We start from the raw sequence: 72,089 nt of genomic DNA, 5'->3' as shown, positions 1-72,089 counted from the left end.
CTCGGATTTGGTAAATGAATATGCGGTTTGGTCTGGGTACCCAGATAGGGTGCCAGTTGCGGCCCACGGGGCTGGGTCGTGACAAGGGCCAGATCTTCAGGTGCTATTAGTGAGTTTAGAGGGGGTCAGAGGCAGCAGTATTCCAGGCGTTCAGGCCAATCAGCGGCTAGTGCACCTCCTCAATTTGCAAGCAAGAGATTCAATCACCTTATTTATTTTGGACAGAGTCAGGGCTCCAGAGTTTCAAATTCTCGGTATAGAGGTAGTTCCAGTCAGCTGAGATCGCTCTTACCACAGTGCAATCAATGTGGTAGGCCGCATTCGGGACAGTGCCACCTAGGTTGAGATGTTTGTTATGCCTGCTGTCAGACTGGGCATATGATGAGTGATTATCCATCGATGGGTGGCAGAGGTAGGGTCCAGTCCACAGGATCAACAACTGGGTCTTCATCATCCGTATGCCCTTTGAGGCATGGTTCACAGGCACTAGCAGGTCATGGTAGAGGTAGAGGGGGAACATCTAGCTCGAGTGGTCCTCAAAACTGTATCTATGCTCTAGCTGGGTGACAGGATCTTGAGTTTTTCCCTGATGTTGTCATAGGTATATTATTAGTATCCTCTCATGATGTATATGTGTTGATTGATCTGGGTTCTACTTTTTCATATATTACACATTATATTACCGGTCGTACTGGGGTAAAACTTGAGCCAATCAAACCTTTTGAGGTGTTTACACCCGTGGGTGACCCAGTGATAGCTAGACGGGTATATAAAAATTGTGTGGTTGTAGTTCGTGACCGTCATAGTATGGCTGATTTGATTGAGCTGAAGATGGTAGATTTTAATGTTATTATGGGTATGGATTAGTTGGCCTCCTGTTATGACAATGTTTATTGTAGAACAAAAATGATTCGTTTCTAGTGTCCGGGAGAACTAGTTTTAGAATGGAAGGGTAATACAACGTCTCCGAGAGGTAGGTTTATTTCCTATCTCAAGGCAAGGAAAATGATTGCTAAAGGTTGTATATATCATTTAGTTCGGTTTCAAGGCACAGAAGCTAAGCCGTCAACCCTTCAATTTGTTTCGATAGTGAATGAGTTTCCAGATGTGTTTCCGGATGAGCTTCCAGGCCTTCCACCAGAACGGGAGATTGATTTTACCATTGATGTACTACCGGATACTAAGCCCATATCTATTCCTCCTTATAGAATGCCTTCTGCAGAATTGTGTTCATCGATGATATCCTGCTATATTCTCGATCTGAGGCAGAACATGCAGATCATTTACGTAATGTTCTTAGAGTTCTTCAGACTCGGGAACTATATGCCAAGTTTTCAAAATGTGAGTTCTGGTTTAATTTTGTAACTTTTCTGGGGCATATTATTTCAGCTGCTGGTATTCGAGTAGATACCCAGAAGATTGAAGCTGTGAAGACTTGGCCAAGGCCTACAATACCTACGGAGGTTCGTAGTTTTCAGGGCTTGACAGGTTATTACAGAAGATTTGTAGAAGGAGTTTCTTCTATTTCTGCACCATTGACGATGATAACTCAGAAATCAGCTAAATTCCAATGAATTGACGCTTGTGAGTGCAATTTTGAGGAACTGAAAGACAGATTGACTTCGGCCCCGGTCCTAACACTTCTGGAAGGATCAGAGCGTTATGTTGTTTATTGCGATGCTTCAGGCGTGGGGTTAGGTTGTGTGTTGATGCAGCACGGTAAAGTTATTGCTTATGCTTCAAGGCAGTTACGGGAACACGAGAAAAACTACGCGACCCATGATCTTGAGTAAGCTGCGATTATTCATGCACTGAAGATGTGGAGACATTATTTATATAGCATTCATATTGATATTTATACAGACCACAAGAGTCTCCAGTATAATTTCAAGCAGAAGGAGTTGAATTTACGGCAAAGGCGGTGGTTGTAACTATTGAAGGATTATGATGTGAGTATCTTATATCACCCTGGAAAGGCGAATATAACAGCTGATGCTCTTAGCCGCAAATCCATGGGCAACCTATGCGATGTTCAGCCGGAGAAGAGGGAGTTAGCTCGTGAGCTTCAAAAGCTAGCCAGCCTATATGTTCACTTGATGGTCTCCGACATTACGAGAGTCATTGTTAATAATTCAACTATCTCATCTTTAGTAGTGGAGGTGAAAAAGCGTCAATATGAGGACCCCAAATTAATTCATTATAGAGATACACTTCCTCAAAAGAAAAAGTCACCATTTGAGATTTTTGCAGAAGGAGTTCTCAGGTATCGAGACAGATTATGTGTTCCTGATATTGTAGGGTTACGTTGACAGATTTGGAGGGAAGCCCATCATTACCATTATTCTGTTCATCCAGGAGTGACAAAGATGTATCATGATCTTAAATCCATATACTGATGGCATGAAATGAAGAAAGATATAGCAGAGTTCGTAGCTCAATGTCCTAACTGTCAGCAGGTAAACATTGAGCATCAAAAGCCCGATAGATTATTGCAAGTTATGGAAATTTCAACTTGGAAATGGGAAGTGATTAATATAGATTTCATTACAGGCTTGCCTCGTTCTCAACGTAAGTATAATTCTATATGGGTAATTGTGGATAGACTTACAAAGTTAGCCCATTTTCTACTAGTTAGAACTACGTACTCGGCTGAAGATTATGCAAAGCTGTATGTCAAAGAAATAGTACGACTCCATGGTGTTCCAGTATCCGTTTTCTCCGATAGAGGAGCACAATTTACAGCTAATTTTTGGAAGTCCTTTCAAGAAGGTTTGGGAACTCAAGTGAGACTTAGCACAGTATTTCATCCACATACTGATGGACAAGCTGAGTGCACCATCCAGACCCTCGAAGATATGCTACGGGCATGTGTGTTAGACTTCGAAGGTAGTTGGGATGATTATTTGCCGCTCATTGAGTTTGCATCTAACAATAGTTATCACTCCAGCATCCAGATAGCCTCGTATGAGGCTCTATATAGGCAAAAGTGTAGATCGCCAATTAGATGGTTCGAAGTAGGGGAGATAATGGTTCGAAGTAGGGGAGATAAAACTAGCAGGGCTAGACTTGATCCAGCAAGCGGTGGAGAAGATCAAGCTTATTCGATACTGATTGTTGATAGCCCAGAGTCGACAGAAGTCTTATGCGGACAATCGCCGACGAGACCTAGAATTCCAAGTTAATGATTGGGCATTCCTAAAGGTGTCGCCTATAAAGGGTGTGATGAGATTTTGTAAGAAGGGAAAGCTTAGTCCTCGATACATTGGACCTTATAAGATTGTGCGCAAGGTAGGCCAAGTGACTTATGAGTTAGATCTACCTTCTGACTTGGAGACGGTCCACTCGATCTTCCATGTGTCAATGCTTTGTAAGTGCATTTGAGATCCTTCCATAATTGTGCCTATAGATGATGTTCAGGTCACCGAGCAGTTATCTTACGAAGAAGTTCCCATAGCTATTCTAGATAGACAAGTTCGGGGGCTCAGAACCAAATATGTAGCTTCGGTTAAAGCCCTATGGAGGAACAATAACAGGAAAGAGATAACTTGGGAAGCTGAGGAAGATATGAAGTTCAGGTATCCATGTTTTTTTCCAGTCCCAGATGAGATTCAAACAGAGGCACAATTGTCTCAAAGTATGAAATGCTTTCTTTTGATGATTTCTTACTCGTGTGTGCCATTATTATTATTGTTGTTTTGTAGCCTTGTGGGGAGTTGTATATTGTGGGTTGTTGTGACAGGACGGTAGTGGCATATTTATAGGGGACACTCTGGCAAAATTTCCATAGAATTTTTAAAAGCCCAACATTCAAAGGCGAATGTTCCTAAGGGGGGAAGAATGTTACACTTGGGAAATTTCATGAAGTTTGCGTTATGAGTGAACTAATAGAAGCCTAAAGTGTACATGAAGCCCTCATAAGGTTAAGAAGGGTATATGATAGCGGGGGAAGTAAGTTCGTTGGAGAAATTGGAGTTTGAGTCATGTTTTGGGAAGATTTCGTAGCATTTGAGTTATACATTTCTTAGCATTACATTGAGGGGGAACTATAGGGCCCCTTAGATGGTTAATGAAGTTTTATACAAGTGCCAAGAAGGTTCCGCAAGGATTGGAGGTTAAACGAATCGAAAAGAACGCAATTTCACGAAATCGGAGAAATTGGGGCAGTATGCGGTCGCATACTCAGTATGTTGGGCAGCATACTTGCCGCAAACTCCCTATTTTGGGTGAGATTTCTGCCCAACACCACCCCCATGTTGTGGAGGGAGTATGCGGCCGCATACTCACTCAAATTCTCTTGAATGTAGATTTTACGGGCTTTGGAGGAAAAATGTTTAGTAGTTAAGAAGACGTGAAGGTATGTAAGGCTAACCCTTTCTTTCTAAAGGCATGATTCCCTCGTTGTGAACCTACACATGATATCCACAATATTCCTATTCCTAGAAACACTAGAAGCTCATAATTTTCATGATTCTTATGATATTGTTGATAATGATCTTTGTGATGATAATGATGACGATTATGGTGATAATTCCAATTCTAGAGATGCCAAAGCTTAAAGTTCTTAATGTTCTCATGATACTATTGATCTTGTCACATCATTATTGATTGTATCCATTGTTGTTGATCTCATCTTAAAATAGTTGTTCTTCTAAGGTGAGATGTCGCGATGATGATAGCTCCATAATGATAATCAGAGGTTTACAGACCTTCGGAGGTTTACTGACCTTACGTCACTCCGATAGAGTTATACCTTTTATTTGGGCTCTCATGCATGCTTTATATATATGTATGTATTTTCTCACACCGCATCGTGCTATAGTCGGCTGGGCAGACATATAGATGTATACACCACTGCAGTGGGAAGCTTTTGATATCGTCCCGGACGTGGGATGCCCGAACGCAGGATAATAATGATAACACCATGCCTATATGGCTGGGCAGTATACTATACATTTGATTATAAAACTGGACCTATATGGTCGGGCAGTTTACTGTATATATATATATATATATATATATATATATATATATATGGATGTTGTTCTGAAAGGATAAGTTAAGCATGCATGATATCTGCCTTAAGAGGCAATCAAATGTACAGGTTATCTCTTTTATCCCATGCTCCTCTTATATTTATTATGTTGTTGCTTATGCCTTACATACTCAGTACTTTATTTGTACAGACGTTCTTTTCTTATGGACGATGTGTTCATGCCCGCAGGTAGGCAGGGAGACAGATCAGACCCCTGGGTGATTTATCAGCAAAGTCTCAGGAGTGCTCCACCTATTTCAAAGCCGTAGTGTATTGGCATTTCCCTTTTATGTATATATTTGGGCATGGCGGGGTCCTGTCCCGTCTTTATGATTTCTTGTACTCTATATAGAGGCTCGTAGGTAGGTGTGTGTAGTTAGACGTCTCATAACTTTACCGGTTCATCTTCTATATATCAGTTTTGGCTTCCTTGTCGGCTTATATATATGTACATGGGCTTAGTTAAAGATGGTTAAATAGACGTGCTATTATTTTTGTGAATCCATTCTCTTTTTTATTATGACATTCATGCATTATTTTTCATGGTCCACCTAGAATGATGATGTGAGGTATGTTTTGTGGTGCTCGATAGGTTAGCTCCGGGTGCCCGTCATGGCCCTCTGGTTGGGTCGTGACAGTTACAAAGAAAAGGGCTAAAATTTTCAGGTGGATTTTAAAGGCAAAAGGTCCAAACACTCTCATTTCTCCCAATCTCTACTACAAGGTATGCCCTCTTGCTTTTTCGTTACCGTAGGACGAAATTAGACTTAATTATTTCTGCCTAACATGATTATGGATTTATAGTTTTGTTGGAATCTTGAAAACTTTTTTTTTGTGTTGGGTTTTTGCATGTGGGTTGTGGTAGAATCCTCTTACGATTGGTTGTGGTTTGCCTTTAAAACTTGATTACCACTATTATGACATTGCAATGCTTTGAAATCTAGTTGAAGATTTGAGAACAAAATTAGGTGGGGGTGTTCATGGTTGGTTCCATGGGATTTTTGGGATTTTGGGGTATTATCGCTTGAAATCATGTGTTATAGAGTCTAGAAGTTGTGCATGCTTGAAAGATTGAGGATTTAGAAGTCAAAAATGAAAATCTCGGGTCCAAAATCCATGGGGAAATTCGGCTTTTTCTGGGTTCTTGAAGTTGAAGATTAATTTTGCATCTGTGGAATACGTTCTGCAGATACGAGCCCACAAGGGGAGTGTAGACCAGAGCAAGAGGGAGCTAAGCCAGCTACTGTGGTTGTGCCATTTGGTGGGCCAAAGTAGTCTAGTGGCGGTGAAAAGACGTTGTGCATTACCTTGTTCAAATGCGGTGGCTATTGGGGAATGATACTTCCGCATATGCAGAGAAATTTGTGCGGATATGGCTTCGCATCTGGGTCATTGTTAATGCATGTGCGATGCCCACACAGACTACCCAATTCTGTAGATTGGGAAAATATTACACAGAAACTACCTTGCATCTGCGGTGCTATTTTTGCTGATGCGACGCCTAGGCAGAATCTCTGAAACCACTAGCTTTACAACTGGTGTGGTTTGGGTTGTTTTTGCTAGTTTCTTTGGCTTGTTTGATGAGTTTTTAAATGCTGGACATGTTTCAATTGCCTGACTGACTTGATTTTGATTATTGTAGGTGCTAAAGTGGTGAAAAAAAGGGACCAAACTTTGAACGAAAATGCCGCACAAGGCCAGGGAGGGTGAGGGGGCTGGGGATGAGCAGTATGATACTACTCAGTTCATGTCTCGAGACTGCCAACGCCGTTACTACTCCAACTTGCTTGATAAGAAACTGGTGCCCGAGAAGGGAATTGACTTGGTGATGGTGCCCGAATGGCTTCCAGAAATTTACGGTAGCCTTGTGGCTGCTGGTTGGAACTACTTTACTCCTACTCTGTGTGATGCAAATGAATAGTAGGTAAGGGAATTCTACGCGAATCTGAAATGCGTACGGTTTGAGAATCCAATGATCATAATCCGTGGCAAATTAGTAAGGTTTGGTGCTGAGGGGATAAATGCCTTCTACAACTTGACCAATCATCCCATGAAGCCGATGCAGGAGAAAGAACATTGTGATAATGTCATGACTCAATTTATGGTTCGTACAGGCACCTACCTTGTCCTACCTAGCAGGCGAACCCTTACCGACCAACCCATTATTAAAATCATTTGACAACTTAATAATTGATGAAAATAAACAATAAGCATGACAACATAAATGATGCTCCTTACAAATTTCAAAGTTCCACTTTCCCAAGACCTGGTCTAGATATGTACAAGAGCTTCTACAATCACAGAAGAATAAAACTCAAATAAAGTGACAAAACTTTTGCCTTGGAATGAGATATACAGAAGCTGCCGCTGCAGCTAACGAAACCTTCAAGCAATAACTTGAAAGACATATACACCCTAAAACGAATGTAGCAAGAGCAGTATCTGTACACTACACGTACTGGTAAGCATCATAGATCGACTAAGATTAGTTCAAACAATACGATATAGAATCAATCAGAATAAACTGATAAGTACAGTCGTAACACCTTTTCAAATCCTACCCATACTTAAACAATTTCGACATAAACTTACTCATACCCCTTTACCATTACCACGCCAACATAACAACAGGAAGTAAGGACTAACAAACAACAAACAGTTACATTCAAGACAGAATCTTAGACCAGCTAACCCATAACAATTAATAAAGAACAGACATCAAACCTCTATACCAACCAATACTAAGTAACCCTTGCCTTTTTCCTCCATAATCTGACAGACTCATAAGTTGACAAATAGACACAATAGCACAACAGCCCACATCAAACATTAGTCAATAATCACTTATCAAATACAAGTAAAACTAAGTAAAGCAATACAACCAACGACAGTATCTCAAACCGTACTTCCAAACTTGAACCATGCTAAATGGAATCACTCTAATACCACATTTCCTCATTAGTCGACGGAGCCATGAAGTTACACGTAAACACAATTGCCCATAAACAAAATAACATCATCAAACAGGAACAACCATCAACAAATCACAGGGATATGATAAGTCCAGTCGTCAACTAAACACAGGGATAATATGAGCCCAATGCAATGCAATGCAATGCGATAATAATACTATCACATCCGTACACACGTGCTAATGGTATTGATTACCCAATATTCATGACTTGCAGGGGACCCATAGTGCCTATGTGTGTGTGTATATATCTGTATCCATTCACAATATGAATCTCGATGTATTTCCAGTTCAACAGGCAATATGGAATATGATCTGCCATTAAAATCAATGTTAAGAATTACAACGCACCATGCCACAAATCATATCAAGATTCAGGGAAAACGATTCAACCATAACAGAAATACTTAATGAAGACCCTTACAATAGTACATCAAGACTCTAAAATGGTCAATCAGTAAATACACGAACCCCTCCTTCTAAATAAGTCCCTACCAAAATATATACACAACACTTCTTTCTCCTTCAACATAATAACTACATCCCTTGGTTCAATTACTCACTTAATGGCGGTAAGCCCACAGAATCAACATTCATATTAACCTAAACAATATCGAACCAAACTCTGTGTCGGAAGACCTAATCACACTTTATCCCATCAGTTCAATAACATATATATGACTCACTAATCAAAGTCTAACTTAAGTAAGTCATAACCTACCTCGATGTCGAGCAGCTGTCATGAACGTCCATGCAATCTCTACTTTCCTATTTCTAGCTGGAAGCTATGACGGAGATATCTATAAATATCATGAACCTGAGAACGAGAGTAAAATTTAAGCATACATAGTAGTCTGGACTCCATAATTGCTAATATTTATAATTCATAGGAAATAACCTTTCCCTTCATGTTCCCAATTCAATAAGTCAAGTCTCAATCCATTCTCTAAATATTGAAAGAATCGTTATTCGTGCTTGGTTTATCATCCTAAAACAAGAATCTATGTGACGTTTTCGAAAGTACAAGATTTTTGGTCAAGGTTATCCGTTACATTTTTCTAGGGTGGAAACAATGATAAGGACCCCATCTTTATTAATCCCATGAGGTAAAACTTAGCAAAAGAAGAATTTTCTTTGAAGGAGATAACATGAAGAGTGTTTGAAGGTTTACCTTTCTCAAGCCTTTAAGTGTTTTGTTTTGGAATCCTCCCAGGTGACGGCCTAGAATAAGGTTTTGTGGAAAAGTAGGGTAAAATCCTAGAATAAGGTTTTTAATACTCGATTTGGTTTCCGTCGACCGCTGCAACGGTCTGTAGGTTCGCTGGGGCGGTTACTCGACTGCTGCGGCGAAGCGATCCAATCCGACCCTACAACTTTTAACCCTTACCGACTAGGCTATAGTTAACATTACACGTAAAACTTCTCCGTGGACTAATCATATAACACATAAACATGGTTTTTTGTACACGTGCTGCGAAAAGTCTAATAACGACCAGACGGGTCGTTACAGATAATAGGGACTGGCTTGTGTCCAAATTATGACCGAAGGGCAAGGAGGTTAACTAGTGTCGCAAGAAGAGGGGAATTAGGTCCGTTGATTTCATCGCCGAGGCCAACATATGGCAGTACATTATTTCCAGTAGGACATCCCTCTTGGGGGACACTACGGACTGCACGTACAATTGTGCTCTAATGATCGCATGCATTCTGAATGGCATTTCAGTGAAAGTTGGGTATTATATAATCCAGGAACTGAATGAGTACTTACACCAGAATGGCTTGAGTTTGATGTTCCCTTATTTCATCACAGAGTTGTACAGGAATGCTGGGGTTGAGCATCGCCTCACTAATTGTTGGGTAAGGCCAAATAGGACATTGCACCCATTGAAAGTCACCGGGCCAGGAAGTATAGCAGGTCGATATTTTTCGATTCGTATTTGCACTTGCCTCATTTAAAAAGGAAAGTGTCCCGCGGAAGTACGTGTCACGACCCAACTAGAGGGCCATGACGAGTACCCGGAGCTAGCCCACTTAGCACCACCTCTCAGACTTAGCATCAAGCTCGACCTGAACATACACCATTCTCAACACAAGCTTATCATGAAATGATCTTCGAATATCTCTCAAAACATGTATGTACATAAGCCCATGAGACTACAAAATGATAGACAGAACATATACACCAAGAGATCGCATAACATCTACTACCCATACGTATGTATCTACGAGCCTCTAACTAGAGTACTGAAATCATAAGGATGGGCCAGGACCTCAACATGCCCCAAATATGTACACAAAAGAATATACCAATAAGTGGCAAATCCAGAGTAGTGGAGTGCTCTTGTATATCTGCTGATAAAGCTCCTAAGCATCTGTGCCGTCTTCATGTCTACCTGCGGGCATGAACGCAGCGTCCATAAAAGAAAGGACGTTAGTACGAACAATGTACTGAGTATGTAAGTTATGTACAACAACATAATAAAGATATAAGAGAGCATAAAATAAAGGAATAACCTGTAACTGGCTGCCTCTTAAGGCGAAGTCATCCATGCTAACTTTATATTTAAAACATCATCATAGCATATATACATACATAAACAGCCCGACTATATAGGCACTGTGTGATCATCATTATCCCGTGTCCGTGTTAGACCCCGTATTTTATACGTCGAATTATTCGCGAAGGAATCGACGCGAGTTAAAGACGGAACCCTTCCCGGACCCGAAATAGGAACCCTTAATCCTAAATTTTGAAATTAGGACTAGGTGTTTATAGATTTTTTTACTTAGTACAAAAATATTAGTGGAAGACTTATTACACATTTTAATATTGGCAAAGCATGCTAGTGGTATACATTTTAATATTGGCAACTCATTATTATAAGAAGGCATGCTATTACATGTTGGAAGAGTCATTACACACACTTAAATATTAATTCATCTAATGCACATGCAATTGTAAAATAGACAATTAAAAATTGAGGAGTGAGGAAGTGAGTCTCGGCCATGTAGCCGAGACTAGTGGGGAATATTTCTTGAAATTTTGCTCAAGACCATGTGATTGGCTCAAAGCCATGAGGGGGACACGTGGGCAACACATGTGCATCATATTTAAACCCATTTGTTGACCAAAAATCAGATTTACCCTCACTCCATCTTCAACACAACAAACTAGAGAGAGAGAGAGAAAGCACAAGCCATGGCATTCGGCCATGGCTAACGAAAAATAGAAGCTTGAGTTGTTGATCCAAAAAATCATATTTTCAAGGTAATTCAACCCTTTAGAAGTTCCTAACAACGTGAAGGTGATCATTAGATAGCAAGAGCAAGAATTAAGTTCAAGACTCAAACCCTAGCCAAGTTGAGAAGTCAAAGTGCCAAGGTAAGGTTTAGCTTCTTTTGCATGTGTTGAGGGTGGTGTAAAACGAGTGTTTGAGGTGTAAATATAAGTTGCATGCATGAAACTATGTGTGTTGATATTGAAGTATGGTTGTAACTTGGTAAACATGAATTGCATGCATGAGATTTCGAATGTTGGTGTTGGAATGTTGTTGAACCGTGTGGACTGTTTTAGGATGAATTTTGAGGTGTTGTGAATATGTAAATGTACATTGCATGTATGAAATTATGAATGTTGGTGTTGAAATATGGTTATAGCCGAAGGGGCTGTTTTAGAGGTGATTTGGATATGTTGTGCATGTGTAAATGTGAATTGCATGTATGAAATTGTGTGTGTGTTGATGTTGAGGCCTTGTAGAAGCCGTAGGGGACTGTTTGGTGTGGGATAATGGACTGATTTTATTTAGTAATTATGGTTGTGGCTATCCTAGATTGCATGACAAAAAGAATGAAAAGAATTGGAAGGTTAAAGGTGAAGTTGTGTTGATATGAACATGTTGTTGTTTTGTTGAATTATGGCTGTGTAGTGGACTGTTTTTGTGGAAGATAGTGAACTGATTTTAATTGGTATTTTGATGGTTGTTGTCATGAATTTTATGATGGGAATGAAGGTATTTAATGGTTAGAGTTGGAACTAAAATTGTTTATAGGTTGTTGTAAGGTTATAGTGTCGACAATGTAGCTATTTGCGTACGAATTTGGTGATATATTTATCGTGTGACTGCTGGTCGTATTTTACTGAAATTATATGAAAAGAAGACACGAAATAATGTGTAAGAATCATATGTGGTTTGCTTGGTATGTTCGTAAACGTTTACAAGAATTCCGGGCACCTTTATGTTGTTGGTTAGGGACTGTTTTGGGTGTGTTGTTGATTAGGGACTGTTTTGGGTGTGTTGTTGATTAGGGACTGTTTTGGACGTGTTGTGGTTAGGAACTATTTTGGACATGTTGTCTTCTTTAAATTGGAAAGACTAATTATAGTTAAGAATATATATTGTATTTACGTTGTTTGGGTTGTTGTAAAGTTGTTACACGAAAACGTTAAGGCTACGGATTATTAGGAGTAACTTGAGAATGTAGTAGCCGTATGTGAATCGTTATGGAATGTTGTGAATGTGGGATATTTGGAATGTTATGTGGGCTGTCCGGGTTGGTATTGAACATATGATTATTGATGTTGGATTGGTTGTATGTAGTTGGTTTGCATATAAAGAAAACGTCGTCTAAACATCTAGAAAGGAGTTACTAACGTTAGAATACGTTTTAATTTCCCCCGTAGCTTAACCATAATTCTTGACGTCTTAATATAGGTTGAAACTTTGGGCAGCGTATACGTGTTGTGTTACGAATAAACGCCAAAGGTATGTAAAGCTGTCCCTTCCTTCTTTTGGCATGTCTTAGAGATAAGTGACATATGATATTGTTATGTCCCGTGTTTCGTGTAAGTGAAAATTGAGAAATAATTAAGATTTGTGCCTTATGAAGAAATATTTTAATTGTGGTGAATATAACGATGTTGGTTATGGAATCATTGATGTTAAGACATTGGGAAAGGCCGAGGGTAAACTTGGAATTTCGGAAATTAGTTTCGGGAATTACAAAACGGGACTTTTAATGAATTGGGCCAAGAAAAAAATTTGATAAGAAGTTAGGCCCAAAATCTTGAGATGGCCGGCCATTGTAGAGGCCCAAACTCAATTTTAAAGGTCATGTGCTATGCACATGACCTCTATGTAATGGATATATACTAAGCCTTGAGTTGGAGTTATCAAGAACAAGATCAAAACAAAAAAAAAATTGAGCAAGTCCTTAAAAGAGGCTCTCGGCCGAGAGTGAATAGGAGAAAAAGAAAAATGATCCAAGCTTTGTTGTTAATCCAAAATTCTTAATTTCTACATAGTTGTGAAGTACTCAAGACACTCTCCGACGTGATACAAGTAGTTTGGAGAAAGAGCGACGTTTGCGACAAGTCGGAAATTCAAGAAAAGGTATGAATTTTGTCCTCTTAATGTTATGAAATGGATATGTATGTGTTAGTGATTGGATTGGCATGAAGATTATGGGATGGGGTCGTGTTTGTGCATGGCGTGTGTGTGTGAAAAGGGTGTGTTTGGCCGTGTGCCTTAGATGGGAAAACAAGTGTGAATTGATTTCGTTTAAGGTTGTTAGTTGTGTCGTCATGGCCCTTATAACGTAAATGAATGTTTGGAGAATTGATTTGGTGCTAGAAAATAATTTCGGACGTTATCGGAAAGTGTATACCTTTGGTATATTTGTATATATCATAGTATATTTATGATACTAAGGACTTTAAATATGATTTATAGTTGATGTTGATGAATTTGGAATGAAACGACGCAAGTTAGAATATTCGTCGTAACTTTTGGTGGTTGAAATGAAATAGGGAAAGAAATGGATTTTGAGAAACTTTGTATATGGTTTGGAACTTGTATGTTATGTGGTGGAATAATCTTGAATGAATGAATACAATAATGTGGACATGAGTTAGAATTGTGAAGTTTGAATATAGGATTACCAACTTTATGTATTAAGGTGAAATTTTGATGCTAGTGTGGTTTGATTGTGGTTTGTATTGTGTAATGATGTTTGGGTTGTTGTTGTTGTTGTATTTTGAGCCGAGCCAAGTCTCGGGGATGTTAGATTTATAGGGGAAATGCTGCCGAAATTTCGGTAGCCAAGTATAGCCCCAAAGATGAAAATGCTAACTCCCATGAATAGTAACTGGTAAAAGTGACCATTTGCAGTTTCTGGACGAAACGGGAATTGCGATTTGAGGAGCGTAAGGCGCCAACCAGGTATGTAAAGCCTACCTATCATTCTTTTGGCATGTCCTAGATATACTAGGTTAAGATCGGCCCCTCGGGAATAATCCTACTCTTGGAAATCGAGGTTCAAGTTCGAGCACTATTCACTCAGCGCGATTGAACCCTCTTTGTCACATTTGGTTAAAAGAATGTTCGTACCTCCATAACTTGTGCTGTTGTGTCCGAAACTCTTCGAAACTTTTGTAGATGGCTCTATGGAGCCGAAAGTCTGTAATTTGTGTCCGCCACCTCAATTTGACTCGAGGTGGGCCCGCGAGCCCCGAGGCTCCCCTTATTCGGTTTGTTTGATTCGTTTGTGTCCGTTATGATCCGCAACCGTCTGTTTAGGACCCAAGGATATGTTTGAAACTTCCTATGCCATTAATGTACGTTCTATACTTTGAATGATGTGAGATTTTCGGAAAATGACTTATGAACAGCTTTCTTGCGAATTTGGCAGTTTGGAACTTCGTAACTTTTATACGCATACTTTGATCAGTCTGATTCCTACTCCGATCCTTCGGGCGTCAGTATATACCTCTACGTAAACTATATGTTAAGTCCGACAAATTATTTTTGATATGCATATGATTTCTGCACTACTCTGTTCGTGCTGTCTGCTATGATTTCGTTCGTCGGTACCCGGGCCGACTTTGTGATCGTGCGCACTATAATATATTCGGGAGTTATGATGTGTTACGGTTTCCGAGGCCTCGCCATAGGGCCGGTTACCGTTTATGGAGTTATGATGTGATATGGCATTTGATACGTTCTGATGATATGATGTGTGTGTGATATGATGTGTCTGGAGATTGTACAGAGATTTGAAACCTTCTGGAGTTATGATGTGTTGTGGCACCAGCGTCGGGGGGTGACCACGTTCCTAAACCCTATACATGATTTGATTTGCATTTGTACGTTCGCCTCCCGCACAGGTTTGTTTTGTTTGCGATGTTGGTGTGTTGGTTCTTTCTGACTCCAGCTGTGTTTGTGATTTCTGTACCTTCTGCTTTACATACTCAGTACTTCTCCCGTACTGACCCCCGTTTCTTCGGGGGCTGTGTTTCATGCCCGCAGGTACAGAAGCTCGTTTGGGTGGTCCTCCAGTTTAGGCTACTCATTCTGCTGTGTTGGAGAGCTCCCCTTTGATCCGGAGCCTACTTTGGTACATATCTTTGTTTGTGTCTGTATTCTGTATATTTGGATGAGTGGGTACGGCGGGGCCCTGTCCCGTCCTATGTTCTTATGTTCTGTTTTGTCTAGAGGCCTGTAGTCAGATTTGTGGGTCGTGGGTCCGGTGTGTTTGCATGTGAGTCTGTTGTACGATCTTAAGTGGCCCGTACGCTACTATGGCCAAGTCGGCCTCTGAGTTTGTATGTATGTGTATGCATTTGGGGGCGATGTGCATTCCGCCACCCTTCTGATGTGTGTGTGTGAAATTTGGCGATGTATATTCCGCCTCCTTTCTGATTTGTGATTTGTTTGATGTGTACGGGCGACGGCTTAGGATAAGTGTTCGGTAGTTGTCTGATTGCGATGTTGAGTTCGAATAACGTACGTTGAGTTTGGTCGAGTCTGATTACGATGATTTGGGTGTGAGTTCATTTGGGGTGTCCCGGAAGGGCACCAGTCGCGGCCCACGGGGCTGGGTCGTGACAGATATGACCTTTGGGGTAATTCTATTCATAAGTTTCGAGTGTGATTCAAGATTCTTATTCACTTCTTGATGTCAGAATTCTTAAGGTAATTGAGCTATTGCCTCTCAAGTCTTTTGTACGTTGGCTAATAGTCGATATATATCAGCTTCTATTTTTTAGGAACTCTATGATGACTCATGTCTTGACTTCTATAAAATGTTTCATACTATATTGACAAGCAACGTTTTGTGACTTCACTACATATTCATACTGTATATCATATATATTGTTATTGTTCCACCTGATCAGCTGGATTATGATATTCTTAAGCCGGAAGCGGCTGCCCGAAGGGGCCATTATTATTAAGCCGGAAACGGCTGCCCGAAGGGGCCATCATTATTATGCCGGAAGCGGCCGTCCGAAGGGACTATTGTATTATTAGCCGGAAGTGGCTACGAGTAGGATATTCTATATTTATATTGTGTATGCTAGAATTTGTGTAAGGGACCATATGGCATGGTTCAAAATACTGTTCCAAGTTACTCCCGGGTTGCTTTCTATACTTGTTTACTGTTACGCTTTTCCTTGTTTATGATTCAGTAATGCTTTACATATTCAGTACATATTTCGTATTGACCCCCTTTCTTTATGGGCTGCGTTTCATGCCCGCAGGTTCAGGGACGCGGTTCGACAATCCAGCCACCTAGGAGGAGTCAGCACTGAGAGTCAGACAGCTCCACTTGCTTCGGAGACTATTCCTGTCTTGGTATAATTTTGTGTATATATTGCGGGCACGACGGGGCCCTGTCCCGTCACTTATGCATGGTCATACTCTTCTAGTAGTCTGCGAATAGCGTGGGTGTCATGGTTACTGTTTGGCCTTGTCGGCCATTATTTTGTTGTACAAAAGTATTGGTAGCCTCGTTGGTTTGCCTTGTCATACGTTACGTATATGTATCGATATGTTTTGGGATGTTTTAAGTTACAGGTCGACTTTGTTATTCTATTTACAGCTTTCAAACTTAGTTAAATAAACCTTATTGAATGCCATGAGTGAGTACAGGTAACATAAGTTGGGTTATCGGGCAGATTAAGCTCGGTCACTCGTCATGGCCCTAGGTTGGGTCGTGACAGTCCGGGGTAATCATCTCATGCCGCCCACTAGTGGTGTCTACCCGGCCAACTAGGCACGGTGTAATTATCATTATAGCCGCCCACTACGCCCATTGTAGTGGTGTCTGCCCGGCCAACTAGGCATGGTGTAATCTAACATATACATAACATAAAGCACGCAAGAGAGCTCAAGTAAAAGCTATAACCCTAACGGAGTAATGTAAGGTCGGTAACCTCCGATTATATTATGGTTAAAAGACCATCGCTAGGTTTCACCTTAAAGGAACTAGTATCATGAGGTGAGATGGCAAACAATGAATAACGTCAAGGAAATTATGGAATAAGATCATTAAGCTCATAACAGCATCAATTCATAAGCTTTGGAATCTCTAGAAGTAAAATCATCATCATTATCATAGAACACATCTTATCTCTTTCTCATAAGAAGCTCTTAAGAATGTTTAGCTTTTAACTTTTGGGATGTAAGAAGGTCATGGAAATATAGAGAGGAAATCGTAATATAGGAGTCATACCTTTGAAAGAAAGGGGCTAGCCTTACATACCTTTTACGTCTCCTTAACGACTAAACGTTCTCCTTCCAAGCTCACAATTCTACATTCAAGAGAATTCTTACTAAGTTAGATCATTTAAAAGATGCTTAAGTCTAAACTAAAGCGACTAAGAGCTAACGAAAATTAGGCAGCATTTCTTTTGTTTCGAAAACTTTCTCCATATAATAAACAACTCCCAAACATCAATAGCAACACCCATAATACCATAATTAATAGACGTTTTCAAGTTAGACATTGTTCAATCCTCAAAAATCCTTTTCAAAGTCATTCATAACCATAACTCCGACACAACACCATATTCACCTACATATAATACTTCTTCAACATCATTAGTATCATCCACAACAAAATTATACTCATGGCATACCAAGAATTATGACTCAAGTCAAGTTACTATTCAAGAATAGGATTAAATCCATGTTTGAGCTTCATACTCTTCTTCCTTCCTTCACTCCAGTGATTCAACAACCAAATACTCTTAATATCATGAAATATATGTAAAACTCACCTTTGACCATGTAAGGATAAACTTTGGATGGATATAATTCACTTGAGAGAAACCCTAACTTTAATTCTGAAGGGAATCTTGATTTCTACAAACCCTAGTGAGCTTTCCTTCACTTGATTCTTGGTAATTAATCCTTGATTTCTCTTGGATTTGTGTGGAGATGGTGTGGGGAATGTTCTAGAGCTTTCAAGAGTTATGGAGAATGTAGGAAAATGAATTAAATGATCATGGGTCATACATATATAAAAAGAGAAAAATCTGGAAAAAGTGACTCGATTGAGTTATACGGACACTTATACGGTCCGTATAAGTGACCGTATAATACCACCAGGGATCGGCCTTCTCTGGAAAGGTTATACGGACCCTTATACGAACCGTATAAAGTTATACAGACCGTATAAGTGGTCGTATAACTCAACTTTTCTGAAATTATTCTCGTTGATTCGTTCGATCTCAAATCCTTATGGAACCTTCTTGGCACTTGAGTAACAATTCATTAGCTATATAAGGAGCCCTATAGCTTCTCCTAAAGACATTACTAAACAATTGTTACCTCGATAATGGCTAAACCTTCACAAACACAACTTATGCTTCACTTCCTTTAACGAAGTTAATTTCACCGATTCGTAATACTTCAAATATCTTGTAGTATACACCTTTAAGCTACCAAATACCCTCCTTAAGGTCATATGGACTTCATGTTCACCTTAATCTTGCGTTAGTCTATTCACAGCACGACAACACAAAATGTCCGAGGTGTAACATTCTTCCCCCCCCATAGGAGCATTCGTCCTCGAATATTAGGTTTTCAGGGATTCTATAAAATTTTGCCAGAGTTTCCCCTGTAATATGACACTACCATCCTGTCACAGTAACCAAAATATATTGCCTTACAAGGCTACAACAACAACAGAAAGCATGGCCACACATGACCAAGAAAGCATCAAAAGAAACATTACATACATGAGGATAATGGCATCTCGTCCTGAGCCTCATATGGGGGTGGAAACAAATGTGGATATCTGGACTTCATATCTTCTTCTGCTTCCTAAGTGTCACGACCCAACCGGAGGGCCGCGACGAGCACCCAGTGCTATCCCACCCGGGCACCTCTTAACATACCTTTACATTCACATCTAGGTGAGCCACATATTAAATCATACATTCCTATTCATCAATCATACGAATCCCATTGGGCAACAATACCTTTATATCAACATTATCAAGTAAGCCCATATCAATGTACATAAGCCGACGAAGCTAACAAAATGATATCCAAAATATAGGCTGACAAGGCCAAACACATCTAACTATATACACATGTCTATGAGCCTCTAAGGAGAGTATGTCATATCATATAGGCGGGACAGGACCCTTCTATGCCCATAAATATATACACAAAATAATAAGTACCAAAAGCTTTAGCTCCGAAAGAAATGGAGCTCCGCTATGTAGTCCCTGAGTAATGTAGCTATGAATCAAGTCTATCTCCCTGGCCACCTGCGGGCATGACGCAGCGTCCACAAACAAAAGAACGTCAGTACGAAGAATGTACTGAGTATATAAAGCATGATCAATATCAATATACGAGCATAGTAAGCAACATAAGAAACAACATAAGATGGGAGATAGTAGAATCATCGTCATAAGCACTTACTTGCTTTTCATAGGGACTTTCCATTTCTAATGAGAGGTTGTGTATATACATCCGTATTCGTATCCGTACTCATATCCGTACTCACTTACATTTCGTATCCATAATCATATTCATATTCCTATCATGTCCGTATTCATACTCATATCCATATCATGTACATATCCATATCATATACATATTTATATCATATACATACCTGGCCAACCAAGGCTTCAGGGTTACACATACCTGGCCCTACCAAGGCTTCAGAGTTACACATACCTGGCCCTACCAAGGCTTCAGGGTTATCCGTACCCAAATGCAGAGGTGCGCGCACGTTAATAAATATAAACATATTCTACCCGGCCTTATGAGCTCGGGGTTCCATAATAGTCATACATAGATACATATACATAATAGCTCATAAGCATCTTTAGCATCATTACCATTTTCATCGTCGTCATTATCGTTATCACTATCATCGTCGTTCATTACATATATCCTTATAGGATTACTCGTCATATGAGGAACTTAGTACAATCGTAACATATCGAGAGTCATAAGCTTAGCAGTTTTTGAAGATAGAGTCATTTGGAAGACATTATAGACTTATAGAAGATTTAGATGATTGGCCAAAGAACCATGCCTTATGAAAGAAGGGTTAGCCTTACGTACCTTTCTGTTCAACTATTTTATCACTTGCACGTTCTCCTTCAATGCTCACGTTCTTCCTTCGTTAAAGTTATACTATCGTTAGAAATCGATAGCTAGCATACACGACTAAAACTAGAGAAAATCGGACAGCATCTCCTTTATTTATACGACATTCCTCCATATCTTATATCAACTCCCAAGCGTCAATAATGCATTCACAATATCATAACAATAGTCTTTATTCATCCACATTATCTATATTTCTCAATTCACCTTCAATCACCCATATCCATGGTCATAACACACGACTACATTCATTCATATACATTGCCTATCCCCATGTTCTTAAATCATTTATAACATATCCATATCACAACACATGAAGAATCATGACTCAATTCAAGCTATTACTCAAAATAACACTATTCCTACATTCATGACCCATTTTCTATCTCCTTCTACAATCCTAGTGTTTCAATTTTCAAATACCTTAAACAACATGGAAATACCATAAATCTTACCTTAGATGTTGTAGGAACAAGCTTTGGGTGTAAATACTTCACTTGAGCCAAAACCCTGGTTCATCTCCAATGAGATTTCTTGACTTGGATGATCTTCAATGGGTTTCTTACACTTGATTCACTTGGTTTATGTTGTTGATCACTAATATCTCTTGAATTCTTGTGGAAGAAAATTAGAGAGATGTTTTAGAGAGAAGGGGTGTGATAGGGAAATGAAATGAAATGAAACTTGGATCCCTTATTAAATAGGCCAAATCTGTCCCGACCAGTTCTACGGACCAACATACGGTCCGTATAAATTATACTGACCGTATGTCTGGCTGTAGATTTGGTCCAGAGAGGGGTGACAATCTGGGCTGATTGTACGGTCCAACATACGGTCCGTATGTTTTATACGGCCAGTATGTTTGGCCGTATAATCCCCAGTTTTCTGAAGTTCGTTCTCGTCGACTCGTTTGATCTCCAATCCTTATGGAACCTTCTTAGCACTTGTTTATCACCTCATTAACAATCTAAGGGACGTTATAACTCTTCTCCAAAGCATTATTAAATCCTCGTTAACTTGTTAGTCGTAATTTCTTTTCGATACCTATCGTATGCCTTGCCTTCTCTTGGCAAACTTTCTTCCCCCACCTCTAACGTCTTTGAAATCTTAACTAGGGTCATCAAATATCATTCCTTACTTATCGAGATACCGTATACTTCATGCTCTTCGTTAGTCTATTCACTGTGCATCAACGGAAAATTTTTCGAGGTGTAACACCAAGTCATCTCCTCTCTATTATTGTTTCTCCACAGGACCTTATCTAAGGCAGCATCTTTGGTTCTGAGTTTCCGCACTTTCCTATCTAGTATAGCAATGGGTATTTATTCATAAGCCAATTTCTCAGTAAGTTGAACATCATCTATAGGCACGATTCTGGAAGGATCTCTAACACACTGTTGTTGTATGCAAACTCAATAAGTGGAAAATGATCATCCCAATTACCTCCGAATTCTAATACACATGCCCGCAACATATCTTCCAAGGTCTAATTAGTACGTTCAGCTTGTCCATCAGTCTGTGGGTGAAATGCTGTGCTGAGTGTCACTTGAGTTCCCAAACCTTCTTGAAAGGACTTCCAGAAATTAGCTGTAAATTGTATCCCTCTATCTGTGATAATGGATACTGGAACACCATGAAGTCGCACTATCTCTTTAAGGTACAGCTTTGCATAATCTTCTGCTGAATATGTAGTTCTAACTGATAGGAAATGAGCTGACTTCGCGAGTTTGTCAAAAATCACCCATATGGAGTCATATTTATGCCGAGAACGGGGAAAACCTACAATAAAAATCCATGTTGATCACCTCCCATTTCCAAGTTGGAATTTTCATAGCCTGCAACAATCATCCTGGCTTTTGATGCTCGATTTTCACTTGTTGGAAATTTAGACACTGAGCTACAAATTCTGCTATATCTTTTTTCATGCCATCCTATGAATACATTGACTTAAGATCATGTTACATCTTTGTCGCTCTTGGATGAACAGAATAACAGGAGTAATGAGCTTCTTCTAGAATCTGGCGGTGTAATCCTGCAATATCTGGAACACATATCCTGCTTCGATACTTGAGAAACCCATCTGTAGAAATCTCAAATGGTGACTTTTCCTTCTGGGGAAGTGCATCTCTGTAGTGACTCAACTTGGGATCTTCATATTGGTGCTTTTTCACCTCCATGTCTAGGGATGAAACAACTGGGTTATGAATAGCAACTCTTGCATTACCCAAGTCCATTAAGCGAACTCCTAGGCTAGCTAGCTAATGGAGCTCACGGACTAATTCTTTCTTCTCCAGTTGAACATCACACAGACTGCCCGTGCATTTACGGCTAAGCGCATCGGCCACCACATTCCCTTTCCCGGAATGATATAAGATACTCACATCATAGTCTTTCAATAGCTCTAATCATCACCTCTGTTAAAGATTCAACTCCTTTTGCTTGAAAATGTACTTGAGACTCTTGTGATCGGTATAAATATTAACATGTACACCACACAAACAATGTCTCCATATCTTTAGTGCATGAATAACCGCAGCTAATTCAAGATCATTAGTCGGATAATAATTCTCATGTTTTCACAACTGCCTGGAAGCATAGGCAATAACCTTATCGTGCTGCATCAACACATAGCCCAACCCAACACCGGAGGCATCAAAATAAACAACGTAGCCTTCTGATCCTTCTAGAAGTGTCAGGACTGGGGCTGAAGTCAATCCATCTATCAATTCCTGGAAACCGCGCTCACAAGCATCGGTCCATTGAAATTTTGTTGATTTCTGAGTTAGCTTCGTCAATGGTGCTGAAATAGAAGAAAATCCTTCCACAAATCTTATGTAGTAGCCTGCTAATCCCAGAAAGCTATGGACCTCTGTAGGTGTTGTAGGCCTTGGTCAAGTCTTCACAGCCTCAATTTTCTGAGTATCCACTCGAATGCCGTCAACTGAGATGATATGGCCTAGAAAAGTTACAGAATTCAGCCAGAACTCACATTTTGAAAATTTGGCATACAATTCACGAGTTCGAAGAATCCCAAGGACCATACGTAAATGATATGCATGCTCTACTTCTGACCGAGAGTATACCAGAATGTCATCGATGAACACAATTATGAATAGATCTAGGAAAGGCCTGAATAAATTATTTATCAAATTCATAAATATTGTCCGGGCGTTAGTCAACCCAAATGATATTACTCGAAATTCATAATGACCATATCTGGTTCTGAAAGCCATTTTCGGGATATCTTCTTCTCTAACTCTCACCTGGTGATATCCTAACCTCAGGTCTATCTTGGAAAACCACTTAGCACCTTGTAATTGATCAAACAAATCATCGATTCTCGGAAGCGGAAACTTATTCTTTATCGTCACCTTGTTCAATTGCCTGTAGTCAATGCATATTCGCTAGGAACCATCTTTCTTTCTTATGAACAAGACAGGTGCTCCCCATGGCGATGAACTGGGTCTAATAAATCCCTTCTCGTGCAAATCCTTCAGCTATGCCTTTAGGTATTTCAATTCTGCAGGATCCATTCTGTAAGGAGGAATAGATATGGGTTTAGTGTCCGGTAGCACATCAATAGTAAAATCAATCTCCCGCTCTGGTGGAAGACCTGGAAGTTCATCTGCAAAATACATTCGGAAACTCATTTACTGTCGGGACGAATTGAAGACTCGACGGCTTTACTTCGGTGTTATGAACCCGGACTAAATGGTAAATATAGCCTTTTGCAATCATCTTCTTCGCTTTGAGATAGGAAATAAACCTACCTCTTGGAGATGTTGTGTTACCTTTCTATTCAAGCACTCGTTCTCCTGGGAATTGGAATCGGACCATTTTTGTTCTACAATCCACATTAGCATAACAAGAGGCCAGTCAATCCATGCCCATAATAACATCAAAATCTAACATTTCCAGCTCAATCAAATCAGCTATAGTCTGACGATCACATACCACAATCACACAGTTTCTATATACTTGTCTAGCTATTGCCGAGTCACCAACAGGAGTAGACACCTCAAAAGGTTTGATTGTCTCGGGTTTAACCCCAATACCAATGGCAATATAAGGAGTGATATACGACAACGTAGAAGCCAGATCAATCAGTGCATAAACATCATAGGAGGATACGGATAATATACCTGTGACTACGTCAGGGGAGGACTCAAGATCCTGTCGTCCGACTAATGCATAAATACGGGGCTGAGGGCCACTCGAGCTGCATACTCCCCCTCTTCCACTACCATGGCCTACTGCAGTCTAGGAAGTCTGCAGTACAGGGCGCACGGACGAAGAAGAACCAGCTACTGATCCTGTGGGCTGGACCCCGACTCTGCCTTACTGGGGGAGGCACATTTTCCCCTCTTGAAGAAATCCAGTTATTATGCCAAAGGACGGCTACATCCCGCAATCAATAGGATGCTAACTCCACTGACTCAGTATCAGACACATGTATTATTCTCAGCGTCCTCAACATCTCATCTATAAACCCCTACGGGTCTTCATCCGTCTTTGACCCGAAATATTCTGAAAGATTCAAACTCATAAAATCACGAGCCCTTACACTAACTGCTCTATCGCCTGGACCCGCATTCTGCCGCTGAACTTGAGCAGCAACTGGTTGGGTCAATAACTGAATAGCCTCGGTTATCTGCTGGCCCGAAGCACCCAGTGGAGGGACTAGAGGCATTGGAGCTGGAGCTGAGGTCCCTTCACGCTCCTCTAAAATAGGCAGAGTGTGAGAAGTACTAGATGGAGCCTCATTATGGGAGTCACCCTCTTCTATATTTATCGGTGGCTCCCATTCAGTCCACTTTCCTATCACCGTCTTGCCTTTCTGGGCAGTTGTTGCTTTCCTCTTCACAGGCATCGCTGAAATCATAACGCACCATTAGGGAAAAGAGTACTTGCACCAGAATGGCCTGAGTTTGATGTTCCCTTATTTCATCACAGAGTTGTGCAGGAATGCTGGGGTCAAGCATCGCCTCACTAATTGGTGGGTAAGTCCAGATAGGACATTGCACCCATTGAAAGTCACCGGGCCAGGAAGTATAGCAGGTCGATATTTTTCGATTTGTATTTGCACTTTCCTCATTTAAAAAGGAAAGTGCCCGCGGAAGTACGTGTCACGACCCAACTAGAGGGCCATGATGGGTACCCGGAGCTAGCCCACCGAGCACCACCTCTCAGACTTAGCATCAAAATCAACCTGAACATACACCATTCTCAACACAAGCTTATCATGAAATAATCTTCGCATATCTCTCAAAACATATATGTACATAAGCCCATGAGACTACAAAATGATAGACAGAACATATACACCAAGAGATCGCATAACATCTACTACCCAGACGTATGTATCTACGAGCCTCTAACTGGAGTACTGAAATCATAAGGATGGGCCAGGACCTCGACATGCCCCAAATATGTACACAAAAGAATATACCAATAAGAGGAAAATCCAGAGTAGTGGAGTGCTCTTGTATATCTGCTGATGAAGCTCCTAAGCGTTTGTGTCGTATCCCTGTCTACGTGCGGGTATGAACGCAACGTCCATAAAAGAAAGGATGTTAGTACGAACAATGTACTGAGTATGTAAGGTATGTACAACAACATAATAAAGAAATAATAGAGTACAAAATGAAGGAATAACCTGTAACTGGCTGCCTCTTAAGGCGGAGTCATCCATGCTAACTTTTATATTTAAAACATCATCATAGAATATATACATACATAAACAGCCCGACCATATAGGTACAGTGTGATCATCATTAGTCCGCGTCCGAGCCTCCCGCGACCGGGCCTCTAGCGTCCGGGGCAATCATCTCATGCCGCCCATTAGTGGTGTCTACCCGGCCAACTAGGCACGGTGTAATTATCATTATAGCCGCCAACCTACGCCCATCGTAGTGGTGTCTGCCTGGCTAACTAGGCATGGTATAATCTCACATATACATAACATAAAGCATGCATGAGAGCTAAAGTAAAAGTTATAACCCTATTGGAGTGACGTAAGGTCGGTAACCTCCGATTATATTATGGATCAAACACCATCGCTAGGTCTCACCTTGAAGGAACTAGTATCATGAGGTGAGAAGGCCAACAGTGAATAACGTCAAGGAAATTATGGAACAAGATCATTAAGCTCATAATAGAATCAATTCATAAGCTTTGAAATCTCTAGAAGTAAAATCATCATCATCATCATTATCATAGAACACATCTTATCTCTTTCTCATAAGAAGCTCTTAAGAATCTTTAACTTTTAACTTTTGGGATGTAAGAAGGTGATGGAAATATAGAGAGAAAATCATAATATAGGAGTCATGCCTTTGAAAGAAAGGGGATAGCCATACATACCTTTTACGTCTCCTTAATGACTAAACGTTCTCCTTCCAAGCTCACAACTCTACATTCAAGAGAATTCATACTAAATTAGATCATTTAAAACATGCTTAAGTCTAAACTAAAGCGACTAAGAGCTAACGAAAATTGGGCAGCATTTCCTTTGTTTCGACAACTTTCTCCATATAATAAACAACTCCCAAACATCAATAGCAACACCCATAATACCATAATCAATAGGATTTTTCAAGTTAGACATTGTTCAATCCTCAAAACTCCTTTTCAAAGTCATTCATACCCATAACTCTGACACAACACCATATTCACCTATATATAATACTTCTTCAACATCATTAGTATCATCCATAACAAAATTATACTCATGGCATACCAAGAATTATGACTCATGTCAAGTTACTATTCAAGAATATCATTAAATCCATTTTTGAGCTTCATACTCTTCTTCCTTCCTTCACTCAAGTGATTCAACATCCAAATACTCTTAATATTATGAAATAGATGTAAAACTCACCTTTGATCATGTAAGGATGAACTTTGGATGGATATACTTCACTTGAGAGAAACCCTAACTTAAATACCAAAGGGAATCTTGACTTCTACAAATCCTAGTGAGCCTTTCTTCACTTTATTCTCTTGATTCTTGGTAATTAATCCTTGATTTATCTTGGATTTGTGTGGATATGGTGTGGGGAATGCTCTAGAGCTTTCAAGAGTTGTGGAGAATGTGGGAAAATGAATTACATGATCATGGGTCATATATATCTATAAAAAGAGAAAAATATGGAAAAAGTTACCCGATTGAGTTATACGGACACTTATACAGTCCGTTTAATTTTATACGGTCCATATAAGTGACCGTATAATACCACCAGGGATCGACCTTCTCTGGAAAGTTTATACGGACCCTTATACGGACCGTATAAATTTATACGGACCGTATAAGTGGTCGTATAACTCAACTTTTCCAAAATTATTCTCGTTGATTCGTTCGATCTCCAATCCTTATGGAACCTTCTTGGCACTTCTGTAACACTTTATTAACCATCTAAGGAGCCCTATATCTTCTCCTCAAGACATTACTAAACAATTGTTACCTCGATAATCAGTAAACCTTCACAAACACAACTTATGCTACACTTCCTTCAACGAACTTAATTTCTCCGATTCGTAATACTTCAAAAATCTTGTAGTATACACGTTTAAGCTACCAAATACCCTCCTTAAGGTCATATGGACTTCATGTTCACCTTAAGCTTGCATTAATCTATTGACAGCACAACAACACGAAATGTCTGAGGTGTAACAGTACGGTTGTCAATCGTACCGGGGAAAAGAAAGATTATACCTCTACATGATGGTGCTCTAAATGGACTTTATTTTTTAGAGTCGCCACCTGATTTTTAGGAAATTAGAAAAAACCAATTAGAAAAGGGTTCATTTAAAACGGCTAAATTTTAAAAGAAACCTAATCTAACTGAAGTATGGGTAAGGGTTCTGGTGATCCCCCGGGGAAGGTGTTCGGCACCCCGGTATTAACGATCCGTAAAATACGATTGACCTGCGGGTTCTAATAGTATGACTTTGTAAATATGAATTGTTTATAGTGAAAAAAATTATTTTAGCTTATATTCCCGCAACAAAAGAGTTTAGTCATTCATACAAAATACGTCACATTTCAAGAAACGAAAGTGGTAAAATTTTGTCAAAAATTAGGCGTTTGGGTGTAGGACTAGAACACTTAGGCTAATACCCGAAGGCTCTTAACCTAAGTAGGACTCTACGTAAGTCCACCTAAAATAGTTTTGAAAATATATTTTTTAAAGTATAGAAAATAGTTTTGAGAAAAAATAGCTTTAAGCATACTATTATAGTCCGTATATTAGTCGTATTTTATACTATTTAGATTTGTAGTCTTTTTAGTTCAATATCAGTCCAAGGTCATTTTGAGTCCATTTGTCCAAATTTTCCATAGTTATGGTCCCAATTTGTCTCAATGTCCATAAATTGCCTAGTCCTTTTTGTCCAAAAAATTATATTTTTCAGTTTGGGAAAATGTCCATTTTTTCCCACAAGTCCGTTTCTGTCTCAAAAATCAATTTTTACCGGTGTAAACTTCTTACTGATGTAATATATGGCCCTCTCTTCTTGCCTGTTTCGTCATTTTGTGCCAACATGCACCCAAAAGCATTTTCTGATATTAACATGTACAACAGCAAAGGACTTCTCGGCCTTGGCCGAACCAAAATGGGTGGATTTAACAGGTATCTTTTAATTTTTTCAAAGGCTTTCTGGCAGTCCTCCATCCATTTAGTTGGAGCATCTTTCTTGAGGAGTTTGAGAATTGGTTCTATGATTACGGTGGACTGAGCGATGAAGCGTCCAATGTAATTCAACCTTCCTAAGAAACTCATGACCTCTTTATTTGTTCTTGCATGTGGGAGTTCTTGGATTTCTTTGATCTTTGTGGGATCCAACTCAATACCACGACGACTAACTACGAATCCTAGTAATTTTTCAGCAGGCACTCCAAATGCGCATTTTGCAGGATTCAACTTCAAATCGTACTTGCGAAGTCTGTCAAAGAATTTTCTTAAATGTTCAAGGTGGTCCTCACCTACTCGAGATTTGACGACGACGTCATCCACATATACCTCAATCTCTCTATGCATCATATCATGAAAGATGGTGGTCATCGTCCTCATGTAAGTAGCGCCGGCATTCTTGAGCCCAAAAGGCATTACTCGGTAATGATATGCTCCCCATGGTGTGATGAATGCCATCTTCTGAGCATCTTCTTGATCCATCAGTATCTTATGATAGCCCACGTAACAGTCCACAAAAGATTGCACTTCATTCTTGGCGCAGTTATCAATGAGTATGTGAATGTTCGGTAGTTGGAAATTATCCTTTGGGTTAGTGCGGTTAAGATCACGATAGTCCACACAAATCCTTATTTTCTCATCTTTCTTTGGTACCGGGACTATGTTTTCCAACCATGTCGGGTATGGCATCACTTTTATGACTCCTGACTGAATCTGTTTTTCTACTTCTTCTTTAATTTGGATGCTGACATCGGGCTTAGGCTGCCTAATTTTCTATTTTACCGGGGCAAATCCTTCAAGGATCGGCAACCTATGGGAAACAATGTTCGTACTCAAACCTAGCATATCGGTGTATGACCAAGCGAAAACATTTTCATATTCTTTCAACCAGCTTCGATACCCTTCTTTCTCAGTTTCTGTCAAATGCACACTTATTCTAGTTTCCCGAACCAACTCTTCATTTCCTAGATTGACTGCCTCTATTTTCTTTAGGTTTGGCGTTGGTCTTTTCTCGTATTCTTCTTCGACATCTATAACCCCTCTGGTTTAGTTATCTCTTCTTCTTGGTCGTTGTTTTGTTCGTCGTTTTTACTTGTTTCGTAACATGTCATGACATTATTTTTGGGCTCTGTATTATTACTGTAAAACAAAATAACACGGTTATCAATCATGTAAAATCAATCTTAATTATATATATATATATATATATATATATATATATATATATTTATAGAGCTAAAGTAAAACATTTTTGTCTTATTGCAAACTTTGAGGCGTTTTCATTAAAATTTTAAAAGGAGTGATACAAACTGTGGTCCTGACTTGGAATGGAACATCTAGCCATTTCCGTTATTAAACAACACGTAATAAGAAAACATGAAAAGGCGATAAGCCGGGCCTTAAAGCCGACTTTCGTCATTTTTTTTTAAAGTGAGCATTCTTTCTACCACAGAGTGAACAATAGGTTAGAAGTCCATCCACTTGTTGTTTCCCCTGGCTCAGCTCGATGAATCTCCAATGCTTCAAAGCATTCTTCAATGATGGCTACGCATTCTTCTTCCCGAAACAGCATCCTTAAACCCTCTTCTGGATCTTTGTTGTTGTGACTTAATAGGCATGCTATGAAGGACTGGTAGAGATTAGGGAATGGCTTTCTCATTTCAACGGGACCTCTTAGTCCATGTTCCGCTTCTTCCTCTTCTGACTCGCATGGCTCGTATCCAACCCCAAATCGATATTTCCCATTTTGGATACTCACTGGTTCTTTAATTCCTTGTAGGTTCTTTCCCAGACCTTTCGCGAGCTCAAACCCACTCCTTATCATAGTTATAGCAACTATTTTGTAGACTAGTGGCATAGGGATATCTTCATCATCTCCCCTATGATCTATCATGGCTAGTTCAACAGTGTGAAAATCAGCACCAACTGGTGACTTCTCTATGACTGGTATAGAGTTGTCCGGATAGTTCTGGATACTTCCTTTATTGTGAATCATGACTTCTTGATCATCCCATATGGATTTGAGAGACTGGTGTAATAAAGATGCTAAAACTCCGGCGGCGTGCAGCCATTGTCTTCCCAATAATAAGTTGTAGCTCATTTTGATATCCATGATGACGAACTCCACTACAAACTCTGCGGAACGCATTTGTATGTGTAGATCTATTTCTCCAATTGGGTAGCTGGTTGCGCCATCATAAGCTTTTACATTTGTTCGACTCTGGCGGATTTTACCAACATCATACCCAAGTTGTTTCAAAGTCGTCACAGGGCATACATTCAACCCAGTCCCTCCATCAATCAACACTTGAGGGATAATCTTGTTGTGGCATTTGACTGTTATATGCAAGGACTTATTGTGGGACTTACCTTCCCTTGGTAATTTATCATTAGAAAATGTTTCACTTGTAGTGCTAGCAGGAACTTGGACTTCATCCAAAGCTTTCATTAAGGCTAAGCGATGTTGAGATGAACTGAGTAATAATGACATTACTGATATCCTGGCAGGAGTCTTATGTAGGTGCTCAACAATTGAATAATCCTTGACTGGCATTTTCCTCCAAAAGTTTTCAGCTTCGCCTTCAGTGATTGGTCTTTTTTGATGGTTTTCGCGCCATGGTGCTTCGAGCACAGGCTCTTCTAGAGCATAACACCTTCCATACCTCGTCATACCCTGAACCACAACAACTATCTCTTTTCCTTTATTGACCATTGTCAGATGCGGTGGTTTAATCACAAAGGGTGCATTCTTAACTGGTCCTGATGTTTATGAATGGCTGGTTTTGAATTTGAGTGACTTTTGAGGGATATTTGAGCACGAAAGGCTATTTCTTGGCTACAACAAATGTCTTAGATTTCTTTGCCAAAGAGTTTAACACTTCTTTTCGTTCTTGCAAAGAAAATGAGGCGACAATGCTTTCCAATCCTTCAATATCTGGATGAATTATCGCAGGGATCTCTTCCCATTCATCACCTCTTTCTATCATGTGAATTTGATTCCCTCTATGCTTCGGGAGAGTATTTGTGTCTACATTTGGAGGTGTTTACTCTAGGTTAAGTTCGTGATTGTCAATCATATCTTGTAGCTTGTGCCTTAAGTTTATGAAATATTCAATAGTACGGCCAAATTGGTTAGAATGATAGGCGCAAGTGAAATCTGGCCTATACCATCGATCCTTGGGGTTAGCAGGTTTTGGCGGAACAACATTCATTCGACCGGCATCTCTTAGTTTGGCAAACAAACTAGCCCTTGATTCTGGTAAAGGAGTGAATACTTTTATAGGTTTCTTTTGGGGTGCCTCGTAGTGCTAGTTTTGGAAAGCCTGATTTTGTGGATCTTGGTTATTAGTTGCTGGCATTCGGTAATTTGGTCGTGGAGCTTGGTTGCCAGGTGCTGGCATTTGATAATTTGGCTGTGGGGCTTGGTAGCCGGGCTGTCCGTAGCACACAGTCATCGGGCTATACTGGGGTGAAGTGTTTATATAGTTGGTTGGTGCAGGTGATTGGTAGTTATCTTGATTTTTTTGGGTTATCTCGTTTCCTCGGCTTTTTGGGCTAGTAGCTCTAGAAACGTAGGCTACATATTCTCTCTTCTTTTTCCCACCTGCAGTGCCAGACGCACCTGATATGTTTAGTACACTAATAATCCTACCGGTCTTGAGGCCATCTTCGATAGCTTCCCCAACGGCGACTAGATCTGCAAAGGAACTCCCATTCATAGTTATCATGTTGTCAAAACAATCAGCTTCTTGGCACCGTATAAATGCAGCTACAAGCTCAGGTTCAGTCATAGGGGGTTGCATACGTGTAGCCTCGTCTCTCCACTGACTGGTATATTTTCTATATGTTTCAGTCGACTTTTGATGAATTTTCTCCAATGAGAAGAGATCATGCACAGTTTCCACATTGAAGCGGAATCTTTCCATGAACGAACTCGCCATCTCTTCCCATGTCTTCCATCGACTGATGTCTTGTGAGATAAACCATTCCATGATTGTTCCTGACAGACTTCGACTGAACAACCTCATGAGCAAAGCTTCGTTTCCGTCATTTCCGACCAGCTGGTCTCAATAAGCTCTCAAGTGGGCTCTGGGTTGCCCGATCCATTGAAATGGTTAAATTTGGGAATTTTTAAGCCTTCTGGTAGACCCAGGTCTGGATGTATGCATAAATCATAGTATCTTAGCCCCCTTTTTTTTAGAGCCATGTCCTAGTTCAGCAATTTTATTCCCTATTTCCTTCTCGATCTTGTCTGTTCTTGCTTCAAAGAACATTTCAATGTTCTCCAGTTCCCGTGAAGAGTCAATATGGGTGACATGGTCTTCAAAAGTGACGTTTGATTGTACGGGATGGATCACAGGAACTCCTGTTTCCCGAAGGGCTTGATAAGCATTTGTGTTTGTAGCGTGAGAGGGTGTTTGAAAAGCTGGTGTTTGGTGGGAGGAATTCCCCACATGGGTGGTGTTTCAGCGCAGTGGAGTTTGAAAAGTAGCCCCAGTCTGTGTTTGTGGGAAATGGTCTGGAATTGGCAAGTCCAGATTTTGGAAAATGGGTGGAGGTCTTCTAGCCACAGCATTAGTAGCATTTTCCTTTTCGGCCCTCAGGCGGGCTGCTTCTTCCTTAGCTTCAGCCAATTTCCTCATCAGCAGGTTAACATCCTCTTTCAAAGGCATTCCAGCTATGTCAGCTATCGCGGTACCCTCGACTAAAGCATTTTTGTTCGGTGGCGGAGTTTCAGGCATGTTTTCTTCTTGAGGGTTTAAGGACGCTGTGATAGCTTTTCATCGAGTAACTGGTGCCAGAGAATCGACCCCTGTCTATAAGAGAAAACAGTTCAAAAGTTCCCAAGTTAGCGGTAGATTTAAACACGAAACACAAGATATCACATTGTTTGCAGTTTACAGCACATAGATTCATATATTTTATTTCAACTCTTGATTGATTCACATTCCAAGGGTATTTTGGTTTTTTTTTTTTTTGTGTTTTCAGGAATTTTGTTTTTTGGTAAGCGGTCTTCATGGTTGATTTGTTTCTGCCCATCCTGTACTAAGGGGGATTTTAATTTTTTATTGTAAAAGGATCGAGTCTTAGATAGACTGCCTATGTATCCCACCGAAGGGAAATCAGGTCTATCCGTAGTTCAGGCATACACAGAAAAGGTTTTTTCCTATGCTACCCAAAACTTAATTTTCTACCGTGACCAGGCATTATATAGGCTTCCCACGTATCGCTAACGGGACATCAGGTTGGCATGGTTCCATTTACATAAAAAGGAAAAGGGATATTCTATCTTATTGAAAGCAGTAAAGGGATACTTATGTTTTTCCTACCCAACCATACTAAGCAAGTCTTCATTGTCTTCTTCATCTTCATTTTCTATCCTTGTCTTCCCGTGACAATCCAAACATGGCCTTTATTCACAAGGCGTTCCAGTTCAAGCTTGAAATCCACACATTCCTCAATGTCGTGGCTAGGACGGCCATGATGATACATGCAAACCCTTTCTCTTGGAGATCCTGGGCGACCCTGATAGGTTTGTGGCACTGCTCTTATCTTTTTCAAACTACACAGTAGGGAGTGAATCCTGGCATATGACTCCTCAAATTTAGAGAAGTCGCTCCTCCAGAACCTAACCTTTGATATCTTTTCTAGATATTTTCTTCCTTGGTCATGGGTCAGGAAAGAGTGGGGCCCCCATAGTTGGCTAATTCTCCCTTGGTTAATCCATTGGATAAGCTTCCTTTCTAACACTCCACACTTATTGGTTGTATGGCCTGACTGACTTTGGTGGTAGAGGCATTTCCAAAAATCATAGCAGGAGCACACGGCGGCAACAGATTTGGGTTTTGCGCATACACTCCAAAACTTGCCAAAATCTCCAAGAGTTCTTGTTTGGACAATTCTACTAGCGTACTCCAATTGTGTGATCTTGTGCAGTTAAGAACAATTGTGCACGAAACTGGAGGTTTCTCGAGCTGAGATTCACGCGGGTCTCCATAGACTTTCAAATTGGGGATATAGCAGTTCATCATTTCCATAAGGTATGGGGTCAAGCCCTTCTTGTTGACTGAGCGGGACATAATCCCCAAGTGGCGCTTCAGGTATCTTTCCCCGTTTTACCCGATTGGCAGGGTGTTGCTTAGTTAGTTCTTCAACATAAGCTAGGAGAGTTTCTGCTTCTTTCATTTTCTCATTGGCCGCCTTAGTAGTTTGGACAACTTCTTTCATTCTAGCAGTGGCCAAGGCCATTCTATCGTCCCATTATCGGTCTTTCTCACTTGCCGCTTCCATTTTCTCATCGTCACTGACTAGGTTGACGTAAGAAGAAGTTGCACTCATGTTGTCTGGAGTCTCCATTTCCTATTAGCAAATCAACCTTTTAGAAGTGGAGCTAAATTTGTTTAGGGGTTATTTCCTTGGTTTTCCTTTTGGGTAGTGACCAGAATATGGACCAATCAAGAATTTCGACAATATATATGATTTTCACACAAAGCAGTTATATCAAATAAGCATTTAGACAATACATAATTCGCTTTCCTATACCTCGTTGCTCCGAGGCTACTAGCGTATGAAGAAGAATTGTGCCATAGGTAAAACAAATGTATTGTTCCCAAAAATAAAAATAGGATTACCAGGCTTTTAAAATAAATGCAATAATCAGAAAAAGTCCCCTCCACGGATAGAAATTTGCTCTTTATCATCTCATGCCTTCTTTGCCCTTCGAAGGGCGGTCTGAATGGCTATATGGGCTGGCATCAATGCTGTCCCGATCCACTGACCCCTCTGATCATCAGTCAACAATGTTCCTGTATCTATGGCTCCCTTAACAAAAGTGTCGAGCCATTCCAAGCTCTTCAATGAGGCATTTGCCTCGTCTGTCAAACTCTTAATTATCTCTTGGTCATATTCTGTTTTTGCTTGATTATCCATTTCTCTTCCTTCCATCCGTCGTTTCATTCTTCTAACCTGAATTGCATTAGCGGCTTCCCTATCTCCGGGAAATTTGTACAAATACCGTCCTGGAGTAGCAACACCGCTAGGTCAGCCCTGAGCCACTCATAGTAGTTTTCATCATGACTTGGATTGTTTGGATCTTAATCCAACTTATCTTCCCTTATCACATTCTTTCAATCTTTCTGAGCATATTTTATACCTTCGATATGACCTTCTTCATAATCTCGTATAAACTCTCACATATTACCCACATTTAGAATAACCTATCTCATACCGAACTGTCTAAGTACTCTTAATGGTGTATAGGGTCTGATTCCCCTAATGCCCATAACCGGTAAATATGGATGCTTGCGGCTCTTAACACAAATAGTCATGGAATTAAAATCATGTACTCTCAGTCTGAAAAAGATGTGAGCCCATCCTCTTTTATCTTGAACCCCACAAGGCATAGCAGCGACTCCCAAGTCATCCTCTCTTAGGGCCAGATCTCGGCGGGTAGATAAACCGCTCCTATCTAAATGCTTAGGTATCCAACATTGGACTAGGAGGTTGCAACCCTGGAAGTAATAATAATGGTTGCAGCACTTTCCCAGAGCCTGGTATATATCTGATAGGATAATAGGGATGATGTCAAAATACTTGGTAAGCCCATTCGTCGTAACTCCCCTAAGAACATCATGGGCAACAAAGACAACCCGAGTGTCAATAGCTAGGGAGGCATTTAGTGGAAATACCATGGTTCCTAGTAGGTAGGTGATAAAGGCTAGTGTTTGGTTAGCTTCCCAGGACTGGACTGAGGAAAACTCAAGGATGTGGTTTTCGTACCCCTGTTTAGATGAATACCTCCCATATAACTCTCTAAAGGCTATAGTGGGTCCCTGTGCCCAATCGGCTTTGTTGACAGCAAACACGTCTTTGATTTCTTTTGGGGTAGGTTTGTGAGGGATAAGGATATTTTGTGCTAACTTCTTTTTGGATCTATTAGCACTTCCTATGCTTTCCAAGACATCTCTAATCTCTTCTAAAGTGGGTGTCATCTCTATTTCTCCAAATCTGAACACCATTCTGTAGTTGTCCCAATAACCAGTAATAATCTCTAGCAGACCGGGATCCCCAGTCATATCTATCAACGAAAGTAGATGCCCTATACAACCCTTTATCTCTTTCTTCTGATCATTAGTCAAACCTTTCCACCATATTACTAAACCTGGTGGTGGACCCACAATCATATCAAACTGCACATCAGGAGACATCTGCAAGACAAAACATTGTTAGTTCCCCGCCCCCAGGAACAGCAATTTATTTCACACATGGCACAATAATGTTTCCAAATAGCAAATAGTGGGGTGCAGTGTCTTCAGGTTTTTACACCACACAGTAAGGTGTCTTTCCTGTCCGATTCAGTTAGGTCTGAGATACCCAAACCGGTCTATGGTCAGCATGCGCTATATCAGTAAGGATTTCGCTTCGCTCTACGCTAATTATTCTAGAGTGGGTTTTCAAGGAAATGACACAGGTTACCCAAGCGAACAAGCTGGGGTTGGGCTCGCTAAGGCTGTGGGATGACCTCATGCCCACTCGATCATAGAGACCTCCAAATAATATAGCGAAAGATTTTTTAGTGAAGGTATGACCGCAACTCATCCCGCGTCGTCACCATTAGAAAAAATGTAAAATAAATGCCAAGAGTGGCAGAGTATGCATGCATGAATGACAGTTATATTTTGCGAAAATTTAAACACATAAACAATTTATATCATACAAACACACAAATTATTGGAACCCTTATGGTTAGAACCTTAAATTGTCCCTAGCAGAGTCGCCATCTATAGCGGGTCGATATTTTTCGATTCGTATTTCCACTTGCCTCATTTAAAAAAGGAAAGTGTCCCGGGGAAGTACGGTTGTCAATCGTACCGGGAAAAAGGAAAAATATACCTCTACGTGATGGTGCTCTAAATGGACTTTATTTTTTAGAGTCGCGACCTAATTTTTAGGAAATTAGGAAAAACCAATTCGAAAAGGGTTCATTTAAAATAGCTAAATTTTAAAAGAAAACTAATCTAACCAAAGTATGGGTAAGAGTTCTGGTGATCCCCCGAGGAAGGTGTTATTTATACACCCCGATATTAAAGATCCGTAAAATACGGTTGACCTACGGATTCCAATAGTATGCCTTTGTAAATATGAATTGTTTATAGTGAAAAATTATTGGTTTAGCTTATATTCCCGCAACAAAGGAGTTTAGTCATTCATACAAAATACATCACATTTCAAGAAACGAAAGTGGTAAAATTTTGCCCAAAATTGGGCGTTTGGGTGTCGGACTAGAACACTTAGGCTAATATCCGAAGGCTCTTAACCTAAGTAGGACTCTACGTATGTCCACCTAAAATAGTTTTGAAAATATATTTTTTAAAGTATAGAAAATAGTTTTTAGAAAAGATAGTTTTAGGCATACTATTATAGTCCGTCTATTAATCGTGTTTTATATTATTTAGATTTTTTAGTCTTTTTTGTTCAATATCAGTCCAAGGTCATTTTGAGTCCATTTGTCCAAATTGTCCATAGGTATGGTCCCAATTTGTCTCAATTTCCATAAATTGCCTAGTCCTTTTTGTCCGAAAATTTATATTTTTCAGTTTGGGAAAATGTCCATTTTTGCCCACAAGTCCGTTTCTGTCTCAAAAATCAATTTTTACCTGCCAATTATTATCAAAAATCAGTTGTGTTACTTGGAAATGATTTTTAGCAACTCTAAATTTGTGACAATTAGTAAAGGGCTCCAATAAGCATATAATAACAAATAAACAATGTAATGTAGGGAGTTGGGCCTACCAAGCCCAACAGAAAAATAAAATAATGCAATCGACTCATTCCGCTCCAATATTTTTTGCTCCAATGTTAGGCTCATCCATGGTTGAAGTTGACTCGGTCTAGGGAAGTTAGTGGGCCTCGTTGAGGCCCACCAACGGGTTTGGGTGGACAAGGATGCAAATGGGTATACATAATATTAGTACATGTTCATAAAATAGAGTAGGTAAAAAAATTAAAGGGCTATGATGATTATTACAATGCCAAAAATGAATTACAACTTTATCGGGCCAGGCTCATAATTATTGAACTAATGGGGAAAGGGACAGTTGTGCAAAAGGGACATTTAAAAAAAATCGGCTGAAGCACCAAACAGGCCCAACTATTAGAATTGGCATAAAAATTTTCTAAGTGTCAAAACATGGTATACTAGATAATATACCCTCATATGGAGAGCAAAACCCTTTAAAGGGCATACCCTCCATATATGCCCAACATATTCACTCCACATATACCTCTTTTAAATACACAGAGACTCAAGAAAAACTCCTTGAAACTGCCCAGATTTTCCAGGCTCTTAGCATTCAACTTTTTGTCAAGCAATCAAGTATGTGGGCACTTAAAGTTATGGATTCTAAGCTATCAAACTCAAACAAAGCACAACAAGAAACAACTTAGTTAAAGATAAGAGAGTAACAAGACAGTTTTTAGGCTAAGACAAATGCATATGAGACCATGTTCAATACCTAATGCAGGGAAACAGTTTTTGAAGTCAATTTGTCCTTTAAAATTAATGCTCAATCTAGGATAATAGCAAAGACAACAATTAGTCAAATAAAATTTTCCAAAATTCAAAAAAAAAATTAGGATAGGTGTATAGTTTCCACAAATGCAGCCATAAACAGATTTTCAATCAATCCATGCCCCCCCCTTTTTTTACAGAATTCAGTAGTGATAACATATAGGATGGTATACCTAAGGTTAGAATCTAAATCAGTGCCAAGCAGGATCATTCAGGGACAATATTCAGTCTCTTGAGATTTCAAAGAAAAACTACAATTCTCAAATTGTTTTAAAAGTTTAGTTGCACATAGTCTTCTCATGTTGGCTAAGGGAATTAGTTTTACAGGTCTTATGCAGTTCCAAGTAGGGAGGAATGGAGACTCACAAGCAAAGACCATACATAGCAATTGTGTTTTTAAAGAAAAAAGAAAGGACAGTGATGCACAACAGATAATAGGAACAGGACTGCACTATCTCATAAGTTTCTTAATCAAGCAAAGAGGCCAATTCCAAACAAGACTCAGGAAATGCAGTATCACTGAGAATCAATACAAGGTAACGTCAAAGAACAGCCAAGCTAATCAACAAACAGAAAGGAAAATCTTCATTTTTTAAAACTTATTGCTCTCTTCCCAAGTTTCTTTCAAGCACAAGTAGTAGATTTTCAGTCTTCACACTTACCATTTTCAGTCTCTCAGCCTTTTAAACAAGTTTTCAGTTTAAATGTGGCAAAACAGTCATCACTTGGTCTCAAATCAACTTGAAGCTTCCCAAAAATCCAAAATGCAATGCACCCTTTGAAACAACAGAAATGCATATATCTTTATGTAAAAGGTTCTTAGAAATCACTATGTGAAATGCCAACTCTGGTCCTCATAACAATCTTGAGACTAAGTGTCAATATGATGAGAGGATTCTTATCTAGGTGCATAGTTAAAATGATAATTTTAGCTTAGTTTCACTCTTAGAATTTAAGCAGAGAAGTCCAAACACAGATGTTGGATCAAGCATGGTTCTAAGGAAACATATAGAATAATCAAGACAGACTTAGCCACAAAGTTTTTAAGCCATTTCAAACTAGTTCTAGACAGTTTCAAATACTACATAAACAGGTCAATAGGTTTAACAAACATTCCATATTTCAAATAAGATTTGTTGTAATCAGCTTTAGTCACTTTTTAGTTCTTCAAAATCACCTCAGCATATAGCAGGCTTGACAGATTAACAGTAGAGTCTCTAGGACACCATAAGCTCGTTCCATTTCTAGAACTTGCACAAAAGAACCACATATTCAAGTAGGAACCCATGGTAACCATAATGAGTGCATGAATACTATCCTAAGCTGGGAATGAAATGTCAAGTGTAACATGATCTAACAATTGATAAGGAAGAAAAATGCATGTGAGACAATTCAGATTTTTACAAGTGAATGGCAAGGGGAGGGGGGCATCACAAAAGCAAGTATAATTCTTAACCTTTTAGGAAGCCTTAGTTCTTAGTTTAGATTCCCTTCACCTAGTTCATTAGGTGATCAATATCAGGTAAAGGGAACCAAGTAATCCATAAACAATATAAGTACAAAAATACAGATCACAGGTGGCCAAACAGCATGAATATTGCAAATAAATAACCAACATGAAACAAGACAGATGGTTTATAGGTCACAAGTAAATCAGAGGTGCAAAGGAAATTCATGTAGGAAGAATGACAGGTTTCAAGAACTCCAAAAGGAAAAAACTGAGACAAAATGGTTCATAGTGTTGTCTTAAGTGCAGGAGATGATTCACTGGACAAAACTTGACTCAAACAACAAACAAGGCTATGTAACCAATCATTACAAGTAAATCAAGTACAAGCAGGGTCCACTAGGTATAGTTTTCACTTTTAAGATTTGTTTTGATCTACTAAGTAGTCATGCCAAGCAAGGAACTGAATAGGCTATAAGCAATATCAGTGTAAAAAACAGATAGCAACTTATATGGACGCTATAATCAAGTTGCAAACAGGACGTGGATGAAGAACAGGATGAAATCACCAACAACACTAACATTTTTCTAGACTCATTAATCTATTTTTTAGTCAAGAACATATGCCCTTTCCCTACAGCCTTGAAATCAAGTGACAAAGGTAAGAAGTTAAAGCACATTTTAGAATCTCTTAGCATCAGTAGGCTTCATTTGGTCCCTAATTTTTTAGACTTGGGATGAAACAATCAGAGCTACAAACTCCAAAGTGTCTCATGGCCACAGTTCAGTATGACAAGTTCATTTTGCAACTTTTAATCTTCAAAGGTCATGCATTGGCTAGTTACAGTCTCAATCTCCACAAAACAAGTTCTATGGAGTGTCCAATTATAAACTGTAGCAGATAATGACATTCAGGAGCAATTATCAGGTAAAATGGATCTCAATAGTTTTCAAACAACACCTAAGTGAACACAGTTTGGTCTAGACAATTGATTTCAAGGCAAGTTTCTAGTTTTTATGTCACATGTTAGGAAATTTTTCATAGACATCATACTAAACTGTAGAAAGTCTTAAAGCAAGGAACTTAGATAGTGTATCACCCCCATCCTAGACCATAAAAATGCACTAGAATCCACAATACATCGTAGATTGTACATGAAGTTTGAACCAGTTCATATTTTAGCCTATTTTGAATAAAAGAGGGACAAAGTCGCTTTTCAAAGAAAACTCTACACATTTAAAGTCATTTTCAAATTCCAACTTGTGCAAATCTCAGATGGGACAAAGCATAAACCCCCATGGACTGATAAAAACTCATTTTTTAGCAAATACAGACCTCAATCTTCAATCAACTACACATAACAACTCACAGATTTCAAAACCTTTATGAGACAGACACTAAGTTTCACTTTTATTCCTATTAAACTGTTCAAACAAGATTGCAAACCCAATCAAAGCTAATCAATTTTCATTTAGGATACTATAAACACTTAAGCAGTCTTTCAAGACTGCATATTAACCAAAGCTAGATTATGGTGATGACTTAAAGTCATTTCCACAGAAAAAATATGAGTGTCTCGGCCCAAATCAAACTATCAAGCATCAGACACTAAGTGTTCCATTTTTAGTTTGACAACAGAAGAGATAACAGACCACAAACTCACACTAAAAAAGAAGTAATTTCAAGAAGTTGATCTTCTAAGCCATAATTTATTCAAGTTTTTAAAACCAAAAGCTTCTTGACTTATTTTTTGAAGGAAAGTAAGCAATTTTCAGCATATCAAACAAATGTGCTCTCTTAAGCAGCTACAGAGAATCATATTGCACTAACATGAGCAAAAAATGGAGTCTAGGGATTGAAATAAACATATGAGCGATTCCCAGATTTCAGAATAACCATGCCTTACTCAAGAATCAACCTAAATGTCTTTATCCTATTAAAAACAATCTCCAAAAAATCATCATAGCTTCAATAGACACGACAAAGAAAAGAAAAACATGATCTTACAGTTTTAAGCAGGACTTATAATCAACTAGACTTATTATCATAGACATCTAACTAGCCACCCCTTAAATTTTAACTTAAACCCCATATTCAATCATTTTCCTTTATTTCTTCAAGTTAACAAGTTATAATACCTATTTAGCAAGATATTATCCAACACTTAACTTATCTTAAGACTTTGACTAGCAACAACAAACACAGAATCAACATTAGGCACTAAGCTAAACATTCACAGCATTTCAAATAACAAACAAACTTAAGCAAAGCATTCTAAAAACTGGAGATATTAAAAAGACTAGAATAGGATTTACCTTTTACTGAGGCAACCTAAAGACCAAAATAGGATTGAGACTTCAAACTTCAAATCACCAAAATCCCTTTTGATCCTCCAAAAACCCCTTTTCTTTTTTATCTTTTTTTTTTTTGATCTATCTAGATATAAAAACTGTTTTTCATACATACATATATATATATATATATATATATATATATATATATATATATATATATATATATATATATATATATATATTAGTCTATGCTCTGTAAATTTTGAAAAAGGACCTCCTCTTCCAATTTCTCAAGTTGCTATATCTAGATTTTCCAAATTAGAGAATCCTAGGATAAATGGACACCTCATCCTAAGTTTTCCACACCCAAAAATTAGATAATTCGAATTTTTCATATAGGACAACAAAATACAATTCATTTATACCCTAAAATCTATCCAAATAATCAAATAAAATCTTTAAAAAATCATAAATAGTACAAACAGCCTATATTAACGGTGTAGTTGTACTAATTGGTACAATGGGATAAAATCCCCAACCCGTGTACCTTCTCATAGGAATTTTCTAGGAAATTTCCCCTAGGTTTGATTCTATGGTGCTAAGGTGCACAAGATGGCCAAGGGTTCGTGACCCCGCCCATGGCAACCTTAGCCCAACCAAACTCGAGTAACATCCTAGATTTAGGGACTCATTTAGATATCAAAAACCAAAATTCAAAGGGAACTTAACATGAAAACCATGAGAGGAAATGGTTGAGGTAAAACACCCTCAAGTAATTAACGAAAATAAGCCCAAATTAGCCTAGAATCGAAGGGTAGGAGCAAACCCTAACAGGTTGCCTATATTGCCTAAGCAGGAGAGAAGGTGACGGGTTGAGCAAAAATGGAAATAGGGGGGGGGGGGGGGGGGAAGTTTATTTTTTAAACCCCCCCCCCCCCCCCCCCCCCCCGATTTAACTCAATTAAAGACTAAATACATATATTACTAAATAAAAATAATTATTTAGGCTTATTAAAATTTAAAACTCGCAAGTTATATTATTAGCTTTAAAACAAGTCTAATATTGATATAGTTCTGGAGAATATTTAACAATGTGAAAAACTTCGGTAAAAAATGAGTCGTAACTCATACGTTATTTTAACTAACAATTTTCCCGAATTAGACGGAGCAGGATACGCATCCTCTTTTCAAATCAAATTTGTGAGAATAAATAGCTCGTAATTTTCTTATAATTGTCATTTTTTGCGAAATAGTAATAAAATGTAAATTTTTAAATTTTCTCAGAATTTTTGAAATTCTAAAATTGAAAGGAAATATCTTTACTCCGTCTTTGACTCGGGAAATTTGAACCTCAAAATTCACAGTTTATGAGGTGAAAATTATGTGTCAACGGGTAGGGCAGTGCAGAGCAAGAAGAAGAGGAAGATAGAGGTCATGATAGGCTATGACTCCCCTTCACAGACAGAAGGACCCTTTGGTTCAATAAATTCTTAGCTGAAGGCCATTCAGGAGCTAGTGACCCAGCTCCCCAGTGGTCCCTTAGAGTTCAGTCCCGACCAGTTCACCCGAGAGGAGATGAAGTAGTACTTCGATGCACAAAAAGAGCTTAAGGAGTCTGTTGGTTTGCTCGAAACAACCTATGGCACCATGGCCAGGGCCCATAGTGAGCTTCATCAGGACTTTGACACGGAGAAAAAGAAAAACAATTCGAGAAGCAAGCTTCTAGTGAAGATGTGGAGAGGCACCAAGGCAATATTTAAGTGGGAATATCCGAAGGGAAAGTTTTCGGTCGAGGATAAAGATAATAAGGAGAAGTACTCCTTCCTTTCCGAGGGTGATGTCGACTCTGATGGTGTTGGTAACAGCATTGATGGAGATGATAAGTCCCAGAGCGTGGCACAACAGGAATGACCTCTTCTGCAGATCTATTTTTAGTCCTCTTTTATGCTTTTTCGGACTATTTTTATTCGCTTTGTTTTGGGATGTTGAATGTTGGATGTTTTGTTTTTGATTTGTGGATGACGGTGTAACGGTTCGCTTTTTCACATGGGTTTAGGGCGCAAGAAGGCTACTACGAACTCGCCGACGCTCTTTCGGACTTGTTTGAAAAAGAGTCGCCACCTAATTTTTAGGAAATTAGGAAAACCGATTTTGAAGGGTTTATTCAAATACAGTGACAAAACCTTCGTAATCCAGAGTTCTAAGTAAGGGTTCTTGTGAACCCCTGGGGAAGGTGTTAGGCACCCCAGTATTAAGGATCCATACTATACGGTTGACCTTCAAATCCCAGTGTATGAGTATTTGTTTAAACTGTTTATTTTGTGTATATTTTCCCGCAAAAGAGGAACTGTCATGCATATAATATATTTTTGAAAGAATATATCCCCTTTATTTATAGGGATATCGTAGTTTCGGATTTATATTATTCGTGCGTAAAAAGTTTCCCTTTATGTAAGAAATAAGTAAACTATAAAGAAATATTGTGTATTTTATACTCATACATCGGGGCTCGGGTTGACTCGTGCTGGTATGTTTCAGTCTTATCCGGTACTTTATATTACGTGTAGGTTCTTTAACCGTTTATAAAGGTATTTTATTTTTAACGAGTATATCCCGCCTGAAAATAAAGGTTAATTTGGGCCAACTTTGGGCCAAAACAACGTTCGTGCTAAAAAATTCCACTTATTTCTATTTTTTCAGAGATGAGTTTCATGGCTTTGGCAAAAATCTATTTTTTTGTCTTCTGAAAAATCAGCCCAATATTGTGCCAAAAATTGGTTATGTATAGATTAAATCCAATTGTTAAACATGTCCAATTAAAGCTGATTTTTGAAATTCAGTTTGGAGTAGGAATTTAATAAACTCATTTTTTATGAAATAACTTTATAAAACGTGATTTGTCTATTTAATCTTGGAAAATCAGTGGCAATCTGTTTGGAAGCAGTTTAAAGCCTTACTTTGGTACTTAGTTATAAAAAGGAAGAAATTATGTTGAGTCCGTGGGTTTTTATAAAGAATCGTGTACAGGAACCTAAAGTCGAATAAAAAACATACGAACCGTTGTCCTAAGACGTCTAATTCCAATCATAAGGATTTCCACTATAAAATGAGTTTGAATACAATTTGTACAAGCACATCAAAATGGGAATAAGTCTTTAAATAAATGTAAAGAGACTAAGTTAGACAAGGGGCGTACCAAGCCCCTAGTTGGCCATTTTCACCCATGGCTGGGCCTTCTCCGCGCCTCGCTATCTTCTTTGTCTTCCCGGACGCTAATTTTTGAAGTAGTAAGTAGGGTGGTTTATGCATTTTTGACCCGAGCAGTCACTTTTTTGGGCACGGCCAAGACCAAACGTGGATTTGAGAAGACTTCCCTCTCTAAACACAATCCCAGCAACCAAAATAAAATAAAACCAAGATTTTAGACTAGGTTTTCGAGCAAATAGAAATAACCTTAAGAAAAACTAAAAAAAACATTCAACTTTGAGAATTTTTATATCTCCAATTTCATAACCCTTTTCAAAATCTCTTTTCTCTATTCATGAAAGGGGGTTTCTATAGAAACCCCAGGGTGCACTCAAAATCTAAAACAATGGTGTGGGACTTCATAGTTTCAAGCCCAGATCACAAAAGGAAGGGTTCAGATTCAAGATTCATGCCCATCAACGGCCACAAATGCTCCTTACAACTGTAAATGAAGCAAAAGAAGAGACTTATAGTGCGAATTGTACCTTAAGGGGCTGTTTGGATGAAAAATCGCGCAAAACCAGAGGAAAAGGGACGAATCCTTAAATGCTTCATCCTCTTTCAATGACCTAACGACGTCACTACACTGGTGGGAGCACAGTATCGGCGATTTGACCCGACGGGGCGGGGGGAGGAGGGGAGGGGAGGGGTAGAAGGGTGAGGGAGTAGAAAGGCGGCTAGGGTTTCACCCTAGCCCCTCCTCTAAAATAACATGAAGGCCCCCCTTATGTTGTTGATATACCGAGGGAGTATTATATTATAGTTTGGGTCGGGTCTGCCCCTTTGTGGGTTGGACCTGGCCCTATATGTTTTCAAAATCTGACCCCTTTTGTGTATTTCGCATGTGTACGCGCACATATCGAGTGTATATACGCTTGTAGGAAAAAACATCCAATAAAAAAGGTTGTACTCAAAGTACGTAATCATAAAAGGAAATACTTAAAACGAGGGCGATTGAAGACGTAACGAAATTTAAAAAAAAAGAGTTCTGAAACCCACTTTTGCAGAAAAAGCCTCAAATTGACTTTTCAGTAAATAAAGATTGTAATTACGATCAATCATTGTAATTAATGCATAAATATCCTCGCAATTAATTATTTGCAAGCGTAGCCTTATTCCGGTAGTTAATATAACCAATTAAGATTAATTTGCATCAACGTCCTAAGTTAATCTGTCCATGACTTGGACATTTCAATTAAGGCCATTCGGAATTCAGAAATTTGTAACATTGACCCCAGCTGTATTGAACCATGAGTTGGTTAACCATGAGGTGGTCATTAATGCACAATAATAATAATTAGGCCAAAAAATCATAATTAATTTTTTTTTACTATAAGTGGCACAAACATGCCTATATAGCAATAATTCAAAGCTCGAGGGGTAAAACTAGCGAATTTTTTTTAATTACTCAAATTCCTTGGATAAAAATAGATGAAAATGCCTTTTATCTAACCTTTCTTGATTTTTGCTGAATTAAATGAACAATTATTTGAAATTGCATCGACTGTCGGGGGAATTATAGAAAGTACTATAAAATGCTGATAAATTTCTGAATAATTAATAAAGCTTTGAAAGTGCCCCTACTAATTTATGGAAGTAAAAATGTTAACTTGAATAATTGTTTAAAATTATTCAGAATGCTCTACGAGTGTGAAAAATCATCTTATTTATTATCCAAGGACCTTGAGTAAGTCAAGTAAATTACGGGAGGTCAAAAATCAGGTGTCAACAACTGCCCCTTCGGTGTTAAGGGATGGCGAGGCCATCCCTGTGCGACGAAATTCGACTAACCCTGGTTTTTGACCGGCCCGACTCTTTTTTTTTCAATCAAAGCGACCGGGTCCAATATGGACTGCCTACGTATCGCGCCGTGGGAAATCAGGTCATTACGTAGTTCATTACATAGATGACTGGTTTGTGCTCCTATTCTAGCACAAGTTCAAGCGGAAGATGCGATTACAAGGAAATAGCAATGCAAATACAAGCAAATGAAATCCTAAACATAGTATCTCTTGAATGCATCAGCGTTGATAGCCTTGGGCCACTCCTGCCCATCCATTTCGGCTAAGACCACGGTTCCTCCCGAGAGTACTTTTCTGACCATGTATGACCCTTGCCAGTTTGGCGCGAATTTTCCCTTCTATTCTTCTTGGTAGGGGAACACTCGCTTGAGCACAAGTTGCCCAATCTAGAAGAGCAGGGTTCTGACTCGCTTGTTGAAGGCTCGCGATATCCTTTGCCTATATAGTTTTCCGTGGCACACTGCCACCATTCTCTTATCCTCTATCATAGCCAGCTATTCGGAACGACTCTTAACCCACTCTGCATCTTGCAGCTCTTCCTCCTGGATGATCCGGAGTGAGGGGATCTCCACTTCCGCGGGTATGACCGCTTATGTACCCGTCACGCCCCAAAAACCACCCTAGACGTGACCGGCATCCGACGTCATGAACAACATCGGAAGAACCTAAACGATGCAATAACAACACTTGGACCCGCTAGGTTCAACATTCGCCTCCAATGGTTTATAAAATGAATTCAAACGAGTCATGATGTAAGAATAAAATTAGCGGAAGTCTTAATAATATCATAAAGCTTAATTAAAATGTATCACATGCCCAAGAATTAAACAACTCGACAACTACCCATAAGAATGTATACTATGGAGCTTCTAAGATAAAGAATGATTGTCTAACACATCAGGACGCAGCCCGCTAAAATGATAAAATAATAAATAAATGAAATCAGGGTGTCCCACGAATGAACATGTGGGCTCACCAAGTCAGCAGCAACAACAAGTCCTTCCTAAGCGCCTGAAGTGTTAAGAACCTGCTCTTTTCCGTTACCTAACGTACCATCAAAAACAACAATGCTATGCCTGAGTACTTCGTACTCAGTGAGTGCCTCAGGGACAACAAGTAATGTGAAAATAAAGTACAATAATACGTAAAGAAGTCAATTCTGAAAACCGTATGAAATCAATGTAAAAAAATAGTTATTCAACTGGTGTATCTCGATAAGCATTATCAAATTCGATTAAGAAGCCTCTTGTCAAGTTACAACTTTCAAATATGCCTTTTAAATTGATCATGATTGTCAACAACAGTTCCATGAAAGAATAAGAATATCACACATGTCAGTACAGGCCCAAGAATCAAGCACATCGAAGGGATGACCGTAGAGGTTCCCTTGTCACAGCGCACCACACCGAAATATCTACTTCTCGGTGGCTATCCTTCCTCCCGAATAGCTAAGCATAACCCCACTCCGGGTAGCGAACCCGGTAGTGGCCACTCTTCCTCCCGAATGGTTAGGCAATTACCACACTAGGATCTATAGTGACTACCCTTCCTCCCGAGTAGCTAGGCCCAATACAACAACAAAGTTCATAGCATAGAAGCCGATTCACAATTTGTCTCAAAGTATGTCACACCATCAATTAACATTAAGGTTCAATGTGACATTACAAATATCCATAATTTCATAGATAATCTTGAAAACGTTTCCACTTCTTTCAAAAAGATTCCATTGTCATAGTTCCTTTTTAAAGCATCTGTGTCAACAATTAACCCTCGTTAATGACCATCTCTTATAGAAGAAAATGATTATGATTTCATGTACGTAATAGTGGATAATACAATCAAGGTTTTATATGGGCTTGTCCCGTTACGCACACCAACCACTATCAAAACATGAATTAGGGTTTTGTGTGAAAAGTTCACCTTTTTATTCAATAAAGAACTTTTGAGAAGAAGACATACATCCATAATAAGGTTTTTAAAAGAGAGACATACCTTAATTAACCCTTACGTAATTCAACAATTTAATTTTATAACGAAGAACACCTAAAACCCTAGCTTGAGTCACCTTAAGAAGGGTTACTTTGCAAACCCTAGGTTTTTCATTCAAGAATCATGGGTTTATTGCTAGGATTGATTAATAATGTTAAAGATGTTCTTACCTTAAGTTTTGGAGACTTGGAGAAAAGATCTTTCGTCCTTAGGGTTTATGAGAATGAGAATAATTGGTAAAAATTAACTGAACCCGCTATTTGTATACACAGCTGCCGGCTGGTGAAATACGCCCATAAATACGAACTATATTTCAAAATACGGTCCATAAACTCTGGTCGTATTTAACGATAACAAAACAGTAAGCAGTCTAGGGAGCGAGTGAAATACGCCCAGAAATACGGACCGTGTTTCAAAATACGGGCCGTAAACTCTGGTTGTATTTTATCATTAGCAAAACAGTGAACACCCTAGGAAGGTGGTGAAATACGCCTAAGGAATACGGACCATATTTCAAAATACGGGCTGTATTCTTGTTCTTATTTTACATTGACCAAAAACAGTGAAGTCCAATTCTCCAAGACACTTTCGTACTTAACTTGGATTTACGAAGTGTCACATTATCCCCCCTTAATATCATTCATCCTCGAATGAGAATCATAGCTTAGAAAAAATTCACTAAACCACAAGTTGTTTCGAACAAACATAAATATTCATCTATGAATAATTTAAAATGCTAGCTTGTACCTGCCATAGGGAACAAGTGAGGATATATCTTCTTCACGGCCTCCTCTGCTTCCCAAGTAGCTTCCTCAGTATTATGGTTTCGCCACAACACCTTGACTGACGCCACATACTTCATCCTCAACCTTCTAACTTGACAACCTAGAATCTGAACTAATTTTTCTTCGTAGGATAACCCTTCATTAATTTCTATCTCTTCAGGGTTCAACAAATGGGAAGGATCAGGTTTGTACAACCTGAACATTGAAATGTGAAACACCGGATGCACCATGGCCATATCAGATGGTAACTTCAAATCATAAGCCACGGTCCTAATTTTCCTAACAATCTTATAAGGGCCAATGAAACGAGGACTAAGTTTCCCCCTCTTACCAAACCGCATTACTCCCTTCATCGGCGACACTTTTAAGAACACCTTGTCACCGTCAGAAAACTCTAGCTCACGTCGCCTCATATCCGTATAGGACTTCTGTCTACTCTGAGCTGTCTTGAGTCGTTGCACAATAAGATTAACTTTCTCAATTGCTTCATGAACTGAATCAGGACCCAACAATTCTACTTCAGTTGGTTCAAACTAACAAATCGGAGACCGAAAACGCCTCCCATAAAAAGCCTCATAAGGAGCCATTTGAATACTCGCGTGGTAACTATTGTTGTACGCAAATTCCATAAGTGGTATATGTTCATCCCAACTTCATCCAAAATCTATAACATAGGCCCTCAACAGATCTTCCAGCGTCTGAATAGTTCTCTCTGCCTACCCGTCAATTTGAGGATGAAAGGCAGTGCTCAATTTCACTCTAGTTCTCAAACCTTCCTGAAAGGCTGTCCAAAAATGAGCAGTGAATTGCGTACCTCTGTCCGATATGATGGATGTCAGAATCCCATGTAATCTAACTATCTCCTTTAGATATAGTTTGGCGTACTGCGCCACGGTATATGACATCTTCTCAGGGAGAAAGTGGGCAGACTTTGTGAGTCTATCCACTATCACCCAAATCGAATCAAACTTGGCCTTTGTTCGGGGTAAACCCACAACGAAATCCATGTTGATCTCCTCCCACTTCCACTGTAGAATCTCGATATTCTGAGCCAGGCCTCCAGGCCTTTGATGTTCAGCCTTCACCTGTTGACAGTTCAAACACTTAGACACAAAGTTAGAAATATCAACCTTCATGCTCTTCCACCAATAGTGTTGTTTCAAATCCTTATACATCTTGGTGGACCCCGGATGAACTGAATACTTGGAGCTATGAGCTTCCATCATTAATTCTTGTCAAAGACCATCAACATCGAGAACACACAATCACCCTTGCAAACGCAGAACACTATCGCCATTCCCAACGGTAAATGAAGTGTACTCACCTCTTTCCACTCCATCTCTCAGCTTCGCCAAGAGTTCATTATCATAATGCTTGGATTTAATCCTTTCCACAATGTCAGACTATAATGGCGTGATTCCCACTAACTCTCCATCTTCAGTTTCATCAAGTCTGACCCCAAGACTAGTAAGTCTTCGAATTTCCTTCCCCATAGGCATGTCATGTGCACGCAAATAAGACAATGTGCCCATAGATTTTCTACTCAAAGCATTAGCAACCACATTAGCCTTACTAGGATGATACAAAATATTCAAGTCGTAGTTCTTTAACAACTCCAACCACCTCCTCTGTCTGAGATTCTACTCTTGCTGTTTAAAGATGTATTGCAAGCTTTTATGATCAGTAAAAACATCACAATGCTCACCATGCAAATAATGAGACCAAATTTTCAAGGCAAATACAACGGCAGCCAACTCCAAGTCATGAGTCAGATAGTTCTTCTCATGCTTCTTCAAGTGTCGTGAAGCATAAGCAATCACCTTACCGTTCTTCATCAATATACAACCCAAACCAATTCTAGAAGCATCACAATACACCATATATCCACCAGACCCAGAAGGTAAAGTCAAAATAGGAGCCGAAGTCAACCTTGTCTTAAGCTCTTGGAAACTCTTTTCACAAGCTTCAGACCACTAGAACTTAGCAGTCTTTTGCATCAATTTAGTCAATAGAAAGGCTATTGATGAAAAGCCTTCCACAAAATTTCGGTAATAATTTGCCAGACCCAAGAAACTATGAATTTCAGTCGCACTAGTGGGTCTAGGCCAACCCTTCACCGCTGAAATTTTCTAAGGCTCTACTTTAATGTCGTCACCAGTCACCACGTGACCCAAGAAAGACACAAACTCAAGCCAAAATTCACACTTAGAGAATTTTGCATAAAGCTCATTCTCCTCAAGTGTTGTCAAAGTTATCCTCAAATGATCAACATGATCCTCACGATTTTTAGAGTACACCAAAATATCATCAATAAACACAATAATGAAGCAGTCTAAATAAGGCTTAAACACACGATTTATCAAATCCATGAAGGCAGCAGGCGCATTAGTCAACACAAAAAACATGACTAGGAACTCAAAGTGCCCATAACGAGTATGAAAAGCGGTTTTCGGGATATCCTTCTCCTTTATCTTCAATTAGTGATATCCAGACCTCAGGTCAATCTTTGAAAAGAACTTAGCACCCTGAAGTTGGTCAAACAAATCATCTATCCTAGGCAAGGGATACTTATTCTTAATGGTCACCTTATTAAGCTAAAAATATCAACACACATCCTAAGGGAACCCTCCTTCTTCCTAACAAACAATACTGGAGCACCCCAAGGTGGGGAACTTGGTCGGATGAAACCTTTATCCAACAAGTCCTTCAACTGATCCTTTAATTCCCTTAGCTCCACTGGAGCCATACGATAAAGTGGAATAGAAATAGGTTAGGTGTCGGGGATAACACCAATCCCAAAATCAATAACTCTATCAGGAGGAATACCGGGAAGATCTTCGACAAATACTTTAGGATAATCACTGACTATGGGAACATATGAAAATTTGAGTACTACGGCTTTTGTACCATTAACAGCAACCAAATGGTAAATACACCCCTTAGTAATCATCTTATGAGCCTTAAGATAAGAAATAAATCTACCCCTTGGCTTCGTAACTTCACCCTCGCACACAATAACAGGCCCCTCGGGAAAGGTGAAACGAACTAACTTATGGCGACAATCCACATTAGCATAACACGCAGACAGCCAGTCCATCCCCATAATTACATCAAAATCCACCATCTCAAGTTCATACAAATCGGCCACGGTCTGACGTCCCTTAATCACAACAACACAATTTCTATATACCTTAGAAGCAATAACAGGAACACCAGAAGGTATATCAACAGCAAAGGGTTCCAACAAAGGTTCGGGTTTCATACCCATATCAAGAGCAAAATAAGGGGTCATGTAGGATAAATTTGAAAGCGGATCAATCAATGAGTAAGCATCATGAGAACAGATGGTAAGGATACATGTAACCACAGCTTCAGAAGCCTCAGTTGCCTCCTTATGAGTCAGCCCATAAAGTCGAGTTGTCCCCCCACCAGAATTGTCAGCAACTTCCCTTCCTTTGTCATTATTATGAACATTCTGATTATTATTGTTAGCATTACTAGCAGGCGAATTTTTAGCAGGTGCAGAAGCAGGCGAATCATTCTTTTGGTTAGACATAACAGCCATCTCGCATAGCCACTTTCTGCACTCCCTCTTAAGATTCCCTTTAATACCACAGTGATGACAAATACGATCCTCCCATCCGGCGGACCAACTACTACCCTGGGAGAACCTACTTTGGTTATTATTCTTTTGACCTTGCCTACCAGAAGCCACACTGGCATTCCAATAAGCGTTATACTTAGAAGGTGAAAAATACCCTTTACTCTGCCCTCCTTTATAATTATTATCACTGAAACCACTCGCCGATCAGGCCTTCTTGTTCTGATCTCGATCCACCCTCTCTTCATTTTTCCAACTCTCTTGTTGTTCAGCAAACCCAACCAGAGATGAGAAAGTGCAAGTAGAAGACAAGCAACAGCAGCACATCAGAATCATATATAAAGCATACTTTGATAGACGAGTGAACTCCAAACTATACTCACGAACCGACTTGTTACCCTGTTCTAGCTTTTCAAACTTCGTAGCCATAGAAAATCTCTCCTCATCAGACAAAAACCTTTCCATGAACGCCTCTTCAAATTCAGCCCACGTCGGAGCTAAAGCAGCATCATCCCTTTCAGACTCCCACATCTCGAACCATGCGTGAGCAACATCCTTCAACTGATAAGAAGCAAGCCTCACAGCTTCGAAATTCTAGGCATACATTACCCTCAATGCCTTGAAGGTCTCATCTAAAGTGTTGGGGGTCATCCACATCTCGTGACCTGCAGAACTCTGGTGACTTCAAGTCAAGGAATTGCTTAAGTCTGCCTCCACCATAAGGTCCCACACCTCCACGCTGTTGCGGAGCCGCAACTAATCCAGACAACATTTGAATAGTCGTTTGCATAGTACCAATGTCAGGCACACCAGTAATAGGAACAGCAGGAGCAGGCGACACGGGAGGTGGTGCTTGATTTTCAGCATCATTTCCATTACCAGAATTCCCGCCCCTAAGATTTCGATTTGCTCTCACGGGTTGTGCTCGGTTACCATTTTTGGATCGCGTCAGAGCCATCTCTGCAAAGTACGAATTAACGAGTAAATTAGAACGATCCTAAAAGTACATGGAGCTCTACAGCATAATCTAGAATCGAGAAGAATAGGAAACACCTATAAATGTCCTGGGAGTTTCTCGTTCATACAGGTGATCAGGCTGCACAAGAAAAACTCTACTAGACATAGCTCCATAGACACCGACAATAATCCTAGGACGTATTTAAGCCTAGGCTCTGCTACCAAGCTTGTCACGCCCCAAAACCCACCCTAGATGTGACTGGCATCCGACGTCATGAACAACATTGGAAGAACCTATACGATGCAATAACAGCACTTGAACCCGCTAGGTTCAACATTCGCCTCTAACGGTTTATAAAATGAATTCAAACGAGTCATGATGTAAAAATAAAATTAGCGGAAGTCTTAATAATATTATAAAGCTTAATTAAAACGTATCACATGACCAAGAGTTAAACAACTCGACAACTACCCACAAGAATGTATACTATAAAGCTTCTAAGATAAAGAATGATTGTCTAAGATATTGGGATGCAGCCCGCTAAAATGCTAAAATAATAAATAAATTAAATTAGGGTGTCCCACGAATGAACATGTGGGCTCATCAAGTCAGCAGCAAAAGCAAGTCCTTCCTAAGTGCCTGAAGTGTCAAGAACCTGCTCTTCTCTGTTACCATCAAAAACAACAATGGTATGCCTGAGTACTTCGTACTCAATGAGTGTCTCATGGACAACAAGTAATATGAAAATAAAGTACAATAATACGTAAAGAAGTCAGTTCTGAAAACCGTATGAAAACAATGTAAAAAAAATAGTTATTCAACTGGTGTATCTCAATAAGCATTATCAAAACTGATTAAGAAGCCTCTTGTCAAGTTACAACTTTCAAATATGCCTTTTAAATTGATCATGATTGTCAACAACAGTTCCATGAAAGAATAAGAATATCACACATGCCAGTACAGGCCCAAAAATCAAGCACATCGAAGGGATGACCGTAGAGGTTCCCTTGTCACAACGTACCACACCGAAATATATACTTCTCGGTGGCTATCCTTCTGTCACGACCCGTCTAGAGGGCCGCGACGAACGCCCGGTGCTAGCCCACCCGGGCGCCCCTTGGCTTACACTTATGCTTACATCTAGGTGAGCCATACAATTAAACATATGAATCTATTTGTTCATCATACTAGTCCCATTAGACGACAGTGCCTTTATATAATGATTGGAATCTATGCCACATCAACGTACAGGAGCCAACAAGGCTAGCAAATGACATACAAAATATAGGCCGACAAGGTCAGACATATCTAACCATATACACATGACTACGAGCCTCTAAGAAGAGTATAACATATCACATGGGCGGGTAAGGACCCCGCTATGCCCATAATTATATACACAAAAGAATAAGTACCCAAAAGCTATGGCTCCGAATGAAATGGAGCTCTGCTATGTAATCTCTGAGTAAGCAGTTATGGATCGAGCCTGTCTCCCTGTGCACCTGCGGGCATGATGCAGCGTCCACAAACAAAAGGACGTCAGTACGAAGGATGTACTGAGTATGTAAAGCATGATCAGTATCAATATAGAAGCATAATGAACATCATGAAAAGTAGCACAAGATGGGAGATGGTAATATCTTCGTCATGGGCACTTACTTGCCTTTCATAGGAACTTTCCATTCAAATGTGTATTTGTGCTCATACGTCATTATCCGTATCCATAATCGTATCCGTTCCATATTAGTACCCGTATTCGTATACATAACCTTATTCACATTCATATCGTATCATATTCATATTCATGTCGTATTATATTCATACTCATTTCTATATAATATACATAGTATTTACATAGCATACCCGACCATGGAGGATCGGTGTTTCATACGTACTTGGCCAACCAAGGCTCAAGGTTACTCATACCTGGCCCTACCAAGGCTTCAGGGTCACATCTACCTGGGCCTACCAAGGCGTCAGGGTTATCCGTACCATCTGCAAAGGTGTGCGCGCGTTATGTAATCATATACATACTTATTTACATGTCTTACCCGGCCTCATAAGCTCGGGGTTCTATAATAGTCATACATAGACACATATACATAATAGCTCATAAGCATCTTTACTAATTTCATCATTATCACAAACGTCATCAACATCATTATTACTATTATCGTCATTCATCACATTTATCTCTATAGGCTTACTCGTCATACGAGGGATTTAGTACAATCGTGGTGTATCGCGAATCGTGAGCTTACTAGCTTGGAAGATCAAATCATTTCAAGGATATCATAGTCTCATAGAAGATTTAGATATTTGGCCAAAGAACCATGCCTTATGAAAGAAGGGTTAGCCTTACATACCTTTTCGTTCGACTATTTACCACTTGCACTTTCTCTTTCAACGGTTGCGTTTATACCTTCATTAAAGTCATACTATCGTTAGAATCGACAACTAGCACACATGGCTAAAGCTAGAGAAAATCGGACAGCATCTCCTTTATTTATACGACATTCCTCCATAGCGTATATCAACTACACCAAACATCAATAATGCATTCACAATACCATAACAATAATCATTATTCATCCACATTATCCACATTTCTAGACTTACTTTGAATTACTCATATCCATGGCTATAACACACAACTATGTCCATTCACGTACATTGCTCATCTCATGTTCTCAACATCATTTATAACACATTTACATCACAATACATCAAGACTCATAACTCAATTCAAACTATTTCTCAAAATGTCACTATTCATCATTCATGACCCATTTTTCTATACTCATCTAATGTCCAAGCATTTTAACTCTCAAATACCTTAAACAACATATAAATACCATAAATCTTACCTTAGACGTTGTAGGAACGAGCCTTGGTCGAAATACTTCACTTGAGCAAAACCCCTGTTTTCCTTCAATAAGATTTTCTTGACTTGAATAATCTTAATGGGTTTCCTTACACTTGATTCACTTGATTTGTGTTGTTAATGACTAATAATCCTTGAAATCTTGTGGATTAAATGTAGAGAGATGTTTTAGAGAGAAGGGATGAAATGTGGAAATGAAATAATAAACTTGGTCCCTTATTTAATAACTTAAAATCTGGTCTGGAGTGAACAGCACAGTGGTCGTAAACTTGGTTTACGGTCCGTATTCCAGTTTACGGACCGTCCTTCGTGGTCGTATTTAATCATAATAGAACCAGAAACTCAGGCTGAGACGTGGTGATTTACGGACACAGTTTACGGGTCGTAAACCACTTTACGGTCCGTATTTTAGGTCGTATTTAACCATTTGATCATTTGGCAGAAAGTTGAAGTTTTGGAAGCCAAAATATGACATGGAAATTTACGGTCCGTATTTCATTTGACGACCAACTTGCCAGAATGCAAACCTGCAACTTTTCACATTTCCAAAACCTATAATTATTCATTATGGAGCATAACCTATCTCTTATTGCAATTGCCTTCGGAATCTTACTTAGGGTCGTCAAACGTTGTTTTCTTACATATGGAAATATCGTATACTCATAACCAAGACTCTACTAGACACGGCTCGTAGACACACCCTAGGACTGAACTGCTCTGATACCACTTTTGTCTCGACCCGTCTAGAGGGCCGCGATGAACGCCCGGTGCTAGCCCACCCGGGCACCCCTTGGCTTACACTTATGCTTACATCTAGATGAGCCATACAATTAAACATATGAATCTATTCGTTCATCATACTAGTCCCATTGGACGACAATGCCTTTATATAATGATTGGCATCTATGCCACATCAACGTACAGGAGCCAACAAGGCTATCAAAATGACATACAAAATATAGGCCGACAAGGCCAGACATATCTAACCATATACACGTGGCTACGAGCCTCTAAGAAGAGTATAACATATCACATGGGCGGGACAGGACCCCGCTATGCCCATAATTATATACACAAAAGAATAAGTACCCAAAAGCTATGGCTCCGAATGAAATGGAGCTCTGCTATGTAATCTCTAAGTAAGCAGTTATGGATCGAGCCTGTCTCCCTGTGCACCTGCGGGCATGACGCAGCGTCCACAAACAAAAGGACATCAGTACAAAGGATGTACTTAGTATGTAAAGCATGATCAGTATCAATATAGAAGCATAATGAACATCATGAAAAGTAGCACAAGATGGGAGATGGTAATATCATCGTCATGGGCACTTACTTTCCTTTCATAGGAACTTTCCATTCAAATGCGTATTTGTGCTCATACGTCATTATCTGTATCCATAATCGTATCTATTCCATATTAGTACCTGTATTCGTATACATAACCTTATCCACATTCATATCGTATCATATTCGTATTCATGCCGTATTATATTCATACTCATTTCTATATCATATACATCATCATATCATATACATAGTATTTACATAGCATACCCGACCATGGAGGATCGGTGTTTCATACGTACTTGGCCAACCAAAGCTCAAGGTTACTGATACCTGGCTCTACCAAGGCTTCAGGGTCACATCTACCTGGGCCTACCAAGGCGTCAGGGTTATCCGTACCATCTGCAAAGGTGTGCGCGCGTTATGTAATCATATACATACTTATTTACATGTCTTACCCGGCCTCATAATCTCGGGGTTCTATAATAGTCATACATAGACACATATACATAATAGCTCATAAGCATCTTTACTATTTTCATCATTATCATAATCGTCATCAACATCATTATTACTATTATCGTCATTCATCACATTTATCTCTATAGGCTTACTCATTCTAAGAGGGATTTAGTACAATCGTGGCGTATCGCGAATCGTGAGCTTACTATCTTGGAAGATCAAATCATTTGAAGGATATCATAGTCTCATAGAAGATTTAGATATTTGGCCAAAGAACCATGCCTTATGAAAGAAGGGTTAGCCTTACATACCTTTTCGTTTGACTATTTACCACTTGCACATTCTCTTTCAACGGTTGCGTTTATACCTTCATTAAATTCATACTATCGTTAGAATCGACAACTAGCACACATGGCTAAAGCTAGAGAAAATCGGACAGCATCTCCTTTATTTATACGACATTCCTCCATAGCGTATATCAACTCCCAAACGTCAATAATGCATTCACAATACCATAACAATAATCATTATTCATCCACATTATCCACATTTCTAGACTTACTTTCAATTACTCATATCCATGGCTATAACACACAACTATGTCCATTCACGTACATTGCTCATCTCATGTTCTCAACATCATTTATAACACATTTACATCACAATACATCAAGACTCATAACTCAATTCAAACTATTTCGCAAAATGTCACTATTCATCATTCATGACCCATTTTTCTATACTCATCTAATGTCCAAGAATTTTAACTCTCAAATACCTTAAACAACATTTAAATACCATAAATCTTACCTTAGACGTTGTAGGAACGAGCCTTGGTCGAAATACTTCACTTGAGCAAAAACCCTAGTTTTCCTTCAATAAGATTTTCTTGACTTGAATAATCTTAATGAATTTCCTTACACTTGATTCACTTGATTTGTGTTGTTGATGACTAATAATCCTTGAAATCTTGTGGAATAAATGTAGAGAGATGTTTTAGAGAGAAGGGATGAAATGTGGAAATGAAATAATAAACTTGGTCCCTTATTTAATAACTTAAAATCTGGTCTGGAGTGAACAGCACAGTGGTCGTAAACTTGGTTGACGGTCTGTATTCCAGTTTACGGACCGTCCTTCGTGGTCGTATTTAATCATAATAGAACCAGAAACTCAGGCTGAGACGTGGTGATTTACGGACACAGTTTACGGGTCGTAAACCACTTTACGGTCCGTATTTTAGGTCGTATTTAACCATTTGATCATTTGGCAGAAAGTTGAAGTTTTGGAAGCCAAAATACGACATGGAAATTTACGGTCCGTATTTCATTTGACGACCAACTTGCCAGAATGCAAACCTGCAACTTTTCACATTTCCAAAACCTATAATTATTCATTATGGAGCATAACCTATCTCTTATTGCAATTGCCTTCGGAATCTTACTTAGGGTCGTCAAACGTTGTTTTCTTACATATGGAAATATCGTATACTCGTACTCCTCACTAGATCATTCACTTGCGTGCCAACGGAAGATTTTCTGAGGTGTAACACCATCCTCCCGAATAGCTAGGCATAACCGCACTCAGGTAGCGAACCCGGTAGTGGCCACTCTTCCTCCCGAATGGCTAGGCAATTACCACACTAGGATCCATAGTGACTACCCTTCCTCCCGAGTAGCTAGGCCAAACACAACAACAAAGTTCATAGCATAGAAGCCGATTCACAATTTGTCTCAAAGTATGTCACACCATCAATTAGAATTAAGGTTCAATGTGCCATTACAAAGATCCATAATTTTATAGATAATCTTGAAAACGTTTCCACTTCTTTCACCAAGATTCCATTGTCATAGTTCCTTTTTAAAGCATCCGTGTCAACAATTAACCCTCGTTAATGGCCTGCTTCTCTCCTAGAGATGGTTAGTTTTGGTTTTGAATTGCTTATTATTTTCTAGTGGCTTTTTTCTACTTCTCCAAATAATATGCCTCTTGTGATCCCAACCAGTTGCGAGAAGTAGTGCTTCAGGTCATTGACAGGTGTTGTTGATTTGTTGTAATCTTCATATAGTTTTGATATGACATAACCCCTAACTCACGATATTTTTACACATTATATTTCATTTTTTGACACATTTATTTTTATCATTTCAGGTCATTTAGTATGATGTTTGAAAATTTCACATGTGGAAGATTTCAATATGACGTAGACTTGCGAAAATTATTTGAAGACATTATGCAATAGGATTGGTTATATAATGACATTAGTTATTCAGTTCAAACAATTTAAGTTTTTTTTTTAAGTTGTCACACTATTTTTTGGGGTTAGTACTTCCTTTTGTTTGTTTAGGTTTAATGAGATATGTTCAGTTTTATGAATTAATAGTAATATATTTGTTTTGCATTTTCCAAACTTCGTCAACTAAGAGGCTCTCTTTTAGTAAAAATTTTGTTGGATTTACTAGATGTAACCATTATTAATGACAGCAAAACAATTGTCGTTAAAGGTTGTGACATTTAATTGAATTTACCGATCATAAAAATTGACGTTAAAGTGGGAAATACGACCTTTTCTCAAGGGATATTGTAGCTTTTGGAATTGCCACCAAACAATTGCCGTTGAAGATATTTTTATTGTAAGCGGCAATTTAGTTGAATTTACCTGCCATTAAAAGGGACGCTAAAAGGTCAAACTAAGACGTTTTCAGAAGGGATATTGTATCCATTCTAAGCTGCCACAAAACATTCGCCGTCAAAACTATTGACTTTTAGCGGCAATTTAATAAAAATCACCAGTTATAAAAATGGACGCTAAAAGAGCATAGTTAGCCGTTAGGAATTGGATTTAGCAGCCAACTAATTGCCGCAAACAATTTCAATTAAAACTACTGATTTTTAGCGGCAATAAATGCTAGCCTTTACCAGCATTTCCTATAATAGCCGCTAAAGCGTTTGCCGACCCCAACATCGCCGGCTAAAGATCAATGGCCGGTAAAGGCTATAGCGGCGATTGTTATTGCCACTAAAGCCCTTTTTAATTGCCGCTAAATCCCCTTTTTGTAGTAGTGAGGATAATACAATCAAGGTTTAACGTGATCTTGTCCCCTCACGCACACAAACCACAATCAAAACATGAATTAGGGTTTTGTGTGAGAAGTTCACCTTTTTATTCAATAATGAACTTTTGAGAAGAAGACATACATCCATAATAAGGTTTTTAAAAGAGAGACATACCTTAACAAAGCCTTACGTAATTCAACAATTTACTTTTACAATGAAGAACACCCAAAATCCTAGCTTGAGTCACCTTGAGAAGGGTTACTTTGCAAACCCTAGGTTTTTCATTCAAGAATCATGGGTTTAATGCTAGGATTGATTAATAATATTAAAGATGTCCTTACCTTAAGGTTTGGAGACTTGGAGAAATGATTTTTCGTCCTTAGGGTTTATGAGAATGAGAATAATTGGTAAAAATTAACTGAACCCACTATTTATATACACAACTATCGGCTGGTGAAATACGCCCAGAAATATGGACCGTATTTCAAAATATGGGCTGTAAACTCTGGCCGTATTTAACGATAACAAAACAGTTAGCAGTCTAGGGAACAGGTGAAATACGCCCAGAAATACGTACCATATTTCAAAATACGGGCCGTAAACTCTGGCCATATTTTATCATTAGCAAAACAGTGAACACCCTAGGAAGGTGGTGAAATACGCCCAAGGAATACGGACCGTATTTCAAAATACGGGCCGTATTCTTAGCCGTATTTTACATTTAACAAAAACAGTGAAGTCCAATTCTCCAAGATACTTTCGCACTTAACTCAAATTTACGGAGTGTCACAGTACCGTAGATAAGGAGATAAGGAGTTGCCCCAGTGGAAGTGCGGGTTGTCGTTCGGTATCCCAACAAAGCGTATGGCTGCTGCTTGTGCCAATCCCGGTAGCAGTCGATCATCTTTCTCAGGATTCTCTTTATATTCTTGTTAGTAGCCTCTACGGCTCTATTCATCTGTGGTTGGTAGGCGGTAGAGTTTCTGTGTGTTATTCGGAATCGTTCGCACATGTCCTTCATCAAATTACTATTCAGATTGGCACTGTTGTCCGTGATGACGGACTCCGGTATACCAAAGCGACATATTAGATTGTTCCGGACAAAATCGATCACTTCTCTCTTGGTTACCGACTTGTGGGAAGTGGTTTCCACCCATTTGGTGAAGTAGTCAATGGCGACTAAGATGAAACGGTGTCATTGGAAGCTGGTGGTTCGATGGGTCCTATGACGTCCATTCCCCATGCTACGAAGGGCCACGGGGAGCTCATCTCATGTAATTCAGCAGGTGGAACCTTGATCAAATCTCTGTGTATCTGGCATTGATGGCACTTCTGCACAAATTTGCTCGAGTCATACTCCATGGTCATCCAGTAGTACCTTGTCCTCGAGATTTTCTTCGCAAGGATAAACCTATTCATGTGAGGGCTGCACGCCCCGCGTGCACCTATTTCAACAATCTCGTGGCTTCTTCGGCGTCCACACATCTGAGTAAATCGAGATTAGGCGTTCTTTTGTACAATACTTCTTTGTTCAGGAAGAAATTGTTGGCCAGTCTTCTGACGGTTTTCCTCTGATTTGTTGAACTCTTTGGGGGGTATTCCCCTTTTTCCAAGTACATCTTGATGTCGGCTTACTATGGTTGGCCATCTGGCTCGGCCTCGACCTGGGCGTAGTGAGCCTATTCTTCCTTTATAGAGATCTCCACGGGGTCGATGTAAGTACACTCGGGGTGCTGGACCATGTATCGTAGCCAATGTGTTCGCAAGCTCATTTTGGGCTCTCGAGGGATGCCGGAAGTCAATATTCTTGAATCTCCCGCATAGTCTTTGTACCGGATTTACGTCCGGGAGGATCTTGTCATTTTTGGTCGCCCAGCTCCCTTTCACTTGGTTTATGAGTAAATCGGAGTCCCTGATTACCAGCAGCTCTGGTATGTTCATGTCCAGTGCCATCCTGAGGCTGAGGACGCATGCTTCGTATTCTATCATGTTATTGGTGCATCAAAAGTTGAGCTTCGCGACCATCGAGTAGTGTTGTCCCGTTCCTAATATCAACACCGCTCCGATGCCTGATCGTTTGTAATTGACAGCACTGTCAACGAACAGCCTCCATCCTTCATATGGTCCCATCAGTTCTCCTTCCATGGCTAGTACCTTCTTATCTGGGGAAAAAGTTCGTAAAGGCTCAAGTCTGTCATCGACGGGGCTCTCTACCAGGAGGTCGGCCATGGCTTGTCCTTTGACCGCCTTCTGTGCTATGTATACGATGTCAAATTCACTTAGCAATATTTGCCATTTAGCCAACTTTCCCACGGGCATCGGTTGCTGAATGATGTATCTTAAAGGATCCATTCGGGATATGAGGTGGTGGTGAACACTGATAAGTAGTGCCTTAGCTTCTGAGCAATCCAAGTCAGAGCGCAACAGGTCTTTTCCACGAGTGTGTACCGCGCTTCACAGGATGTGAACTTCTTGCTCAGATAGTAGATGGCATGCTCTTTTTTGCCTTCTTCGTCATGCTGGGCCAGCATACAACCGAAAGCGTTCTTTGATACTAACAGATACAATAAGAGAGGAGTCACTTGCTTGGGCGGCACCAGAACGGAGGAGTTGGAGAGATATCCCTTGATTTTGTCGAATGCCTCTTAGCATTCCTCTGTCTAGTTTGTGGGAGTTTCTTTCTTGAGTAACTTAAGGATTGGCTCCATGATCACGGTGGACTGGGCTATGAACCGCCCGATGTAATTCAACCTTCCTAGGAATCTCATGACCTCCTTCTTGGTTTTGGGTGGCGGCAATCCCTGGATTGCTTTGATTTTGGTAGGATCCAATTCGATGCCCCTGCGGCTGACTATAAACCCCAGCAATTTTCCAGCAGGCACTCCAAATGCGCACTTAGCAGGATTTAGCTTTAGGTTGAACTTGCGATGCCTATAGAAGAACTTGCGCAAATGTGCGGTGTGCTCCGCGCTCTCTTTTGACTTTATGATGACATCATCCACATAGACCTCGATCTCTCGATGCATCATGTCGTGGAACAAGGTAGCCATAGCCCTCATGTATGTGGCGCCGGAGTTTTTGAGGCCGAACGGCATTACCCTATAATGGTAGACTCCCCAAGGGGTGATGAAAGCTGTTTTCTCGGCGTCTTCCTTACTCATGAGTATTTAGTGCTATCCGGCGAAATAATCCATAAATGACTGGAGTTCTTGTTTGGCGTAGTTATGTATCAGGATGTGGATGTTCGAGAGAGGGAATTTATCCTTCAGACTAGCCCGGTTGAGATCTCGGTAGTCCACACAGATTCGGATCTTTCCATCCTTTTTGGGCACTGGCCTATCTTGGCCACGCAAGTGGGGTATTGTTACATCCGACATTTTTGATCATTCGGAAAGTTCAAGATAAATTGACTTGTGATGAATAAGGCCACTATTGGACACTACTTGGTATGAATGTGTGAGTTATGAATTCAACGGGGTGGAATTACGAAAGGTGGCCAAGGGCAAAATTGGAATTTTGGAAACTTATTCCATGAATTACAAAAAAAATTAGCCAAAGTGGGCTCAATAAAATGAAATAAAGCAAGGCCCAAATGGGAGAGGCCCAACCGGCCACCACCTAGCCCAAGCCCAAGGATTTATTAATTTTCCATGTGACAAATCCATATGATGGATAAGTATAAAGAAGCTTCAAGAATAAGGAACCAAGAACAAAAGAAAAAAAAAAAAAGAACAAGGGAGCAATTCGGGTTTGGAGAGAAAAAAGAAAGAAAAGAAAGAAAAACTTTTTGGAGCCAAATCTTTGCTTTAAAAATCCAAGTTTTGTGAGATTTGTACTAAGCACAAGATCCTCTTCAAGTTGGTATAAATATTGTGGCAAGAAAACATTTTCATCCTCCAAGTGAAGGGCTTGAAGAAAGGTGAGAATTTCATGCTTTTGTTGTGTTAAAAAAATGATATATGTATGTTGTAGTATGTGTGAATGAATGAAAAACATGGAAATTTTGTGTGTTGAAATTTAGGGTGTGTTGGCCGAGAATGTATATGCAATTGCATGATTTCAATGGCTTGAATTCTTGTGTAATTTAGTTGTAGTATGGTGGAAATTGTATTAGAAAGGAAAGTGGAATGAATTAGGGGAAAGTTGGGAAATATAGCATGTTGGCCGTGTGGTACTATGTTGAGTATGGGATATGAATTTGATTTTGTTTGTATGCAAATTGTGTCATGGCTTTGTGAAGTAGATTGAAGGATAATGGTTAAAGCTAAAACGAAGAAGTTGTTGGTTAAGTTGTTGTCGGAGAGTATGTCGCTTTAGCCTAATGTCTTGAAGTTGTGATTGATGATAATGAACTTGGAATATGAAAATGTGTTTATGAACTCGTATGTTGAAAGTTAGGAAAAGATCGGAAAAATGGTGATTTGATAGAAAGTTGAATGTTGTGTAGCTTATGAATATTATGTGAATATGGTATGGATGCCCCGAGGTATGTCGTAATGATCTTGATGGATAATGGATATGAAAATAATAAGTTTTGTTTGGAAATGCAAGTTTAAAACGAAAGATGATTCGTTGTGTCGAAAGAGGGCTAATAATGCCATAGTGTATGATTTAGTGTCTATTGATGTCTGTTGTTGTTGGATGTTATCTCTGGGTTGTTGTGCTGATAAAGTAAGCCGAGCTAAGTCTCGGGGATGTCGTATATACAGAGGAAATGCTGCCGAAATTTCGGTAGGCAAGTATGTGTAAAGTTGGAATATTGAAAGAATGAAACTAACCAAATGGTAAACTTGACCATTTCCAGATTTTGGACGAAATTTGGAGTGACGCCAAGCGAGCATAAGGCGCCATCGAGGTATGTGAAGCACTTCTCTACGTTCCTAGGCATGTTCTGGATGTGGTAGGCTCGGTCGCGAGCCTTAAGTACGACTCCGTTCCCCGGAATTCGAGACGGAAAACCGCTCCAATTCCTTCAATTCAATTGAAATTATTTTATTGCAAATTGCCTTTAAAGTGAGATTTTGTACAAAACCTCCCCCAAACGGAGTCGGAACACTTCCAAACGATTATGGATGACCTCATAAGGTCTATTAGCGATAATCTACGTATGTAGCCTCGAGTTGGTCCGAGGCGGGCCCACAAGGCCCGATATCTCCGGTAAACTTTTAAATACTTCCATTTTGGGTCCGATTTTCTCTAAAAACTTCTGAACTATTATTTTGTGTATATTATGGCTATTTTGGTGTAATTTATACAACATGATTTCTGAATATCTGAGAATCCCATTCTGATAATAATCTGTCGTGCCTTCCCAATTAGGATATAGGCGCGTACTATGCATACTATCTGGATATTCTGATTTTGGCTCGCCGTTTGGCACCCTTCAATTTGATCGAGTCTGTATGTTGAGTCTGTAGGTAGGTGGTTTCTCATTTATCGATTCGTGTCTGTCTCAATGCATTCTTTCACTGCGACCCGGGCCAGGTTCTGTTATCGTGCATATTTCTCTGCATTGTTCACCGCGTCCCTCGGCGTACGGGCCGGGATCTGTATGTCTGTATGATATTATGATCTGTGTATGGGGATGGCGGCCAGGATGGCATATGATCTGATCTGATTCTGTCTGTCCACCGCGTCCCGTACTAAGAGGGTCGGGTTCTGTTACCGCGCCCCCAGACAGGGCCGGGATCTGTATGAATATATGTGTGTGCCATCTGTATTTATAAAACACACGCCTCTGTATGACTCTGTGCTACTCTGCATGCATAACTCTGTCCGATATACTTCTGTTTGTCCGTCTGTGTTACGGCTGAGTCTGTATGTCCGTATGGATTCTGATTCTGTATGTCCGTATGGGTTCTGATTCTGCTCGTCTGTCCGTATTATGATTCCGTCGGTCTGTCCGAACCACGACCCTGTTTATCTGTATAGAATACGATTCTGTATGTCCGTCTGAATCATGACTCTGTCCGTCAGTCTGATTTATAATTCTGTACGTTATATTTCTGTGACTCCGGTTCGGACTATGTTTATATCTGTTATGTATCTGCTTTACATACTCGGTACATTTTTCGTACTGACCCCCGTTCTTCGGGGGCTGCGCTACATGCCCGCAGGTACAGACACACCAGGTGATACGCCGCCCGCATAGGCTTCCGACTCTGCTATTTGAAGAGCTCCTTTGACTCGGAGCATATATTTTTGGTATATATCTTCTGTCTTCTGTACACTCTGTATGTATGGATATTCTGGGTACGGCGGGGCCCTGTCCCGTCATATGATTCTGTATGTCTGTAGAGGCCTGTAGATAGATGTGTGGGTTTCGGGTTTCGTCTGTATGTTAGCCCTATCGGCTTATCTGTAAATGTCTGTATGTTCAGGTATATGTATATATATATATATGTATGTTTGCGCGCGTGCCGTATTTGTATCGGCCTACTTCTGTTTCAAAAAAAAAATCCGTATGATTCGAAATCTGGTTGGGTAGGTACGTACGGGTACCCAGTTAGGGTACCAGTCGCGGCCCACGGGGTTGGGACGTGACAAAGTGGTATCAGAGCGGTTAGTCCTCGGTATGTCTACAGGCCGTGTCTAGTAGAGTCTTGTTTATCGATGTGTTGTGCACCACATCTATAAACAGGAAGCTACAGGGCATTTAGGATGTTACCCTTCTTTTAATTCTTAGATCGTGCGATAAAGCTGTATGATTAGGATGATTCTCCCTTACGAATTGCTGTATCTACAGCGGGGCTCCAAAGGAGCAGAAGTGTCGGTATTCGGGAAAATGTTTCTGACCCTCTCCTTGCAGGTGGTTGTAGGTTGGTGACGAATGAAGAGGACGACTTCCGACGATGAGGATGGGGGTGCCAAGAAGGCCCCCAGGTTGTCACCGGGGCCGAGTAGGCAGGGCCCCAGTTACTCGATCGAGACGGATCCTTCGGAGGATTCCCCGGAGGATAGCTACGATACGGATCCGTCGGAGGACCCATCTACGACTCCTCCAGAGTCTCCGAACCCTGGAGCAGAGGATCCCGTGGAGGATGGCTACGATACAGATATCTCGGAGGATTTGGCGATGACCCCTCCGGAGCTTCTTACCTCCGAGGAGGAGGATAGTCATGAGGCAGGCCCATCGGAGCATTCTTCTGGGATGACGCAGGAGGAGATTTTCAAGTATGCACCAGCTTTTATTATTAGGGAGAACCTTGATAGCCCGGCCACCTCGGAGAGTGCTATGGATTTCTCCTGTTCTTGTCCTGGGTCACCAGTGAGCCGGGATTTGTCTGATCGTTCATACCCCTCCGATTCGGATGCGGGTGATAATGGAGACCGGATAGGTAGGGAGCAGACAGACGTGGATGATAGTGGACATACCTCTCACGGCAGCTCCCCAGGTCAGACTCGATATTGATTATTTATAAGTGTATGAGTTTTTAGAACTTCCTATGTGTGTATGATATTTGTAAGACGTTGTTCTATGAAGACGACGGAAATTTAAAGGAATTAGAGACCTAGTGACCCAAGGCAAGGGCGACTGAGATGTCCCCACCGTCAGTGTGAGTTTAGAAATCCTGGATGAAAGTAAACAGGAAAGTGCCTCCGATGCTGTTTGAGTTGGGCACGTGTGGTAAGTGTTGACGACATTATAATTCTTATTTGAAGATATCAGCCCCGTGTGGCTGCGATACGACATGATATGATATGTATGTATGTGTATATGAGTTGGCCCTGTGAGGCATGATTGGTATTTCTGGTGTACAGGTTTTGGATAGTAAGAAATACAGAGGAAACTCTGCCCAAATATTTCCAGGAATATGGAGGTAAACATGTAGATTAAATACAAAAAGGTCCCGCGATACTTGTCAGACTTTAGTTCCTTCTGTCGGTGGCCGGAGAACACCTCGCGGTGACATTATATCAGATTCCACCGATTATTTGGAGGCGGAATTCGTGTGACGAAGACTTAAATCTGTGGGTTATCTGTAATCATATGTATATGTGTATGAAAGTGAATGTTTAAGATTCAGAAAGGCGACATGGTAGTGGTACGACTTAGCCGGGGGTGGGACCCGCTACAAAAAAAAAAATTCCGAAAATTTGCTAAGACCCCGATTTACTCTAAAATTACGTGACAAAGGTCGTGAGGGGCAATCGACGAAATTATATTAGCCCTAACGCGTCAAAATGCATGAAAGTTTCGGAGTTAAGCGTGCTCAGGCCAGAGCAATTCTGAGATGGGTGACCCCCTGGGAAGGAATGCAAGGTTCTGCACAAGTGTAGGTATGATGGGGATAAATGAAAATTTGGGGTAATATAAAGGTAAAGGAGAATGTGTGGAGAAATTAGTGCCTTTACAATAACCACACAGTCCGACGCGGATTAAATGGGCAAAAAGCTAAGGGTGCGATACCACTCGGAAAATTTAGCGAATCTGGATAACAGTCAGCGACGACCCGAATGTTGTCAGGGGATAGAAAACGCCCAATTACATCATAAGTTAGTCTGGTATGACGATAGTTGTAAAAGGAAAAAGAGTATGGATAGTAGGGAAGGAGAGAGATAAGTAGGGCGAGTAAGCAGAATCTTTGAAAAAGTCGATAAGCGAC

Source organism: Lycium barbarum, chromosome 9 (genome assembly GCF_019175385.1).
Source record: "Lycium barbarum isolate Lr01 chromosome 9, ASM1917538v2, whole genome shotgun sequence".
In the NCBI taxonomy this organism is placed as follows: domain Eukaryota; kingdom Viridiplantae; phylum Streptophyta; class Magnoliopsida; order Solanales; family Solanaceae; genus Lycium; species Lycium barbarum.
The sequence above is the reverse complement of the archived record's forward strand: the minus strand, read 5'-3'. Positions refer to the sequence as shown.